Consider the following 72,089-nt stretch of genomic DNA (forward strand, 5'->3'; position numbering starts at 1 on the left):
CTTATAAAAAGTAAGTCGACATGGCGAGATACGTTACATAGGCAGCCATCTTGGAATTAAAGATGGCTGCACGAATAAATTGGACACATTGCAAAAATAACGCATAGACCCCAATATCTGAACTATAATCACCCATAAAAATCGTTCAATATGGAAAACTTCATTCCATATGCCGCCATTTGGTTTTTTGCCAATTTGAGGATGAAAACGTCGGAATCAAGTTTGGCAAACAGTGTTTTTGGATTCAGCACCCTGAATTACCTTAAAGTTTTATTAAATCAGCATTAACACAAAATACCAAAAGCACTTTTTCTGAACACATTTTAAAAAATCTAGACCTGACTAGATAGTTTTGTAATGTTGTCTCTCCGTATTGAAACTAAGTAAGGTGCTTGTCTCCCATACAAGCTTTGTTTTTCTTGGCAAGCCCCTCCGTTCTGTTTTATATAGTTATTAGTCAAAGTTACCTTAGTTCGCATTAGTTCTCATTGTTTATACCTTCTAATTCTTATGCATTATTCCGTTTGATATTGTACTTTAAATTTGACCATGTATATTGTTACTTTGATTTTGTCGTACTTTGTGAACGGAAAATGAATAAATCTAAATTTAAAATCTAACGTTATCTTGCCAAGTCGACTTATAAAAAAGTTATATGTCGACATGGCGAGATACGGTATCTTGCCACGTTGACTTATAAAACCTTATATGTCAACATAGCGAGATATTTTATCTTGCCAAGTCGACTCATAAAACATTATATATCGACATGGCAAGATATGAAGTGTCAAAGGCCCGGCGAGAGTCCAAATATCTCGCCAAGTTGACATATTACTTTTTATAAGTCGACTTGGCAAGATAAAAAATCTTGCAATGTTGACATATAACTTTTTAAAGTCAACTTGGCAAGATAACGTATCTCGCCATGTCGACATAATAAGGTTATATGTCGACATGGCGAGATACGTTATCATGCCAAGTTGACTTTTAAAAGGTAAATATGTCAACATAGCGAGATACGTTATCTTGCCAAGTTGACTTGTAAAAAGTTATATGTCAACATTGCAAGATTTTTTATCTTGCCAAGTTGACTTATAAAAAGTTATATGTCAACATGGCGAGATATTTTGCCTTGTGTTCCACTCAAGATGAACCTAACGGGATGGTCCAGGCTGGAGATATTTATATCTCAATAATAGAGTAAAATTCACAGAGCTAAATGCTGATTTTTTTATCAAAGGGTAATGGCCAGGTCGGTCTCTTGACCATTGGATGAATAAGTCCGAGAGCAGCTATAGCAGTAACACTACTGTAAAACGTTTGAATTACTAAAATGAAACAGTACACTTGTTTCATAATAGTTGTCATAAATCTCAGCTCATATATCTCGTCGGATAGCCTACATCATCTTCAATGTCAGATCCTGGATGCTGCTACATGAAACTCCAAATTGTGCTATGAGAGAAAGAAAATGGAAAGATCAAAGAATATTTAGCAAGTAGATATTCATTTTATTTCAGGCACAATACAAAGCAATATCAATCAGATACAAATTGACGGATGGTCTATACTCTATAAAATTACAATATCAGTGACTGTATTAAGATAATAAGATTGTAATTGAAAAAAAAAAAAACATGAAAATTAAAAGGAAGGGTCCCACACACACAAATGTTTGTAAATTATATATTCCCCTCGAATGGTTAAACAAGAAATTGTGTATTTAACATCATATATCCGTATACTGTATATGAAAGAAAAAATAGAAATCATGTGGGCGGACAGAATGGCAATTAATGACATTGACGTACACTACTTTGAATTACACACCCGGGCCCCGTTGCATAATAAAAAATTAACTATTATAGTAACTCTGTCATCCAATGGTAACTCTCATGAAATCCTTAATTCTGATTGGCTGTTGAGCGTTGTTACCATGCTAGTTAAATCTATATGTTAAAAGTTACCACCTTAGCAATTGTTATGAACCGGGTCCGGATGCAGGCTCAGTCACACAAAGAGAAGACGAAACGAAACAAGATATACATGACAGAACATGATACGGGGCCTTTTCACACGTGAATCTTGATTCATCATTGTAATGATGATTGCTATTGTAATCGTGACTGTCATTAGCGTTCGTGATGCTAATCATGTTCTAGTTTGGTTTCACACGTGCTAAATATTCGTCATTAGTCTTATTTCTCACTGGAATCATTCAAATTACGATTTTTTTACCATGTGAAAGGGTGGTCAGTCCAGTAGAATTCATTAAAAAAAGTAGGATATAAATGCATTTTTTTTGCTGGGAATGAAAGTTGGGGGACACCGATTCAAAATCAGAATGCCATTTTCCCCCTTGAGCAATTTGTTAATCAACGTTTTAAGCCACCCAACTTTAGTTACACAGGGTCAAATTCAAGGTCATAAAAGGTCATTTTGAGACAATACTGGCCATTCCCACTAACTTAAAAGCATCAGATAATAATGAAAAATGTGTTTTTGTTTAGTATTTTTGTTTGGTATCAAACAAAAGCACACACGATGGTCATAAACTTAAAAAAAAAAAAAACACTGTGCAGTTTTATTTCATGTAGGAAAATTGGTGATATGATACCAAGCTTATGTTACATGTCTTGATTAAAGTCTTGTTACAGTGCCTGACATCATTTGGCCTACCATACTGCATTTTGGGTGATCTTGTCATGTATCTAATCTCCTGTAACTTTTATAATTGCATTTTACTTGCCACAAGCTTACTAAACACCTTATGTTTATTCTATAAATTGTCACTTTCTGTCATAATTACTTATAGGCCATATGTGAAAGTGGGCGTGGTTCGTGACGTCAGAAATAGAAATTGACAAAGAGAGAGGAGGTAGAACTCGTCACATCCTAAATATACACACCCTCAACCAAACATGAGATATTCCACATTGTATGTTGCATTAATTAAATTTGACCTTTTTATAACCTTAAAATGACCTTTAATTGTCCTGGAAAACTAAATGACTAGTGATTCATGTATGTGGATTTTATTTTGAATTTCGTTTAATTCGATATCAAACACGATAACTTTATTTCGCTAAATAATTAAGAGGAATGTAAGAAAGCTGGGTGTGGTTTATGGCGTCACAAAATAAAATTCCACAAGATGACAAAGTAGCAACGGTCGGATTCTTGACATGCACACCCTCAACTTAACCTTTACCAATATATTCACATAATATCCAACTTGTTTGTATTTAAAACATGGTATGTTCCACGTTATATGTATTTCTTACATTTGCAAGGCAATTTGAACTTTTTATGAACTTAAATGACCTTTTACTGATCTATATGCGTAATTTAATTGTCCAGTGATCCATAAATATAAATTGATTTTTCATAAGCTTTAATTTGATACCAAACATGACATGTTTTTTTCTTTAAAATATGAAATTCATATTCAAGAGGTATGTGCAAAAGTGGGCGTTTTCGATGACGTCATTAATAAAATTCCCAAGGGTGCCCAGGCGGCACCCGTCGGATTCTAGAAGTAGACAACCCATACTACAACTTCCAGCAAAAGAATCCCAGTCATACCCAACTTGACGGTCATGCAATAATGTTTATAATATCTACCCGACTATATATTTAAAGAAAATGTGGAGAAGGGAACGTTGAAGAAAGATAGAGAAACAGACGGAGATAGGAAACGGGAACGGTGGGGACTGGGAAACGAAAACATTTCGGATCGACGACTGCTAAAGACTTGAATCGGCGTTGACAGTACAGTGCACTCATCTAGTACATAAATCCAAATTCAACATAGTTTCACAGAGCTTCTAGCATGAAAAGTCACTATGAATAATGTTGTATAGATTATATACGTACAAGTACAACTCCTGATAAAAAATAGATTTTCAGGCTTTGTCTTGTAATCTAACAAGGCAAAATTTTCGAATTGTGGTTCTTTCTAAACCATTTGTTATAATAGTCATCGATGTTATTGATATTTCCATTTCCATTTATATTGGTTTCTGCAACACTTTTTCATCAACACATTAACAAAGAAAATACAATAATATACGTATAACTGACAAGCAAAACATTGAACAAAATTGCATTTTCTCTTAACCCTAAGGAGACGGGGGGGGGGGCTGATTCAGCCCCCCTCAACATTTTTCGTGATAAATCCGTCCCGCGAAATTTTTTTACCGCGTCGCTCACTGACCTTTTACATTCAGGTCCCGCGCAACTTTTGAGATCAAATTTGCGACCCCCGGCTACGCGGTTTTCGAAATTACGCAACATTTCGTAAGTGCATGCAGACCCAAAATTGCACAAAAACTTGAATTTGTGTACAAATCCAATGCAAATATTCTTTTTAGTCAAAAATCATAAATGTATCATTATTTTTCATTTTACTGATTAAAATCAATTGATTCCATCTTATTTATGGTCAAAATTAAGTCCTGGACAATTTCCATTGAAAAAACAGAAAGTCGAAAAACAAAGAAATATATAAGAAATTTAGAAAACAATAAAATATATGAGAAAATAAATGTGATTTTGATTTTTTTTTTACATTTGATCAGATTCATATAAAGTGTCTGTGTACCAAAAATTAGCATTTTAGGGGCATTATTTAGTTAATTAAAGCAAACTTGATTTTACGCATAAATTAGAATAATTAATTAGCAATGAGATTTTTCGAAGAATTTGATCTTGTAATTTTGTAAATCATGCCATGGGTAACGCGCGTGCCAAGTTTCATCGCGATCGCGCGATCGACGGCCGAGATCATAAGGGGGGGGGGGGGGCTGAATCAGCCCCCCAGTCTTCTTAGGCATCGAAATAGCCCAGTCTATTTAGGGTTAATACATATCGATTTTTAGAAGGTTGCAGGGGTTGCCACTATAAGCTAAGCTTGAATGTGTGGCAACCCCAGCCCCCTGCGTGGCAACACATTATATTGATATAATATAAACGATATCTTGAGCGAGTTCCTGAATTTCAAGCTGTTTTAAAATGGAATCTATTTTCTGCATCATCCAGGCTCATAATCAACAGCTCTCTATATGAAGTATTTTAGAACATGTTTTTCCCTTCTGAATGTTGATTATTGGTTGGACGAGCACAAGACAGGGATTGGATTAATATCGCATGACCTAAGATTGGATATAGTAAAATACCATGTGTAATATCATAGCTCATTGTAAAAATGAGAAAGAACTTTATTACACTTGTGCACATAAGAATATGATATGACAGCCGTTGACATAAACAAATACGCAATAGAAATCCCTCATAACCCGACTGGGGAAAGAATTTGAATATGTTGGAAAAAAGGAATGTTTTTATAAATGACGTCTCGTTACTTACCCAATTTGTTTGCCATGTTCTATCTCCACCTTTACCTTATGTTCACCATTGGAGTCAATACAAGAAGAATCGAAGCTCTCATCAGTCCCACATCTTATGAATCTAATATGAAGAGAACACATATTCGTCGTACCATGTGTAGTAGGTCCATGGTCGTACGCTGCAAAAACTCTGGTGTTGATTTAACACCAGCCCGGAATTTATATATGTCAACACCAGAGAAGTATTAAAACAACACCAGTTTGGAATCAAACCGATGCTGTTTTGATACTAATTGGTGTTGTATAAACACCTATCTGGTGTTAGACCAAAACGAAACTGGTGTTGTTTAACACTTCTCTGGTGTGGACGTATATAGATTCCGGGCTGGTGTTAAATCAACATCGGAGTTTTTTGCAGTGTAAAAACCTGCTTTGCATGATATGGGGGAAGGGTGATATTTGTTGGATGGGCTCAAGGGAAAGCGAAGTTAAACAACGGTAAAGGAGGAGACCAAATAATTTAGTTTACGCATGTACGATAGACCCACAACATTTCAATGTCCCTTTGCTGTAGGTTCACGTTATAAGAGGTTAAATTGTAAGTATGAAGAAAATAGATGTACATCGAATCAAACTAAGCTGAAATAAAATTTAGAAGCAACTTATTGTCGTTCTTAAACAGAAGAGCATTTCCCAATCAATGGACCATCGGAAAAAAGTGACCACAAGAGAAATGCAAGACAATATTCCGCTTATTCATGTTTGAACATGATTGGTAAGGGCTACACGATATCAAATTATCAATAGGCGGATCCAGGTGGGGGCCCGAGGGGCCCGCCCCCCCCCCTATTGACGGAGCAAAAAAGAAGAAAAAAGAAAAGAAAGAAAAAAAAAGGAAAAAGGAGGGAAGTAGAGGAGAAAAAAAGAAGAGGAAGACGAGTGAATAAAATAAGATGAGGGGAATACTTGGAAAATAAAAAGAATCTTTCATGTCTCTATTTAAAATTTTCGCATTGCCAGTTAGGTGATTTTCATATCTTGTTCAATATATAGTTTATATATCAAGTGTGGAAGTCGATATACAAAACATATTTCATCTCGGAAATCGAACTTTCACTATTTTGTGTGATTTACAAATTGACTTTTACAAAGTGCATTGTAAAAATGTCAGTTTTATGGTCTGAACATTACAATTTTCTGCTCGCGCTGCGCGCTCGCCAAATTTTGATTTATCAGATACCTTTTATTTTCGTGTATTCCATACAATTTTTCAAAACATCCCTTTTCAGGTCTGATTGTAAAAACGTACCAGCTAGCGCCACACGCTCGAATTTTGATTAGCGAGATATGTATGTCTCATTATTGATTATACAACAAACTACTTAAAATCCCCTTTTCAAGACAGTGTATAAATTTCTTTTGGCTCGCTTTAATGGTTTAGATATATTAACTGATACATCCTATTTATAATTACAAAAGTGCTTGAAATGTCCAGTTTCCAGGCCAAAATATTATCAGATTTCGTGCCCTCATTAGGCATGAATGAATAAGATATGAATTTAATAATTAATGTCCATTTTGTTTCATCTCGTGCTTAAGATGACATGTCCTAAGGATGTCCCGGTCCTATGTCAAATTTTTTTTTTTCAGATCGGAATATCAAATAGTTTAAGCTCGCGCTTCGCGCTTGCTTTGATTTCATGATAAAAGATTATTTAGAATGCCTAGATTCTAGGTCTAAATATGAAACACGCACGCGTATGTTTATACAGATACTCAACTTGTTCTCTTAATTTAAATCATTTTCCAGCTTCAGATCACAATATCAAAAAGTTTTTGCTCGCGCTTTGTGCTCGCATTATTAATGTACGAAGATCCCCTACTCATTCTTTTCATGATTTACAAAACGTGAATAGAGTGTCCCGTTTTTAAGTCTAAATCTCGTTTTTTCCACTCGCATCAAATTATCAATTGTTAAGTTATATAGCTATCCTGTTCACTATTACAAAAAAAAAATCTATTCTTTACGTAGAAATGTCAAAAATTTTCAGCTCACGCTTCACGCTCGCATTATTTGATTGTTGAAATATGTAACGTCTTCATGACTAAGTGCAAGCAGTCTTTAATAGGTACCTTTTCGATCAGCTCTAAACGTACATAAAAATTTTCTGCTCGCGCTTTGCGCTCGCATTTTAATGTAAGGAAGATCCCCATTTACTCATCTTTTTAATGATTTACAAAACATGAATAGAGTGTCTCGTTCAGTAGGTCTAAATCTCGAAATTTTCCGCTCGCATCAATTGTTTAGTTTCTTACTAATTCTGTTAGTTACAAGAAGTGCTTAGAATTTCCATTCTTTAGGTAAAAATGTCAAAAATTTCAGCTCGCGCTTCGCGCTCGCATTATTTGATTTTTGTAATGCGTAACGTCTTCATGGCTAACTGCATGCAGTCTTTAACAGGTACCTTTTCCATCAGTTCATCTGTGCTCGTGCTTCGCGTTCGTAGTAATTATTTAGTTGCATACGCATCTTTTTCAGGATAACGAACTTTGCCCAGAATGTTCAAATTTTAGGAAAATACACATAAGATTTCAAAAAAAAATTTAGCTCGCGCTTCGCTCTCGCATTATATTATTTATGTTGATTTATAAGAATAAAGCTAAAAAGTGACTATCAGGACTACACCTTCAAAGAAACCAAAAATCATCATCGAGCGGCCGATCGGGGTAAATATGGCTGAAAAAATATTTCCGCCCCCCCCCATTGGCGAAGGCTGGATCGGCCCCTGAGATAACATAATTATGCCAATACATAAGGTAGAAAATTGTAGAGAGACGTACCAAAGGGGATTAAATCAACTATAATCTACTAAAAGATAAGCAAATTCACATTGAATGCTGTATTTACGCTCTTTCAAACCCTATATTATTTTACCCCCAAAAGTAAAGAATCTAAAGCAAAATTAGAAATATACGAAAATTCCATCATCGAAATAAGGAACGAAATTAGAAATGTTTTGAGCTCTCAATGTTTCGCTTGCTTTAAAAAGAAGACATCAAATGTATTATGCAAATGAGGGAAAAGATGGCGGTACCCAATTAGCATATCCCTTTTCCCAATTACGATAATACACGACACATTTCTTCCTACAGTGCATATAGTCTACATGCATCTAAACACGGCTTGACCCAACATACTTGTCATATTATTTGATCAAGTGTTTTCTTATTCAATCCACAATAATTGAAATATTTTACATTTCGTACAATAAATCAGGGGTTAGCGGTCCCTTTTCGTTTTTATTCATAATTCATAAATATGTCTAATGTATAATACATGTATGTGTATAAAGCGTATTCTAAAGCAAAAAAAAATCATTTTATTTCAATTCTTATATTTTCACTATTCAATAAAACATAATAATTTCTCCCTTCATCTTTTTACGAGGGTAAATATCATTCCCCTTCCCCTCTATGATGGTCATTTGTTTTTCTTTATAATTTTATATATAGCATTGGCCAGGGAGCTCTAAAAGAGGTTAATATTATAATTCCAACAAAATACCTATTCTCCACAAAAAACCCCACACCTAGACAAATTGAAAAGGGTGTACCTATCAACCGATGAACGCTCGTCATGAACCAACAGAGTATTACAGTAAACTGAATATATCATACCTTAGGGTCCTCAGATGTTTGAGATCGTCCGATGATCTGAAAGCTTGAATGATGCGTTCGATCTTGTCGTTACCTACGTTGAGATCTTTGAATGTGACCTTGACAAGCTGAGATGAGACCTTGCGAAGAGCATTGGGGAGTAAAGTGGGATCATCGTGGAGAGAAGCCGGTTCCCAAGCATGCTCATGCGTTTGAATGGTTAGTTCTGTCGCTGCTGGTAGATGGATCCTCTGGATGACGTCACAACTGATTGTGTCCGATACCTGTATGGTGATCCTCTTCACATTGTCAAACATCGGACCACAATCCTGCCATCTTTTTAGTGCATAATCATTAACGGTCAGATCAGTCGCAGTTGAGCTCGTGTTGCAGTCATCCTACAATAGATGAGAAAATTATCAAATGAAGCAAAGTTATGAAATAGATGACAAGACATCATACAAGTGGAAACATGAACAAAAATTTACAACCTTTATGCAAAATCCCGAATGAAATATTTTGCTGAAGTTTTCTTCAAAGTGTTGTCTTTCAGCTGGGCATGACAAAAATTAAAAATTGCCCAAAATGACTTTTGGCGCACTTTTGTTTCGCCGTCGCCGCCACCGTCGCCATCGGAAGAGCGGCGCCTAGAGTCTCGCTCTGCTATGCAGTATTATGTTCAACATTGCATTTGCATTTTCCCGAAAATATCACGCTTCATGTTAAGGAAACTATAATCCTGCTAAAGAAATGATAGAGCAACATCTTTTAACATCTGTTATATAATGCGGATTTCACCCAGCATCACAAGGTATAAATGTCTTTTTTTTATACTAAAGTTACTATTAAAATCAATTTGGGTTAAAATATACAGGCCTATTCATTGTGTGAAACACGTTTATAATGGTTATTGTCCCCGGGGGGAGGGGGGGGGGGGTACTCGACCAAAAAATCGTAGTTATGAGCCGCGGGCGAGACAAAAAAACGGGAACTCTGGAGCGGGATTATTGTAAAAAGGAGGGCCCTCGGAACGGGTTTCGGAACTACAAATGTTTGTGAAAACGGGGGTTCTGGGAACGGGTCGCCTGCGTGTGAGTGCGTATGCATCCCTATGGAACGGACTACTAGCCCGGCGGCACGGGCGCCGCGTGCGCTCTAGCAGAGGCGATGGTCGAACAGCGCTCTGCGGCCGCTTTTCACCAAAATTGCAGCTCATTGAAGGGGCGGATCCAGCCTTCGCCAATAGGGGGTAGGGGGAGGATTTTTTTCAGCAATATTTTCCCCGATCGGCCGCTCGAAGATGATTTTTGGTTTTTGAAGGGGTAGTCCTAATAGTCGCTTCTTAGCTTTATTCTTATGAATATACATAAATATATAATACCATAATCCTTATTTGTATAATGCGAGCGCGAAGCGTGAGCTAATTTTTTTTTGAAATATTATGTTTTTTTCTAAAATCTTCAACATTCTTGGCAGTGTTTGTTATCTTTAAAAAAAGATGTGTATGCAACGTGAACGTGAAGCGCGAGCAGAAACGAACTGATGGAAAAGCCGTTAAAGACAGCTTGCATGCAGTTAGCCATGAAGACGCTACATGTTTTACAAAGCAAATAATGCGAGCGCGAAGCGCGAGCTGAAATTTTTTGGCAATTTTACATAAGAAATGGAAATTCTGGGCCGTTTTGTAACTTAAACAGAATAGATATATAAGAAACAATAATGATGCGAGTGCGAAGCGCGAGCGGAAAAATTTCAGATTTAAACCTACTGAACGAGACACTCTATTCAGGTTTTGTAAATAACGAAAAGGATGAGTAAGTGGGGATCTTCCTTACATTAATAATGCGAGCGCAGAGCGCAAGCAGAAAATCTTTATATACGTTTTGAACCGTCGAAAATGTACCTGTGAAGGACGGCTTGCACTAAGCCATGAAGACGTTGCTATATCAACAATCAAATAATGCGAGCGCGAAGCGCGAGCTGAAAAAATTGACTTTTCTACATAAAGAATGTAAAATTTTAATCAATTTTTGTAATCGTCAACAGGATAGGTATATAACTGAACAATTGATGCGAGCGCAAAGTGCGAGCGGAAAAATATCGAGATTTAGACCTAAAAACGGGAAACTCTATTCATGTTTTGTAAATCATGAAAATAATGAGTAATAGGGGGTCTACCTACAGTAATAATGCGAGCACAAAGCATGAACGGAAATTTTTTGATATTGTGATCTGAAACTGGATAATAATTTAAATAGAGAACAAGTTGACTATCTGAATAAACATGCGCGCGCGTGTTTCATATTTAGACCTAGAATCTAGGCATTCTTAATACATCTATTATGAAAATTGAAGTGAGCGAGAAGCGCGAGTTTAAACTATTTGATATTCCGATCTGAAAAAAAACCCAGTCAATTTCAGCTCTATATTTCAAGCACTTTGGATTTGGATCGAATTTAATAAAGAGCTGATATTTTTTAATTATTATTACTTTGAGTTTTAACATCGGACCGGGACATCCTTAGGACATGCATATGAAAATGATGAATGTCTTCCAATTTCTCTTGCTTAGTGCGAGATGAAACAAAATGGACAGTTTAATCATTAAATCAATATTTCATTCATTAATGCCTAAGGGCGCAAAATCTGATGATATTATGGCCCGAAAACCATGAAAACTGGACATTTTAAACACTTTTGTAATTATAAATAGGATGCATTAAGTTAATATATTTTAACCATTAATGCGAGCGCAAATCGCGAGCCAAAATATTTGATGAACTGTCATGAAAAGGGGATTTTAAGTAGTTTGTTGTATTATCAATATTGAGACATACATAACTCGCCAATCAAAATGCGAGCGTGCTGCGCTAGCTGATAAGTTTTGACAATCAGACCAGAAAAGGGACATTTTGACAAATTTATGGAATACACGAAAATAAGGTACCTGATAAACCCAAATTTGCGAGCGCGCAGCGAGAGCAGAAAATGTTATTATTCAGACCATAAAACTGACATCTTTACAGAGCCTTTTGAAAAATCAATTTGTAAATCACACAATATAATGAAAGTTCGATTTCCGAGATGAAATATGTTTTGTATATTGACTTCCAAACTCGAGACTTGAACACGATATGTAAATCACCTAAAAGGCAATGCGAGCGCGAAGCACGAGCGAAAATTTTATATAGTGACATGAAATATTTTCTTAATTATTTTCCAAGTCTTCCCCTCATCTTATTTTATTCACTCATAATGGCCGAAAGATTAAAAAAAAATTGCTTGGTTCATGGTTACCATTGACTATTAATCGACAATTGATGTAATAACAATTCAGTAAAGACAATTTCTCTTTATATGAGGCATCATAACCTAATTAGATAACTTTGATTTGATTTGACTTTATTTTACATATTTCACAAGTACAAACAACAATATGAAAACAATATCAGAAAACTCATAAGAATACAAATCAGACAAGGCATAACAATTAATTCAAATTAAAGAAAATAGCAATTTGGAATTAAAGACAATTTAAAAGAGTGAAATATAAGGGAACCTGCATAAAAAAACAAAGCTTGTTAAGTCTGCAGGATCCAGAAAAATATCAGTCTTAATGAGTAGGAGAGGACAGGTAAGTAAATTAATTATAATAAAGTAATGCCAAAATGTGACAATTGTGGATATGTAAGGAATACAAGAAAATAAAAAAGAGTCTGCCACTCGACTCATTTATTACTCATTACTCAGCAAGAGCGTATTAACAAAGTACATGTATATAAAAGTTTACACAGGGAAATTATAAGAATTGATAAGAACTTTCTGTTTTGTTTGTTTCTGTTTGTGGTAACTCCCGTACCCGGGGGGCCACTTACATTGACGAGTGGATACCATGCGCGACCAAAAAAACACGTAAAAAGGATGTCTTTTTCACGATAGGGCACGTTACGTACGTAACGTGATAAGGGTGTCAAAAACACAAAATTAATGAAAAAAGGGTATCTATTTCGCTAGGAAAATTACGTGTTTAGGGTCGAATTCGCGGGGATGATTAAACAAAATCAAAATGTTTTATAAAGGATGTCCTTTTTGCCCCAACACTTCAGAAGGACTTTCCTCCAATCAGTTATATCGGGACGAGAGACCTGCGGGTCATAGTGATTCAGTTCGCTTTTCGCCTCCCAGGCACAGGTGACGCCAAACAAAATTATAATAATAGCAAGCTGAGAACATGCTACTTTAACCTTGACCTTTGACCTCAAAATCGATAGGCTTCCTGGGATCCATGCTAGTATCATACGTACCAAATGTGAGCCAAGATTAAGTTAAACTAAAGTTGTCGCGTTTACAAGGACTTCAGAAGAGTAAGATGCAAGCGTATAAGTTAAACTGAAGTTATCGTGTTTACAAGGACTTCAGGAGGGTAGTATAAAGCATGTTACTGTGACCTTGAACTTTTGCCCTCAAAATCAGCAGAATTCCTGGGATCTATGCTAGTATCATACACACCACATTATATGAGCCTAGGTTAAGTTAAACTAAAGTTATCGTGTTAACAAGCCAGGACTTCCGAAGGGAAAGATGAAAAAAATTCACTGTGACCCTGACATTTGACCTTTTGACCTCTAAATCAATCGGCTTCTTTGGATCCATGCAAGTATCCTACACACCAAATTATATAAGTCTTCTATATTAGGTCAAACCAAAGTTATCGCGTAACGGACACCGAGCGTGATACCATAATACGTCCCGTCTAGGACGGGCGTATAAAAAAACATATTTCTGCATGTTCTGATTGCATAATGTTTGTTTCGTGATGTATCATTCGGTAGAGCTCAAGAATCAAATAATAAGGGGGTATTAATCCTATGCAAGTTTTTCCTTGATTCCTATATCGAAATGAAAAGGGAAAAAGTAGCCGAAAGATTCATGAAATTTCTTGGTTCATGGTTATAACTGACTATTGACAGTTGATATAAATGACAGTTCAGTAAAGACAATTTCTCTTTATATGAAGCATCATAGTGACATCAATATAATGAGGGATATTAAAATCTGGACTTCTATGCTTTGCTTGTCTTATTGTTTTACATATAAAAACGTCCTAATAGATATGACCTTTGTAGTTGATGCCATCGATGACAATGTTGAGTAGAAGTCATCATGATAGCTATCATAGAGTGTCAGGTTCTTGAGATGATTCATCTTACAGATGAACTGAGCGAGATCACGTGATGCAGACGGGCGTTCACTGAGATCCTTATCGTGCCGAAGAGTCTCAATCTGATATCACAGTAACATAAAAATGAAGTCAAAATTACTTGACGTTTCTTATACAACAATGTACACTGATATCATATATGATATGTTTTATCCACAAATTATTAAAGTAATCCGGTTATGATATTTATGGTATGCAAATCGATATCATGTAGAAGATCACTCAATTTAAATGTTGATCATTGCATTTGCATGTTTCCGAAAATGTCACGCATCATATTTTGGACAAATACATTCTGCCAAGAAAATCCGATAAAAGAACATCTTTTTAAAATCTGCTATAAATGGTTAATTTTACACCCCATCAGAAGGTAAAAATGTTATATATATCCTAAACTAAATTTTGATAACAACTTGGATTAAAATATACAGGCCTTTACGCCATGTGAAACATAATTACCATGATTATAATGCAAAAAGGTTAATGGGTCAATCAGCTGCATCATTCAAAGGAATTTCAAGAATTTTAGATTTGGGTAATCGAGTTGATTAATTGATATTCAAGCCTACAAAAATTGTATTTCATTACATTACAGAACCGGTGTGTTGGCTCAGTTGGTAGAGCGTCCGTCTCACAACCGGGAGGTCGGGGGTTCAAACCCCGGCCGCGTCAGACCAAAAGACGTGAAAAGATGGGAGTTGCTGCTACCCTGTTTGGCGTTCAACGATTAAAGGGATAGAGCCTCGTCGATCTGGCGCTGCACAGCGGCTGCCGGGCCCACGATCAATTGGGCAAAGCAAATTTTCTGAGTATTTCATTTCATGTCTATTTCGAACAATAAATTATGGATTTATCATTTATCATTAAAAAGCATTCCACCAAACACGACATGATTCGATAATTAAAAGAAACAAGAGTAGCGCTATATAGGGCGAGCATAATAATACGCCAGCCTGTAAAGTGGAAAATGGTCAAGCAAGAATGTGACAGATGGTGACTTGACCTTTAACCTTTTGACCAAAAATCAATAGGCTTCCTGGGATCGACGCTATTATCAAACAAACCAAATTATATAAACCAAGGTTAAGTTAAACTAAAGTTATTTTGTTTTCAATGACTTCAGAAGGACTTCCCTCTAATCAGATATATCGGGACGAGAGACCTGCGGGTCATAGTGATTCAGTTCGATTTTCGCCTCGCGGGCACAGGTAACGCCAAACAAATGATAATAATAATAATAGCAAGCTGAGAACATGCTATTGTGACCTTGACCTTTGACCTCAAAATCGATAGGCTTCCCCGGGGGGGGGGGGGGCGTTATAATCAATATTTTCGTCCGACAAGTTGTCAGATCTGATTGGTTGAGAAGCACTGTTACTGTGACCTTGACCTTTGACCTTCTGACCTGAAAATCGAAAGGCTCCCATGGACTCATGCTTGTATCATACACACCAAATTATATGAGCCTAGATAAAGTTAACCCTAAATCTCCCGGGGTATTTTGATTCTTGTCATTCCTGGGGGGGGGGGCATTATGCTCCCCCCCCTTAAGATCTCGGCCGCCGATCGCACGAGCGACGCAAAAATTTGCACGCTGGTAGTGTGCGATGTAATCTACAAGGCTGTATGGTAAAATTTTCCAAAATAATGAGATTTTATTTTATATGAATTAATTATGCTAATTTATGCATAAATCATACTTTTTGCTCTAATTCACTAAATAAAGCTCCTAGAATGCTAATTTTTGGTAAAAATATTCTTTGTAGCATTCTTAACAATCGCAATTAAAAAGAACTTCGGTTTGGAAATAAATTTCTTATGTATTTTATTGTTTTATGAATTTCTTATGTATTTCTGTGTTTTTTTACTTTTTGTTTTTTTATTGTTTTTTCAATGGAAATCCTTACAGACTTAATTCTGATCATAAACAAGGCAAAATTAATTAAGTTTAATCAGTAAAAGTAGAAATAATGGTTCATTTATGAATTTTGGCTAAATACACAATTTGCATTGGATTTGTACATGAAATCACGTTTATGAGCAATTTTGGGTCTGACATGCGCTTACATAATTTTGCGTAATGTCGTAACCACGTACCCGGACGTCACAAAATTGGTCTCAAAATTTGCGCGAGACTTGAAAGTAAAAAGTCAGTGAGCGGCGAGGTCAAAAAATTTCGCGCAGCAGATATATCGCGAAAATTGTCGAGGGGGGGGGGCATTATGCCCCCCCCCCGGGAGAATTAGGGTTAAACTAAACTTCGTTGTCGCGTTTACAAGGACTTCATAAGAGTAAGATGGAAGCTTAAGTTAAATAAAGTTATCGTGTTTACAAGGATTTCAGAAGGGTAATATCAACTGTTACCTTGACCTTTTGACCTCAAAATCGGAAGAATTCCTGGGATCTATGATAGTATCATACACACCACATTATATGAGCCTAAGTTAAGTTGAACTAAAATTATCGTGTTTACATGCCAGGACTTCCGAAGGGAAAGATGAAAAAAAAAACACTGTGACCCTGACCTTTGACCTAATAATCAATAGGCTTCTTTGGATCCAAGCAAGTACACACCAAATTATATAAGTCTTCTATATTAGGTCAAACCAAAGTTATCGCGTAACGGACACCGAGCGTGATACCATAATACGTCCCGTCTAGGACGGGCGTATAAAAAACATATTTCTGATGTATCATTCGGTAGTGCTCAAGAATCAAATGATCAGGGGGTATGAATCCTATGCTAATTTTTCCTTGATTCCTAAATCAAAATGAAAAGAGGAAATATAGCCGAAAGATTAATGAAGTTTCTTGGTTCATATGGTTACAATTGCCTATTAATTGACAGTTGATATAAATGACAATTTCTCTTTATATGAGTCATCAAAGCCTCATTAGATAATTGACGTCAATAAAATGAGGGATATTAAAAATCTGAACTTATAATCTATATGGCTTGCTTGTAATACTGTTTTACACGTAAAAACATCCTAAAAGATATGACCTTTGTAGTTGATGCCATCGACGATGATGTTGAGTAGAAGTCATCATGATACCGACCAAGGAGTGTGAGGTTCTTCAGATGATTCATCTTACAGATGAACTGAGCGAAATCACGTGATGCAGAGGGGCGTTCACTGAGATTCGAACGCCGGTCATGAAGAGTCTCAATCTGATATCACAGTAACATAAAAAATGAAGTGAAAATTATTTGACGTTTCTTATACAACAATGTACACTGATAACATATATGATATTTTTTATCCACAAATTATTAAAGTAATCCGGTTATGATATTTATGGTATGCAAATCGATATCATGTAGAAGATCACTCAATTTAAATGTTGATCATTGCATTTGCATGTTTCCGAAAATGTCACGCATCATATTTTGGACAAATACATCCTGCCAAGAAAATCCGATAAAAGAACATCTTTTTAAAATCTGCTATTAATGATTAATTTCACCCTGCATCACAAGGTATGAATGTTATATATCCTTAGTAAATTTGATAACAACTTGGTTTAAAACTTGCAGCCCTATTCGTCATGTGAAACATAATTATCATGATTATAATGCAAGAGGTTAATGGGTCAATCACATGCAACATTCAAAGGGTTTTCAATAAATTTAGATTTGGATAATTGAGTTGATTTATTGATGTCCGAACCTCCGAAAATTGTAAATGTTTCATTACGTAAAAAAGCATTCTACAAGGCAGGATACGATTCGATAATCAAAAGAAAAAACATATTTCTGATTCCATGTTTATTTCACGATATATAATTCAGTAGATTGATTGATTGATGAAAAATTAACGACACTATCAACACATTCGTGTCATATAAGTGTCAGACAGTTAATCTGGAAAGGTTACAGTACAAATTACCCTAATGCAACTTTACAAAGGAACAGGATTATGAAATAGTAATTATCAGTAATAAATTAATAGGTTAACTACTTCCCCGGGATAACTTCCCTACTCTTTACGAAAAGAGTAGTAGGTTTTTTAACGTGCAAATGGTGTGACTCTCCTTTACACGGGACCGACGGCTTAGAGTCTCCACCGAGATACTAGACAATTGGAATAAAATACCTTGCCCAAGGGTATACCTGTTGTGATTGGGATTCAGACAGTTTCCCAACTAAAATCTAATAAAAAGATTGATCTCCTTTAGGAAATTTATAATACATAATCGTGAAATATCACTAATAATGTTTTAAGGTCAGGAACATCATAAAAGTTAGTACGAATATGTGCAAAATCAGCACATTCAATGAGGATATGTTTAACTGTAAGTGTACAATTACATGATATGCATTGAGGTGGATTTTCTCCTGCAAATAAATATGCATGTGTTAAGTAAGAATGTCCAATACGAGCACGGGTCAATACAATGTCTTCCCGTCGTTTAGCTAATGGAAGAGTATTTTGTGATTCAAGTCTTGATTGGTGTTGATGGATTTAGATCCCATGATGTTTGCCACTTATTTCTAATATAAGTATTAATCTTTGATTTTAGATCAGTGTAAGGTATCTGTATTTCTGTTACATCCAGATCTAAAGCTTCTTTAGCTAACTTATCAGCTTTTTCATTACCTTGAATACCTGTATGGCTTGGTATCCAAACAAATATCATTTGTTTACCTAGTGTATTGATTTTATACAGAGTTTCCAATAACTGAACAATATAAGGATGTTTATGATTTCTACTTTGTAATGCCGTTAAAGAAGACAAAGAATCTGTATAAATAACAAAAAGTCTACCGACACAGTTTTCTACAACATCTAAAGCCATTTTCAAAGCTAATAACTCAGCAGTATATATGGAAGAACTATCTGGCAATCTAACTTGTCTTTGTATAGGACCACTTATACAAGCCGCACCTACTCTATTCTGGTGTTTTGATCCATCTGTATAGATTGCACGATAATTACTATATTTATGTCTTATTTCTCCAAACTTATTTAGGAAAACTAAATCACTTGTAAAACCCTTTTTATATGTTCTTAGTGTAAAATCAATTACTGGTTCAGCAATCATCCATGGTGGGATATTAGATATCAAGGAAGGAGCTACGTTAGTAGCATCCAGTATATGTGTTAAAGCTTCTTTAGTACGTAAACCAAAAGGTTTGATGGCTGATGGTTTACTAGTATAAAAATTAATATATCGTGGTGTGAATGTACAATCATATGTTGGATTATGAGAGTTATTTTTTAGCTTGATCGCATAGTGTAAAGAGAGCTTTTCGTACCTTAGATGTAAGGGGGGTTCGTAAGCCTCCACATAAAGACTCTCCATAGGAGATGTACGAAATGCTCCTAGACAAAGTCGAAGTCCTTGATTCTGTATGGGTTTCAACTTTTCAAGATATGACTTTCGAGCGGAACTATAAACTGCACTGCCATAATCAAGCTTAGATCTAACTAAAGATCTATATAAACGGAGAAGGACAATGCGATCAGCACCCCAATCCATTTTGGACACAACCTTCAAAAGATTTAAAGCTTTATGACACTTTTGTCTTACATAATCAATATGAGCTTAAAATTGAGTTTATTATCAAAGATTAAGCCTAGGTATTTAGTTTGTTGAACTACAGGAATGATAGAGCCATTTATTCTAATTTTACGATCTGGATGTACTGATCGTTTAGTACAAAAATGTACACAAACTGTCTTGGTTTTTGAAAAGCGGAAACCATTCTCATCTGCCCACCTTTCAATTCTATTTAGACAATTTTGTAATACTGTTTCAATGGTCGACATACTTCGTGACGAACAAGAAATACAGAAGTCGTCCACAAACAAGGACTTATCAAACCTAGGATTTACAACGTCAACAATGCTATTGATCTTCAATAAGAACAAAGTAACAGAAAGTATGCTACCTTGAGGAACACCCATTTCCTGATTGTGTAATTCTGAAAAAGTTGATCCTAGGCGGACTCGAAACACATGATTCGATAGAAAATTCTGAATGAAAATGGGCAACCTGCCCCTCAACCCAAGATTGAAAAGGTCTCTCATAATTCCATACTTCCAAGTAGTATCATAGGCCTTTTCAAGATAAAAAAAGACAGATACCACATGGTGACCTCGAATAATGCCATCACGAATGAAAGATTCAAGGCGAATAAGTTGATCAACAGTGCTTCGATTATGACGGAAACCACTTTGAAACTTTGAAATCAAACCATGCTTCTCCAAGAACCAAACTAATCGGGCATTAATCATTCTTTCCATGGTTTTACAAAGACAACTAGTCAAGGAAATGGGACGATAATTCGTAGGCTTAGATGCATCCTTACCAGGTTTCGGAATAGGAATAATAGTAGCTTCCCGCCACGAATCTGGGAAGTCACCTGTTCTCCAAATTTTGTTTAATATATCTAATAGAACTAAAAGAGATGCTTCTGGTAGATGTTTTAGAAATTGATAATGAATTTCATCTGGACCAGTTGCAGTATCATGACATTTACCGAGTGAGTTTTTCAACTCAGAGATAGTAAATGGGATATTATAATCCTTTACATTATTTGATAAAAAATTGAGTTGCTGACTTTCTGCTTGATTTGTATAAATCTGAAATTTAGGAGAGTAATGATTAGATGATGAGTTATGTTCAAATTCCTCTGCCAGTAAATTAACAATATCTGTCCTTTCTGTACATTTAACACCATCCGATTTAGTCAGATAAGATACAGAATTATTCAGATGTTTTCCACATATTTTCCTCACCATTTCCCACACTTTATTAAGGGGAGTATGAATATTCAGTTTACAAACATAATTTTTCCAAGATTGACGTTTATTTTTCTTAATAATATTGCGTGTTTTTGCTCTTGTTTCTCGATATTTTCGCAAATTGTCATTATTGGGTATTTTTTTAATTTCCTTAAGGCCTTTTTACGACATTTAACAGCTTCTTTACATTCAGCATTAAACCAAGGGTTATGTTTACGATGAGAAGAACCAGATTTTGGTATCGTATTGGCAGCTATATCAAGTAATGTATGAGAGAACAAAGCAAGAGGATCCTCTGTATCCTGAAAATTATCATGATTAATATTTAATAAACAGAGATTTGAGAAAGCATCCCAATTTGCTTTGTGAAGTTGCCATTTAGGAACTTTTTCCTCTGGCAAAGGTCTTACAATTTCAATAAGAATAGGGAAGTGATCGCTACCACATTGCTCACTATGGACTTTCCATTGGAAATCCATAAAAATATTAGGTGAACAAATAGATATATCGATAGCCGTCATGGAACCAGAGGCTGGATGAAGATATGTAGGAGAATTGTCATTTAAAAGACATAAATCAAAATGTTCAAGCATTAGCTCAACAATATTACCTAATCTATTTGAGTTCTGACAGCCCCAAAGGGAACTGTGAGCATTAAAATCCCCTACTAACAAAAAAGGTACAGGAAGCTGGTTAACTAGTCTAACTAATTCAGCTTCTGAAAGCTCATGTCTAGGTGGAATATATATGGAACATATTGTAAAAGTGCAGTGGAGAGTTATCTTAGCTGCAACAGCTTGTAGATTAGTATGAAGTACAAGAGCTTCATGTGGGACTCCTTTCTTAATCAATATTGATGAACCTCCAATAGGTCTACCATCTATCAAAGAAGTACTAGTTTTATTAAACATATCATAACCCCTAAATGAAATATTATCTGAATCTCTCAAAAATGTTTCTTGTAAACACATAACATATGGATTATGATTAATTAAAAGACATTTGATTTCTTCATAATTAGGTTTTACTCCTCGACAGTTCCATTGAACAACGGCTTTTTCCTTCCCATGATAATACATTTACGTATTATCTAATTTTTGAACCAGTTTAATTTTAGAGGATGGTTGATGAATTGGAGAAATATCCATATCTTCATCTCCCACAATTGATAACACATCATACTTATTTTTAGTTACTACTGAGTCAGTTAACTTTGGTTTAGATACATTTATCTGAAGTTTACTTTTCACTTTAGTTGATGGTTTTTAGTTTCTTGATTACTTGAAGTATTTCTAGTGGGAGGATCCCGGGAGAGACTTCGACTTCGGCGACCATTCTTAGTCTTAGTCTGCCCCTTCTTCTGTTGATCTTGTTTTTGAGTTTGAGATTTAGGTTTCTCTGTATTTGTTGCTTTATTATTTTCAAGAGTCACTGGGAAATCACCATTTAACCAAGTTATGTCAGTTTGGGTAGTGGCTGTAGTCTTTGGCTGCGTTTATGCGACCTCAAGCCAGAATCATGATTTGAATCATGATTTGAATCATGATTCAAAACACAAACATGAATCACGATTTGAATCATGATTCAAAACACAAACATGAATCACGATATTAGACGACCTTCATTCCAATGCTGTTTCTCCTCAGATTCGGGCCAATCCAGTGCGCATCACTAGTGCGCAGTTTGACAGAGGAAGTTTTTCGCACGTGTTTCGGCTCTCGAAAAATCTTTTGCTTCCAGAATTCACTCTATACCTAATTTTGTTTACTTCTATCATATAGGGTCCATATGCTTCTATTCATCTTGTTAGTTTATCCAAAATGGTGTTCGGAAGTGAATTTCAGCGTAGATCCAATTTAATATTGACACTCTATACCCAACAACAACTGAGATCATCGTCTGTCCAGTTAATTCATTTACTAGAACTTGAAGTTGAAGACATGACCAAAAAATGAAAAGTAGTGGACGATGCGATGACCAACACAGAACTTGAACATGACAAGAAATGCATGCAGAGTAATCATGTACATACAATGAGCATATAGAGCCTTGAGCTTGGCAAGAGTCAAACCGAAAGTAGCCCGACACAGTGAGGTCATATAATCATGATTCAAATCACGGTATCGTTTATTCGAACATTTTCGTACGTGATTCTGCAGAAACGTCTTTCCAAAAGCCCCTTTTTTCGTGTTTCATGTTTGTGATTCTAATCATGATTATATTCATTTTCGACTAAACGCAATCGTGATTCTGCAGAATCATGATTTGAATCATGATTCAGATCATGATTCTAGTGTGAAAAAGTGGCGGATAAACGGGGGATAAACGCACCCTTAGGTTGTTGAGTTACTTTAGATTGTTGATTAGTTCCTCCAGTACTTTGTTTGGCCTTATCTGTGTATGAACAACTTTGAGTATGTTGTGCTTGATACAGCTTCCGTGCTTCAGGATAGGAAAGGTTACCCAAAGCTTTCAGTTCTTGGATTCTTTTCTCCTCGATCCACTTTGGACACGACCGAGAATTAGCAGGATGACTGCCACCACAGTTGATACACTTTGATGGAACTTGGCAGGAAGAGCCAGTATGATCATCCTTTCCACAATTTTCACAACACTCATTCAGTTGACAATAGCTTCTGAAATGGCCAAATTTTTGGCACTTGAAGCACCGAATGGGGTTTGGGATGTAAATATCCACCTTCACTCGCAAATAGCCAACCTTGATATATGGAGGAATGGCAGATCTGTTGAAGGTTAGAAACAATTAAGGTATTAGTTGGTTTCTTAATTCCATTCTGATTGACTGTTACTCTATGGACATCGATTACTTGCTGATCAGCAAGTTCCTCAAGAATGTCATCATCATCGCAGTCTCTAAGTTCAGGGCAACGAACTACCCCTTTACACGAGTTCAAGGTCTTATGTGGTGAGACTTTAATAGGAATATTGACAAATTTGTCGGCCTTGAGCAAATTACTCGCCTGACCAGCTCTCTCGACTTCCACCAGAATATCACCTGATCTTAACCTTTTGATTGACTTCACAGGTCCAGCTAATGACTCGACACCTTTATTTACAGCAAATGGCGATAGTTTGAGTGGTTTATTTGGATCACTACCCTGAATGACCAGAAAACGTGGGAAGTTAACTGGCTCAATACCATCATTGGAATCACTTCTACTCCGCTTATTGGATTGTTTGTTGGAATTAGCCATACTACTCTTTTTTTAATTCAGCACCATTGCTCCCCACCCACCATCGGAGTCCAACAAGGGGACGTCATATAAATATAAGGATAATCACTTATACTGACGCCATAGATACAGCAGTGCTATACTCAGAGCAAACCAAAATCCACCCTGATTGACCTGCTTAAGCAGTTGCCTTCTTAGATACTATACCAAATTAAATTGAAAGCAGTGTCAAAAGAATCCAAATTCAAACTATCACATCGCTTGAGACCAAACAACACAGAACCCAAATATACACATCGAGAGACAACAAGAAATAAACCAGTTAAAATAGCATCTTAGGGCTGAACACCACCAGCCGATTGATTTTAACCAGGCCTATAAAACCTCCCGACTAGGAGAATCCAGGGCCAAAATGACGTGTTGTTTCAGGAGGACCGCAGTCACACCATCCACTCAATCATCAGGATCCCTTTCTCCCCCAACACGGGTCGCAGTCCACGGCCAACAGACCGTCTCTTTTAGTCGCCTCTTACGACATGCAGAGAATACAGCGGGCCTATTCTTTAATCCCCGAACCCGCAGGGGGCATAATTCAGTAGAGTTCAAGAATCCTAGATTACTTAATCAAAAATGAAAAGGGACATGATGGCCGAAAGATTTATGAAATTGCATAGTTCATGGTTACCACTGACTATTAATTAACAATTGATATAATAACAATTCAGTGAAGACAATCTCTCTTTATATAAGGCATCATAGCCTCACTAGATAGATTGACGTCAATAAAATAAGGGATATTGAAAAATCTGAACTACTCCTTTGTATGTAAAACATCCTAATAGATATCACCTTTGTAGTTGATGCCATCGACGACAATGTTGAGTAGAAGTCATCATGATAGCTACCATGGAGTGTCAGGTTCTTCAGATGATTCATCTTACAGATGAACTGAGCGAGATCACGTGATGCAGAGGGGCGTTCACTGAGATCCTTATCGTGCCGAAGAGTCTCAATCTGATATCACAGTAACATAAAATGAAGCCAAAGTTACTTGACGTTTCTTATACAACAATTTACACTGACATCATATATGATTTGTTTTATCCACAAATTATTAAAGTAATCCGGTTATGATAGTATTTAATTGTATGCAAATCGATTTCATGTAGAAGATAACTCAATTTAAAAATTACAATGATGATGATTGCATTTGCATGTTTCCCCAAAGGTCTCTTATTATACTTTGGAATAATACATCCTGCCAATCAAAATCCGGATAAAACAACATCTTTTTAAAATCTGCTATAAATGGTTAAATTTACTCTGCATCAGAAGGTAAAAAATGTTATATGTCCTATAATAAATTTTGATAACAGCTTGGGTTTTAATATACAGTCCTATTCGTCGTGTGAAACATAATTATCATAATTATAATGCAAGAGGTTAATTGGTCTATCAGTTGCAACATTCAAAGGGTTTTAAAGAATTGTAGACTTGGGTAATTGAGTTGATTTATTGATATTCGAGCCTCCAAAAATTGTGTTTCATTACACAAAAAAAACATTCTAAAAAACACGATACGATTCGATAATAAAAAAATACTTTTCTGATTCCACGTTTTTTCATGATATATTATTCGGTAGAGTTCAAGCGGTTATTATTCCCATGGTACTTTCTCTTAGATTCCTAAATCAAAAATGAAAAGGGACATGATGGCCGAACGATTTATGAAATTGCATAGTTCACGGTTACGACTGACTATTAATTAACAATTGATATAATAACAATTCAGTGAAGACAATCTCTCTTTATATAAGGCATCATAGCCTCACTAGATAGATTGACGTCAATAAAATAAGGGATATTGAAAAATCTGAACTACTCCTTTGTATGTAAAACATCCTAATAGATATCACCTTTGTAGTTGATGCCATCGACGACAATGTTGAGTAGAAGTCATCATGAAACCGACCCAAGAGTGTGAGGTTCTTCAGATGATTCATCTTACAGATGAACTGAGCGAAATCACGTGATGCAGACGGACGTTCACTGAGATCATCATTGTGATCAAGAATCTCAATCTGATATAATAGTAACATGAAATGAAGCAAAAATTACTTGGCGTTTCTTATACAACAATGTACACTGACATCATATATGATATGTTTTATCCACAAATTATTAAAGTAATCCGGTTATGATAGTATTTAATTGTATGCAAATCGATTTCATGTAGAAGATCACTCAATTTAAAAATTACAATGATGATCATTGCATTTGCATGTTTCCACAAAAGTCACTTATTATACTTTGGAAAAATACATCCTGCCAATGAAAATCCGGATAAAACAACATCTTTTAAAAATCTGCTATAAATGGTTAAATTTACTCTGCATCAGAAGGTAAAAAATGCTATATATCCTATAATAAATTTTGATAACAGCTTGGGTTTTAATATACAGGTCTATACGTCTTGCGAAACATATTTATCATGATTATAATGCAAGAGGTTAATTGGTCTATCAGTTGCAACATTCAAAGGGTTTTAAAGAATTTTAGACTTAGGTAATTGAATTGATTTATTGATATTCAAGCCTCCAAAAATTTTGTGTCATTACATAAAAAGCATTCTACAAAACACGATTCGATAATTAAAAGAAAAAAATATTCTAGTTGCATAATGTTTATTGCATGATGTATCATTCGGTAGAGCTCAAGAATCAAATTATGAGGGGGTATTAATAATATGCTAATTTTCCTTGATTCCTATATCGAAATAAAAAGGGAAAAATAGCCGAAAGATTTATAAAATTTCTTGGTAAATGGTTACAATTGACTATAAATCATGTTAATTGACAGTTGATATAAAAGACATTTCAGTAAAGACAATTTCTCTTTATATGAATCATCATAGCCTCAATAGATAACTTGACATCAATATAATGAGGGATATTAAAAATCTGGACTTATATGCTTTGCTTGTATTATTGTTTTACATATAAAAACGTCCTAATAGATATAACCTTTGTAGTTGATGCCATCGACGACAATGTTGAGTAGAAGTCATCATGATAGCTTCCATGGAGTGTCAGGTTCTTCAGATGATTCATCTTACAGATGAACTGAGCGAGATCACGTGATGCAGACGGGCGTTCAATGAGATTCTTACAACAGTCATCAAGAGTCTCAATCTGATATCACAGTAACATAAAAATGAAGCCAAAATTACTTGACGTTTCTTATACAACAATGTTCACTGACATCATATATAATTTGTTTTATCCACAAATTATTAAAGTAATCCGGTTATGATAGTATTTAATTGTATGCAAATCGATTTCATGTAGAAGATCACTCAATTTAAAAATTAAAATGATGATAATTGCATTTGCATGTTTCCCCAAAAGTCAATTATTATACTTTGGAAAAATACATCCTGCCAATGAAAATCCGGATAAAACAACATCTTTTTAAAATCTGCTATAAATGGCTAAATTTACTCTGCATCAAAAGGTAAAAAAAACGTTATAGATCCTTAAATAAATTTTGATAACAACTTGGGTTCAAATATACAGGCCTATATGTCGTGTGAAACACAATTATCATGATTATAATGCAAAAGATTCATGGGTCACTCAGTTGCAACATTCAAAGGGTTTTCAAGAAATTTTATACTTTGGTAATTGAGTTGATTTAATGATATTCGAGCCTCCAAAAATTGTGTTTCATTACACAAAAAAACATTCTAAAAAACACGATACGATTCGATAACAAAATAAAAAAAATACTTTTCTGATTCCACGTTTTTTCATGATATATTATTCGGTAGAGATCAAGCGGTTATTATTCCCATTGTACATTCTCTTAGATTTCTAAATCAAAAATGAAAAGGGACATAATGACCGAAAGATTTATGAAATTGCATAGTTCATGGTTACGAATGACTATTAATTGACAATTGATATAATAACAATTCAGTGAAGACAATCTCTCTTTATATAAGGCATCATAGCCTCACTAGATAGATTGACGTCAATAGAATAAGGGATATTGAAAAATCTGAACTAATCCTTTATATGTAACACATCCTAATATATATTACCTTTGTAGTTGATGCCATCGACGATGATGTTGAGTAGAAGTCATCATGATAGCTACCGAGTATCAGGTTCTTTAGATGGTTCATTTTGCAGATGAACTGAGCGAGATCACGTGATGCAGAGGGGCGTTCAATGAGATTCGTATGCCAGTCATGAAGAGTCTCAATCTGATATCATAGTAACATAAAAAATGAAGTCAAAATTACTTGACGTTTCTTAAACAACAATGTACACTGATATCATATATGATATGTTTTATCCACAAATCCGGTTATGATAGCATTCATGGTATGCAAATTAATTTAATGTATAAGATCACTCAATATAAATGTTAATCATTGCATTTGCAGGTTTCCGAAAATGTCACGCATCATATTTTGGACAAATACATCCTGCCAAGAAAATCCGGATAAAAGAACGTCTTTTTAAAAATCTGCTATAAATGGTTAATTTTACCCTGCATCACAAGGTAAAAATGTTATATATCCTAAAATAAATTTTGATAACAACTTGGGTTGAAATATACAGGCCTATACGTCATGTGAAACATAATTATTATGATTATAATACAAAAGATTAATGGGTCAATCAGTTGCAACATTCAAAGGATCTTCAAGAATTTAAGATTTGGGTAATTGAGTTTGATTTAGTGATATCTGAACCTCCGAAAATTGTGTTTCATTACATAAAAAGCATTCCACAAAGCATGATACGATTCGATAATCAAAAGAAAAATATATGTCTGATTCCACGTTTTTTCATGATATATTATTCGGTAGAGTTCAAGCGATTATTATTCCCATGGTACTTTCTCTTAGATTCCTAAATCAAAAATGAAAAGGGACATAATGGCCGAAAACCGCCGAAAGATTTATGAAATTGCTTGGTTCATGGTTACCATTGACAATTGATGTAATAACAATTCAGTAAAGACAATTTCTCTTTATATGAGGCATCATAGCCAAATTAGATAACTTGACTTTATTATTAGAATGAGGAGTAATGAAAAATCTAAACTTATGTTTTTTGCTTGTATAACTGTTTTACATGTAAAACATCCTAAGAGATATGACCTTTGTAGTTGATGCCATCGACGACAATGTTGAGTAGAAGTCATCATGATAGCTACCATCAAGTGTCAGGTTCTTCAGATGATTCATCTTACAGATGAACTGAGCGAGATCACGTGATGCAGAGGGGTGTTTAATGAGATCATCATCGTGCCGAAGAGTCTCAATCTGATATCACAGTAACATAAAAAATGAAGTCAAAATTACTTGACGTTTCTTATACAACAATGTTCACTGACATCATATATAATTTGTTTTATCCACAAATTATTAAAGTAATCCGGTTATGATAGTATTTAATTGTATGCAAATCGATTTCATGTAGAAGATCACTCAATTTAAAAATTAAAATGATGATAATTGCATTTGCATGTTTCCCCAAAAGTCAATTATTATACTTTGGAAAAATACATCCTGCCAATGAAAATCCGGATAAAACAACATCTTTTTAAAATCTGCTATAAATGGCTAAATTTACTCTGCATCAAAAGGTAAAAAAAACGTTATAGATCCTTAAATAAATTTTGATAACAACTTGGGTTAAAATATACAGGCCTATACGTCATGTAAAACATAATTATTATGATTATAATACAAAAGATTAATGGGTCAATCAGTTGCAACATTCAAAGGATCTTCAAGAATTTAAGATTTGGGTAATTGAGTTTGATTTAGTGATATCTGAACCTCCGAAATTGTGTTTCATTACATAAAAAGCATTCCACAAAGCATGATACGATTCGATAATCAAAAGAAAAATATATGTCTGATTCCACGTTTTTTCATGATATATTATTCGGTAGAGTTCAAGCGATTATTATTCCCATGGTACTTTCTCTTAGATTCCTAAATCAAAAATGAAAAGGGACATAATGGCCGAAAACCGCCGAAAGATTTATGAAATTGCTTGGTTCATGGTTACCATTGACAATTGATGTAATAACAATTCAGTAAAGACAATTTCTCTTTATATGAGGCATCATAGCCACATTTGATATCTTGATTTTATTAGAATGAGGAGTAATGAAAATATATAAACTTATGTTTTTTGCTTGTATAACTGTTTTACATGTAAAACATCCTAAGAGAAATGACCTTTGTAGTTGATACCATCAACGACAATGTTGAGTAGAAGTCATCATGATAGCTTCCATGGAGTGTCAGTTTCTTCAGATGATTCATCTTACAGATGAACTGAGAGAGATCACGTGATGCAGACGGGCGTTTAATGAGATTCTTACACCAGTCATCAAGAGTCTCAATCTGATATCACAGTAACATAACAATGAAGCCAAAATTACTTGACGTTTCTTATACAACAATGTACACTGACATCATATATAATTTGTTTTATCCACAAATTATTAAAGTAATCCGGTTATGAAAGTATTTAATTGTATGCAAATCGATTTCATGTAAAAGATCACTCAATTTAAAAATTAAAATGATGATGACTGCATTTGCATGTTTCCCCAAAAGTCATTTATTATACTTTGGAAAAATACATCTTGCCAATGAAAATCCGGATAAAACAACATCTTTTTAAAATCTGCTATAAATGGTTAAATCTTCTCTGCATCAAAAGGTAAAAAATGTTATATATCCTATAATAAATTTTGATAACAGCTTGGGTTTTAATATACAGGCCTATTCGTCATGTGAAAAATAATTATCATTAACTATAATGCAAGAGATTAATTGGTCTATCAGTTGCAACATTCAAATGGTTTTAAAGAATTTTAGACTTAGGTAATTGAGTTGATTTATTGATATTCAAGCATCCAAAAATTGTGTGTCATTACATTCGATAATTAAAAGAAGCAAGAGTGGCGCTAGGGCGAGATAATAATACGGCCGCCTGTAAAGTGGAAAATGGTCTAGCAAGAAAAGTGAAAGATGGCGACTTGCTCTTTAACCTTTTGACCAAAAATCAAAAGGCTTCATGGCATTGATGCTAGTATAATACAAAACAAATTATATAAGCCAAGGTTAAGTCAAACTAAAGTTATTTCGTTTTCAATGACTTCAGAAGGACTTCCATCCAATCAGTTATATCAGGACGAGAGACGTGCGGGTCATAGTGATTCAGCTCGCTTTTTGTCTTTCAGGCACAGGTAAAGCCAAACAAATGGTAATAATAATAATAATAATAGTAAGCTTAGAACATGCTTCTGTGACCTTGACCTTTGACTTCAAATCGATAGGCTTCCTGGGATCCATGCTAGCATCATACACACCAAATTATGTGAGCCAAGATTAAGTTGAACTAAAGTTGTGGCGTTTACAAGGACTTCAGAAGAGTAAGATGCAAGCTTATAAGTTAAACTGAAGTTATCGTGTTTACAAGGACTTCAGGAGGGTAGTATAAAATCATGTTACTGTGACCTTGAACTTTTGCCCTCAAAATCAGCTGAATTCCTGGGATCTATGCTAGTATCATACACACTACATTATATGAGCATAGATTAAGTTAAACTAAAGTTATCGTGTTAACAAGCCAGGACTTCCGAAGGGAAAGATGAAAAAAAATCACTGTGACCTTGAAATTTGACCTTTTAAACTCTAAATCAATAGGCTTCTTTGGATCCATGCAAGTATCCTACACACCAAATTATAGAAGTCTTGGTTAGGTCAAACTGAAGTTATCGCGTAACGGACGGACGGACGGACACCGAGCGTGATACCATAATACGTCCAGTCTAGGACGGGCGTATAAAAAACATATTTCTGGTTGCATAATGTTTATTTCATGATGTATTATTCGGTAGAGCTCAAGAATCAAATAATAAGGGGGTATTAATCCTATGCGTTTAGTGAGATTCTCACACCGGTCATGAACAGTCTCAATCTGATATCACAGTAACATAAAAATGAAGCCAAAATTACTTGACGTTTCTTATACAACAATGTACACTGACATCATATATAATTTGTTTTATCCCCAAATTATTAAAATAATCCGGTTATGATAGTATTTAATTGAATGCAAATCGATTTCATGTAGACGATCACTCAATTTAAAAATTAAAATAATGATGATTGCATTTGCATGTTTCCCCAAAAGTCATTTATTATACTTTGGAAAAATACATCTTGCCAATGAAAATCCGGATAAAACAACATCTTTTTAAAATCTGCTATAAATTGTTAAATTTACTCGCATCAAAAGGTAAAAAATGTTATATATCCTATAATAAATTTTGATAATTTTAATATAAGGCCTACTCGTCATGTGAAACATAATTATCATTAATTATAATGCAAGAGGTTAATTGGTCTATCAGTTGTAACATTCAAATGGTTTTAAAGAATTTTAGACTTAGGTAATTGAGTTGATTTATTGATATTCAAGCCTCCAAAAATTGTGTGTCATTACATAAAAAGCATTCTACAAAACACGATTCGATAATTAAAAGAAAAAAGATTCTGGTTGCATAACGTTTATTGCATGATGTATCATTCGGTAGAGCTCAAGAATCAAATTATAAGGGGGTATTAATCCTCTGCTAATTTTCCTTGATTCCTATATCGAAATGAAAAGGGGAAAAGTATCCGAAATATTCATAAAATTTCTTGGTTCATGGTTACAATTGACTATTAATCATGTTAATTGGCAGTTGATATAAAAGACATTTCAATAAAGACAATTTCTCTTTATATGAATCATCGTAGCCTCAATAGATAAGTTGACATCAATATAATGAGGGATATTAAAAGTATGGACTTATATCCTTTGCTTGTATTATTGTTTTACATATAAAAACGCCCTAATAGATATAACCTTTGTAGTTGATGCCATTGACGACAATGTTGAGTAGAAGTCATCATGATAGCTACCATGGAGTGTCAGGTTCTTCAGATGATTCATCTTACAGATGAACTGAGCGAGATCACGTGATGCAGAGGGGTGTTCACTGAGATCCTCATCGTGCCGAAGAGTCTCAATCTGATATCACAGTAACATAAAAAATCAAGTAAAAAATACTTGACGTTTCTTATACAAAAATGTACACTGATATCATATATGATATGTTTTATCCACAAATTATTAACGTAATCCGGTTATGATATTTTTCATGGTATGCAAATCGATATCATGTAGAATATCACTTAATTTAAATGTTGATCATTGCATTTGCATGTTTCCGAAAATGTCACGCATCATATTTTTGACAAATACATCCTGCCAAGAAAATCCGATAAAAGAACATCTCTTTAATATCTGCTATAAATGGTTAATTTTACCCTGCATCACAAGGTAAAAATTTTATATATCTTTAAATAAATTTTGGTAACAACTTGGGTTAAAATATACAGGTCTATACGTCATGTGAAACATCATTATCATGATTATAATTGAGAAGATTGATGGGACAATCAGTTGCAACATTCAAAGGGTTTTAAAGAATTTTAGACTTGGGTAATTGGGTTGATTTATTGATATTTAAGCCTCCAAAAATTGTGTTTCATTACACAAAAAAACATTATAAAGTACACGATACGTTTCGATAATCAAAAGAAAAATACTTTTCTGATTCCACGTTTTTACATGATATATTATTCGGTAGAGTTCAAGCGGTTATTATTCCCATGGTACTTTCTCTTAGATTCCTAAATCAAAAATGAAAAGGGACATAATGGCCGAAAGATTTATGAAATTGCATAGTTCATGGTTACCACTGACTATTAACTGACAATTGATATAATAACAATTCAGTAAAGACAATTTCTCTTTATATGAGGCATCATAGCCACATTTGATATCTTGACTTTATTAGAATGAGGAGCAATGAAAAAATCTAAACTTATGTTTTTTGCTTGTATAACTGTTTTACATGTAAAACATCCTAAGAGATATGACCTTTGTAGTTGATGCCATCGACGACAATGTTGAGTAGAAGTCATCATGATAGCTACCATCGAGTGTCAGGTTCTTCAGATGATTCATCTTACAGATGAACTGAGCGAAATCACGTGATGCAGAGGGGCGTTTACTGAGATCATCATCGTGCCGAAGAGCCTCAATCTGATATCACAGTAACGTAAAAATGAAGCCAAAATTACTTCACGTTTTTATTCAACAATGTACAATGATATCATATATGATATTTTTTATCCACAAATTATTAAAGTAATCCGGTTATGATATTCATGATATGCAAATCGATATCATGTAGAAGATCACTCAATTTAAATGCTGATCATTGCATTTGCATGTTTCAGAAAAAAAATTGTGTTTCATTACACAAAAAAACATTCTAAAAAACACGATACGATTCGATAATCAAAAGAAAAATACTTTTCTGATTCCACGTTTTTACATGATATATTATTCGGTAGAGTTCAAGCGGTTATTATTCCCATGGTACTTTCTCTTAGATTCCTAAATCAAAAATGAAAAGGGACATAATGGCCAAAAGATTTATGAAATTGCATAGTTCATGGTTACCACTGACTATTAATTGACAATTGATATAATAACAATTCAGTAAAGACAATTTCTCTTTATATGAGGCATCATAGCCCCATTTGATAACTTAAAATCAATAGAATGAGGGGTAATAAAAACTCTGGACTTATATGGTTTGCTTGTATTACTGTTTTACATGTAAAATGTTCAAATAGATATGACCTTTGTAGTTGATGCTATCGACGATAATGTTGAGTAGAAGTCATCATGATAGCTACCACCGAGTGTCAGGTTTTTCAGATGATTCATCTTACAGATGAACTGAGCGAAATCACGTGATGCAGAGGGGCGTTTACTGAGATCATCATCGTGCCGAAGAGCCTCAATCTGATATCACAGTAACGTAAAAATGAAGCCAAAATTACTTGACGTTTTTATTCAACAATGTACAATGATATCATATATGATATTTTTTATCCACAAATTATTAAAGTAATCCGGTTATGATATTCATGATATGCAAATCGATATTATGTAGAAGATCACTCAATTTAAATGCTGATCATTGCATTTGCATGTTTCAGAAAAAAATTGTGTTTCATTACACAAAAAAACATTCTAAAAAACACGATACGATTCGATAATCAAAAGAAAAATACTTTTCTGATTCCACGTTTTTACATGATATATTATTCGGTAGAGTTCAAGCGGTTATTATTCCCATGGTACTTTCTCTTAGATTCCTAAATCAAAAATGAAAAGGGACATAATGGCCGAAAGATTTATGAAATTGCATAGTTCATGGTTACCACTGACTATTAATTGACATAATAACGATTCAGTAAAGACAATTTCTCTTCATATGAGGCATCATAGCCCCATTTGATAACTTAAAATCAATAGAATGAGGGGTAATAAAAACTCTGGACTTATATGGTTTGCTTGTATTACTGTTTTACATGTAAAATGTTCAAATAGATATGACCTTTGTAGTTGATGCCATCGACGATGCTGTTGAGTAGAAGTCATCATGATAGCTACCACCGAGTGTCAGGTTCTTCAGATGATTCATCTTACAGATGAACTGAGCGAAATCACGCGATGCAGACGGGCGTTCAATGAGATTCTTACACCGGTCATCAAGAGTCTCAATCTGATATCACAGTAACATAAAAATGAAGTCAAAATTACTTCACGTTTTTATTCAACAATGTACAATGATATCATATATGATATTTTTTATCCACAAATTATTAAAGTAATCCGGTTATGATATTCATGATATGCAAATCGATATCATGTAGAAGATCACTCAATTTAAATGTTGATCATTGCATTTGCATGTTTCAGAAAAAAATTGTGTTTCATTACACAAAAAATTCTAAAAAACACGATACGATTCGATAATCAAAAGAAAAATACTTTTCTGATTCCACGTTTTCACATGATATATTATTCGGTAGAGTTCAAGCGGTTATTATTCCCATGGTACTTTCTCTTAGATTCCTAAATCAAAAATGAAAAGGGACATAATGGCCGAAAGATTTATGAAATTGCATAGTTCATGGTTACCACTGACTATTAATTGACAATTGATATAATAACGATTCAGTAAAGACAATTTCTCTTTATATGAGAAATCATAGCCTCATTTGATAACTTTACGTCAATAAAATGAGGGGTATTAGAAAACAAGAATCCGTAAGAATCCGTAAGGATCCGTAAGAATCCGTAAGAATCCGTAAGAATCCGTAAGAATCCGTAAGAATCCGTAAAATTATGTGAGTAATCGAAGTCCTTTCGCGCGCGTTTCATGATTACGTATAATTACAAGGTTGAACGTTAATTTTCTTCATTTCCCAACAAATAATCATCGAGTCAACATGAATACGTTGGATATGTCCAACCGTTATGCTTGTTCACGATGCGATAAAACCTTTAGTAGGAGGTACGATATGCAGAGACATGAACAAAACGAGAATGATACTGGAGAAGAAACGAGGGAAGATGAAGACTCTGACCCATCCTCTCAAATGCAAAGAGTTGAAGAATCCAACGATGGTTCCGAAACGAACGTATCAGAAAGCGATGGACACGAATCGTCAATGACAGCAAACATGGAAGAAACTGAAGACAACCTCGCTTATCTTGGATGGTTAGAGCAAGCCATGACAGCCACCAAGGACTTGAGAGACGAAAAATATCAGAAATACATCTCAGAAGGAATGGAAGAAGAACACGCTAAAGCAAAGGCTCACGTGAAACTACTGTGGGCAGTCAAACGCATCATTTTCGATCTTTACTCTCAGTTCATGCAGCAGAACGTGTACCTCGAAGACGCTGACATCAATCACGAAATCGTGTCCGATCTCACAGAAAGATTAGAGAATGGCATGGAATTCCGGAAAGCCGTACAGAGAGTGTTAGCCAGGCATGGTTCACAATTCGATGGTTTATTCCAGTATCAAGGTGACGATGACGATAATGATGATGGTGGAGAAGAAACGGAGGGTGAAGATGGAGCCTACAACTAAAGGCACAAACATCAGCTTGTCAAATAATAATAATCCAAGAAAACGCCGTCAACATAAATGACAGATTGAACTTCATTGTGTTCATAGCCGATATTTTCTGAATGCTATCCATATACATGTGTTACAATCCATTAAGTTAAGCAAAAATATGGAAAAACGAGAACTTCACTGTAATATCAACAATGAACAGTTAACAATTAGTTTGTTGTTGCAACATAATTTGAGAACATAAATTACATTATTTTTACCTTTGTATCAAATGGAATAGAATAAATGATGATAGTAATAAAGAATCATCCTTGACTATATAGTGTTTCATTTTATCACCATCTGTACTGCGGATGAATGAAGTTGATTTAAAGGAGTCATCTACTGGTTTCAATATAGTATACTTTTGCGAGTCAGGAAGCCGGGCAGGTCATGTGAGTTAAAATGAAAAGTATGGAAGTATGAACAAAACAGTATGGAAAAGTCAGAGAGTTTTGATGGGTAAAAGTCTTGAAGGAGTCGAGTCTGAGATGTCACTATTATAATCACATGTTGGATTACCAATAATTATTGTTGTAAGAAGAGGCAGAGAGAGTCGGTTTTCACCTTGAATAGGATATCCCAAATTACGCGCGTTGGCCGTGCATGGGGTGATCGATTCGTGAACCGCGAGGCACTTGACATATCTGCTGGTAGGCGGAGAAAGATAACTTTTCACTTTTTAACTGTATAGAAATCATATATCTTTTTGCGCATCGTATCCTATACGTGGCGATGAAGATTGCGCCACGGTGGTGCAATACCGATATATGGCGCGATAAGGGTAATTCCCGGGGATGACATCACGGTGGTTGCGTAGCTCATCGGTGGATCCAGGGGGGGGGGGGGGTGGCGCAGGGGGTGCGCCCCCCTAATATTTGAGCGGCACCGCTCAAAAAAAAAAGTAAAAGAAAGAAAAGACGCCGCTTGAAAAAATAAAAATAAAGGAAAGAAAAGAATACTACCTTTTTTTCAAAAAACTTCGCCGGTATAGCAGTGCGCTGCCTGCATATAACTGGTGCCAATTAAGAATAATCAGCGTCACCTAAATCTAAATCGGCGCCGGACAAGAATAATCAGCGCTGTTTGGTTATGAATCGGCGCAAGTCAAGAAAAATTGACATTGCCAGAGCCTTAACCGGCGCCAAGCAAGGATAATCAGCGCCACCTAAATCTAAATCGGCGCTGGACAAGAATAATCGGCGCCATTCGGTTATAAATCGGCGCCGGTAAAGAAAATTCGACGCTGCCTGAGTTCTTAACCGGCGCCGATCAAGAATAATCAGCGCCATCTGGTTATAAATCGGCGCCAGTCGATTATGAATTGCCGCTGCCTGAATCTTACGCATATCGAAAATTTGCAGACAGTGTACCGGACATATAAAAACATAGCAGACGACGTTTGCAGACCGCGCGATCATCGTATGACTAGTGGTGCAGAATGTTCCATTGCGGCTTTATGGGGGGAAATAGCATTACAGAGGGATAAAATGTATACACAAATAATGTTTCAGCGTTGATTCGCAATATTTTGTGTCAATTTCATAAACTACCATTGTTTGAACATTTAAAACATCATTATAAAGTGAAAGGAATAAGAAAGACTTAATTTTCAGACTTTTCTATGCAGTGGTAAGCTAGGATGCACCCCTCGTATACATAATGGACCCGTCACAACATTCAGAGACATATCCAACTTCCAGAGAATAAAATTGATTTTTGTTGGCAAAAATAACGGTATCTGATATATTTACATCCATAGTTCGGACTGACAATATATATATATTTATATATTCCTAATAAAATGTTCAGCACTGCAATGGAAAGAGCTAGAAAACCGCTGTGACTCGAACAACACACCGACGTATACACACAAGCTCTGTCCAGCCCTATATGTTGAATGCACGTCGAGTGTAGGTTAGGCTCTTCGGACATCACAATCACATAGAAAATCTCCTCTGATTTGATGATAAAAGTGCACTATTTCCTTATTAACCAATCTCCATGGTTCTTTCATGAGTATTTGCCTTACAATGTGCCCTTTATTGTAATCTGGGCGGAAATTCATGATACCATCACCCACCGATGTGACGACGGATATAATCCACCCGCGTACTATAAAAATGTCCCCCGAACCCATTATCCCAATACATATTCCTGACTATGGATGGTTTTTAATGATTTTAATGTAATAAAGTGCCATATTTCCCAACAATTGAATTAAAAAAAATTATGGTCATCTGATAGAAGAAGTTGTTATCATTCATTTCAGGGGGGCGGAAATTCTATCTGAATCAACGCTTGTCCTTGATATACATTTGTTTGTGAAAAAAGGGTATGATGCAAGGGAATTATGCGTGTTATAAGGGTGCGCGCGTGCAGCGAGGACCTTCTGTCCGCTAGTTTTCCATATGGACGTCTGTAAAAATAATCAGCACTACTTGTTTGAATCGGCGCCGGTCAAGACGAATCGGCGCTGCCTTTGTCTTAACCGGCGCCACCTAAATTTAAATCGGCGCCGGTCAAGAATGATCAGCGTCCCCTGGTTCCACTAAATAGGCGCCGGTAGAATAATGAAGAAGGGCCTATTTGCCAACCAAATCTAGATCGGCGCCGGTCAAGAATGATCAGCGGCAACTAGCTGGTTATACATTTTATTGTTGAATGGTCATAACGAATAACAGAGCTTATCGCATGCCCTTACAGAGTGGACTGGGGCGGGACAGTTGCCCACAGATGTCATGAAATCCTTAATTTGTTATTCTAAGAAATCCCAGAATCATACAAAAGTGTAGAGCAAACCTTTTAATTTTGATCTTATTTTCCATGCTTTAGTAAAAAAAGGTCAGTCACTTTTCTTCTTTACACATTCCACATTGTGCCACCTCTATGGCCTTTAGTGTAAGACAGCTACTCTAGTGTTTTATGAAGATGATTCGATATTTTAGTCCAAAACGTTGCTTATACCGGGAGTGTATAATTACGCAACCATGCAGACGTATATTCGTTAGACCTTAAACCACTAAATATCATTTTCAATGTATAAATACAGTTTGTCAATACATTTGTTTTAACGTTTAAATGTTAACGCCACAAATTTGATTTATTTTCATCTTGCATTAAGTTAATCTGATCACTCAGGAAGAAGTTTAAAACAAAGATAACGATACCTATAAAACTGGAGAACTTTTTCCAAAGCTCTGTCTTGAAAGATCTCTTTCTGAATTCAGCTGATAAGCATTATATCCAGTTTCATCAAAGTAATTAGATAAAAATTACTTATCATTACAAATTGCATTAGATTTAGTGAAAAGCATCACAACATATAATTCTGTATATAGGCCTAAAACATCATGTACATGAAAATTGAATGATAATATATAGACAACTTTTTAAATAGGAAACTGCATAGATGTCTTTCTGTGCATTGTATCACATGCCCGTGCAACGTCGCTGCATCGTGTGATAAGGTCGACCGAAAGTCACCCACACGCGGCGATGACGCAACGGTGGTGCAATACCGACGGTGCAATAAGGGTAATTCCCTGGGATGACATCACGGTGGTTGCATAACTGTGTCGTAATACCATTTCATGGTGACGTCATGGCTGACCGGAAGTCTGGGTCAACCCATCGGGTCGTGTGGTCAAAGGCTGACCGGGCTAAAGGTCAAAGGCTGGCCGGCTGAATGTCGTGGATGACCGGGTCAAAGGGCATGTGGTCAAAGGGCGTGGCTGACTGGGTAAAAGGTCATGACCGGGTCAAAGGGCATGATCGGGTCAAAGGTCATGACCGGGTCAAAGGTCATGTCCGGGTCAAAGGTCACCAAAATTGGTATGAGGTCTAACCCATAACTACTAATTGAGTGTCGAAAACAATTTAATTTGAGCAAAAATTCATGATTAATAACTGTATGCAATGGTTTTTTTTTCAAAAGTGCAAACAAATCTACCTCATTTTCATAATATGCAAATAAGCATCACATCATTATATGGAAAAATGTCAAGGTATTGCGATTTTTCTCTCATTAACAGCTTGAAAATGTCATTAATGTTGAAATTTACATGCTGCTATCACTAAGGACGTTGAATACATTGTATTCAGCTAAGTATCTGTAGTGTAATTTTCATATTATGCAAATAAATGTATCCAACGTGTTATAAATATTCAAGAAAACACACGAGTGATACATCCCTAAAAAAATTGCAAGTAGATTATCTATTGAAATTGAAATATGGCAATACCTTACAGAATGGTTTTCTAAACACTTAAAGGTCCCACTACAAATTGCAACACGAGATATTCCACTGCAATGCTTTCCAGGAAGGTTCCCTAAACAACATACTAAAAGTCCCAAGAAATCCAAGCAGATATGAAAATCACAAAATTTGCATTTTATGCAAATTAGCCATGATAAATTACAAATAAGGAAAATAATCCAAATATTGGAAATCAAGTGCAGAAAACAATATAAATTGAACTGAAGCCCATGACTTTGACAAATTTATTCATTTTTTAAATTAAAAAAAATCGTAAAAAATCGACCCCATTTGCATATATATGAGCATCCTTATAAGGAAAAAAATCTAGAATTTTGATTTTTCTCACAAAAACAGTTATGAAAACATTTCAGTCTAGATCAACAAGATGTGATCACTAAGAATGGCCAATACATTAATAATCAGCTTAATATCTGAAGTGTAATTTACATATTACGCAAATAAGCATCCGACATGTTACAAATATTCAAGGAAACACATATGTGATACTTTCTTCTAAAATTCCATGTAGATTATGTGTATTAACCATGATGACCTTCCTACACTTCTTGCTTGGTTGATATTGACTTTTTTCATGAGCAGTTACCCCACTCATATTGTACAATGATGAGTCCATTCTTCATGGATCCCATTGTTTGAATGCTTCATTATTTCCATCCAAGTCTTGCTCTCTTCTCGACTTTGTAGAGACTTTGCATTTCTTGCGAGTATAGTCCACGCTAGCAAGCTCCTGGATTATTAAGTGATCAGCCCAAGATGTCACACCCAGTACAAATAATAGCCCATTAGCTTCGAATATTTGGTCCTTGTAGCACACCACTTGTCTTGATGGTGAATATGAGTACTTGCTTGGATCACAAGATCTCTGGGCATGGTTAATAATTTGACCAGAGGTCCATGGTAAGAGTAACAATGTGCATTTGCCTATACGGCGAGCGACATGAAAGCCATTCATAATGAAGGCTTAAAGTGCATTATAGACATCTTTCTCAGATAGAGGAATCATGATTAGAGGTTCTTTCTAAATCCAGTTGCTGCTTTAAGATGAAGCATCTATTTTCTGTTCTTTCCTCTTTGATAAATCTTCTATGGCAACCATGTCCAAATATTATAGATAGCCTATAGTTTCTAAGCAAATCGTATGCAAATAATATTAATTTCCTGATATTTATGGTAAACATAAATTCCTCAGTGAGACAATGAACAAACCAGATGGTTTTTGACAATTTTAGTCAGCGCTGACATTTGTCGCGCGACAATATTGATGAAACACCCCCCAGAATAGCACACCAATGAACACCTTATGAAGGTATTTGTTGCAGTCCTAGTTTGAATGCATATCATAGCATGTTGCACAATGTACTTGGCAAACAGTGAAATACCAGTCGTTCGTGGACGCATTGTTGTTTTTTGTGGATGTAAATGAAAACCACAATTCAAAAGAATATATGAATAATCAAGACATCAAAGTTGGTGCTTATCTCATTAGATTTTACACCACCGTGTCACTTTAGTACAAATGACCTTCCTCTGATCATGCGTAGAATCTTTTGATCATGCGCAGAAAGGAACTACGAACTGGCTTATTCAAATACTGTGCTTTGTTCTTGCCAATCCCATCATCTTGTCAGACTAACAACGCAGCTTAGGAAGCAAAGAACATATTTCTAGTATTTTTCCTTGAATATGCATATAAATCATATCAGGATAGACTTGGCTTGGATGCTTAGTGATAGCAGCATATTAATTTGAAAAACTGAAATGTTTTCACTGTAGTCAATGTGATAAAAATATTTTTTTTTTGACATTTTCCATATAAGGATACTTATTTGCATAATATGAATATGAGGCAGATTTGCTAGCTTTTAAATATAAAGACATTGAACTTATTTATTAATCATAAACTTTTGTTCAAATTACTTGCTGTGGACATTTAATTTGGAATCTTATTTTCCTTATTTTCAATTTGTTAAAATGGCTAATTTGCATAATATGCAAATTAATTCTAATTCTCATGCTGAGTGATATAGTAGCATATAAATGAATAAATAAATATCTTGACATTTTTTCCATATAAGGATGCTTATTTGCATAATATGCAAATTAGGTAGAATTTTTGCACTTTTGCTTAAAAACGTTGAATTCACTTATATATTTATCACGAATTTCCATTCAAATCAAATTGTTCTCGACATTTAATTTGTAATCTTTGGATTATTTTCCTTCTTTTTCTAATTTTTCATGGCTAATTTGCATAATATGCAAATTTCATAAATTTCCACTGCTTGGATTTCTTTGTACTGTTGTCTAGGGGACCTTCCTGGAAAGCATTGCAGTGGAATATCTCGTGTTGCAATTAGTGGTGGATTACCCCCCCCCCTATTCTGACTAGATTGACTGGACTACCAAGGTTAACAATAATCAACAGAAGAAATATCAAGCATTTTCATGTGAATCACAGCTCCATGTAAAGCAAATCATCACGATGGTCTTAATGTGTGAGGCTGGAGGGGGGGGGGGGGGGCGCAATGGCGCTTATGAAGTGTTTTGGGCAAGGAAACAAGTTAAAATGTAACATATCTTCAAATCGATCCTCTTAGCGAATTTCATGTTTCCTCATGATTAACGTCTACTTTAATTCATATAATTATTTCAAAGTTCAGTGCGCAAATCATTTTTCACGAACTTTTCGAAAGTAAGATGTGCTCACCCAAGCGGAATTTTTTTCGACAGTTATACCGTCATTTCCTTATAAAGGTATGTACCAATCTATGAATGTGTAAAAAATCGACCCCATTTGCATATACAGTATATGAGCATCCTTATAAAGAAAAAAAATCTAGAATTTTGATTTTTCTCACAAAAACAGTTATGAAAACATTTCAGTCTAGATCAACAAGATGTGATCACTAAGAATGGCCAATACATTAATAATCAGCTTAATATCTGAAGTGTAATTTACATATTACGCAAATAAGCATCCGACATGTTACAAATATTCAAGGAAACACATATGTGATACTTTCTTCTAAAATTCCATGTAGATTATGTTTATTAACCATGATGACCTTCCTACACTTCTTGCTTGGTTGATATTGACTTTTTTTATGAGCAGTTACCCCACTCATATTGTACAATGATGAGTCCATTCTTCATGGATCCCACTGCTTGAATGCTTCATTATTTCCATCCAAGTCTTGCTCTCTTCTTGACTTTGTAGAGACTTTGCATTTATTGCGAGTATAGTCCACGCTAGCAAGCTCCTGGATTATTAAGTGATCAGCACAAGATGTCACACCCAGTACAAATAATAGCCCATTAGCTTCGAATATTTGGTCCTTGTAGCACAACACTTGTCTTGATGGTGAATATGAGTAGGGGAAGGCGGGGTAAGTTGAGCATAGGGGCAAGTTGAGCCACCGCCCCCAGGCCAATAATGAATGAGTCAGACATTATGGTGGTGTCATGTATTGATGACCCATTACATAACCCTTAACCCCACCACATTGTTTTCAACTTTGAAACAAAAAGTACTTTTTTAGAGGGAAAAATACAAATTTCAGCCAAAAAAGTAAAAAAGGGTGTGAAATAGAAAAGTGTTTTTTACACACACACTTCTTTACATATAATAAAGCATAAGAACAACATTGTCAGTCTAGGTATGGAACTTCATTCTTGTCACAGTCTTTTACATGATGGATACATAAGAAATGTGTGGATGCGAAATTATCGCATTAAGTTCGGACTGGGGTAAGTTGAGCCAGCAAACATGGGGCAAGTTGAGCCATGGTAATTCTTATGGTAATGTAAATAAAAACAATCAAATCTTAAAAAGCCATCGATATGCAGGCAGAAAAGAGCAAATTTACATGACATTTTTTTTACTTTTAGAGAATGTTAGTATTTTTAAAGAAGTGGCAAGTGAAAAGACTTTAAATAAAAAAATTGACATGCTGGTTCTTCCCGCATACATTTTGTACATAGTTTTTGTGGCTCAACTTACCCTCGAAGGTGGCACAACTTACCCCACAGATGGGGCAAGTTGTGCCACTTGACATCGTTTTTTTCAAAGGTCACAACGACTTTCAGTGTGGGGGTAGAAAGTTGTATATAGGTGAAAAAGATTTCCCAAGAATCATATTTAAAGGCAAGGTACTTATTTCTACAATATTATTAGTCATATCAATTCTATCATGCAAAATGCAAAAAGTGTCACAACTTACCCCGCCTTCCCCTACTTGCATGGATCACAAGATCTCTGGGCATGGTTAATAAGAGCATTGACCAGAGGTCCATGATAAGAGTAACAATGGGCATTTGCCTATACGAGCGACATGAAAGCCATTCATAAATTCATAATGCATTATAGACATCTTTCTCAGATACAGGAATCATGATTAGACGTCCTTTCTAAATCCAGTTGCTGCTTCAAGATGAAGCATCTATTTTCTGTTCTTTCCTCTTTGATAAATCTTCTATGGCAACCATCTCCAAATATTATAGATAGCCTATAGTTTCTAAGCAAATCGTATGCAAATAATAATATTAATTTCCTGATATTTATGGTAAACATAAATTCCTAATTGAGACAATGAACAAACCAGATGGTTTTTGACAATTTTAGTCAGCGCTGGCAGTTGTCGCGCGACAATATTTATGAAACACCCCCCCCCCCCAGAATAGCACACAAATGAACACCTCATGAAGGTATTTGTTGCATTCCTACTTTGAATGCGTATCATACACTGAACTAGAAATACGTGGAATACGTGTCCCTATTCCCAACGTACACAAAGCCGTGCGGCAACGAAGAGCATCGGGCTTCACGCTCGACTGAGCGCGCCGCCATTTTGCTAGGTCAATACTGGCTGGTCGACAAATGCTGCGTGTAGGCAGATATGGGAGAAAGGAACGCAAAGAAAGTGTTCCTTGTGCTGTTTAAAGTTTTAGTTTGCTTTGTTACATCATGAACTATATGTTATTAAATACTTTCATAACTGAAAATGTTGATTTAGTCACATTTTTGTATTAAAGGGGAGTAAACATACAGACATGAAATCATAAAAAACTCCACCTTTTTCACGCGCACACTGTGTCAAAGAAAGGCCCCACAACAAATATGCTTTCTGAGTAGGCCTACAATTCCATTTCTACTTTCATGCCCCTCTCTCTCTTATTTCTCCCCTTTATATCATCTCGATCTCCCTCTTTATTATTTTTTCTTTCTCTTTGGCTTCTTTCTCTCTGATTTTCCTCTTCTTTCTCATCTCTCTCTCTATTACCTTCCCTTTCTATCTACCCCCCTTATATCTCTCTTTTATTTCCCCATCTCCCTTATATCGAGCCCTCTTTTATCTCCCTCTCGTCTCGCCTTTCTCTCCTCACCTCTTTCTCATTCCTCGTCATTTCCCCCTTTCTCTCTCTTTCTCTTTGATCTTCCTCTTCATTTTCCATCTCTTCTCGTTGATCGTCTGTTTCTTTTTTTCTCTCTCCATCTTTACCATTTTGCCTTTCTCATTCAACCTTTTTCTATATAAATTTTGAGTAAATATTCCCTTCCCTCCCTCTCATACTGTTCAATCACACATTCAGGGTGAAAAATTGAATAGAAGTTTGAGGACAAGAAGGTTGTTACTTTTAATGAGCCTTCAAAGTACGAACTTCGTGTGCTCAGCCATGAAATATCTACTAAGTAGGGGGCCTACAGTGTATATAAAAATGGGCACAATAGAATTTGAATTCTTATGAAATTTAATTTGGAAGAGCATGGATGTTGCACGACATGTGCTTATACATCAATACACCTTTACATAAAAGAATGGGTGATGGATAAACAAAAACCAAGTCAACTCTAACAATTTTACTAATTAGAGCACAAATATCAGAAAAGCATAGCAATTGTAATTCCATTTAAAGGGGAATCCAGCCTTTGCCATAAAAATTGTGTTGGGAAGGAAAAAAATAAATTAAACAGAATGGCGAAAGTTTGAAAGAAATCGGACAAGGGATTAGAAAGTTATAGCTGCTTTTAAATTGAGATCATATAGTATGTAGATTTCAAATTGGCAACTGGGTAAGTAAATTATGACAAGAGGCAAGGACAACTTTTCCATAGGCCATGTACTTTATTATCAGGGATTTGTGGTTTTCTCCTAAGTACCAATTTCCCTGGGGCAGTAATCTAAATATAATCCAGGTAGTATATTGTTTTATGTCCTCATGAAAGAAAAATATAATTTGAAATAAAACTTTTTGGGAAAATGACATTTTAGCCACAATATGTATTGGAGTACATGGAAGAGTAGTCCTTGCCTGATCCTTTCTGTGTGTTACTTTTCTTTCTCTCTTTCTCTTATCTGCCCTTTTTATTTCCTTCATTCTTTCTTTCCTTATACTTTTATTTACTTCCTTCTCCCTTCCTCACCTTTTTCTTTTCGTTTTTTCTCTCCTTCCATTATTTTTTTCATTCTCTCCTCCCTCCAATCTTTCCTCCCACTCTTTCATTCTTTCTTTCATTCTTTATTTCATTTTTCCTTATTCTTTCCCCTTTTTTTTCCTTTCCCTCCCTCCCTTCCTTCTTTACCCCTTCCTGTTTTCTTCTTTCTTTGTTTCTTTCTTTCAAAGAATGAAAACATTTTTCTTTTCTTCATTCTTTGTTTGGCCGCCTCCTTTTTCTTACTTTTTCTTTCTCACCTTTATTTTGTCTTTCACACATCTTCCCTTTCTTTCTTTTCTTTCTTTCTATATTCGATGAATTCAAAGAATGACGGAAACCTTTTTTCTCTTCTATTCTTTCTTTCATCGTCCTTTTAATTATTCTAACTTTCTTTCATTTTTTCCCCTTCATTTTTTCTTTCTTCTTTCTCATTCATTTATTTTCTTTCGTCTTTTCTTTCTCTCCTTCATTTTTTCGTTCACCCTCCCTTCTTATTCTTTATATTTTTTTTTCTCACAAATATAACATTGTACTGTGTAGCCTTCTTTGATGATTTTTTTTTTATCGATTGTCCCGTATTTCATTTTGTGAAATCCGGGGAGTGTTTCATGAAGGACTTGTCAGACGTTTTATCCGACAAGTCCTGTTTTATCCGACATTTACCATAGTAACAGTGGCTCTTGGCCAATCAGAATCAAGGAAAGATGTCAGATCTGACAATTGTCGGACAAAAATGTTGATGAAACGCTCCCCTGGTCACCCTGATTTAAACCCTTTTTTTAAACTACATGAATTACCAGGTCCCAGTACATTGTGCATATAGAAATATGTTTGTACATGATTGGCTTAATGACATTAAAATACACTTTGTCACACTAAGCACATCAGTATTAATTTTACATTTATAGAGAAAACATATTGCATCTTGCACATACTTTCAATTGCCTTCTACGGCGCGTTCTCGAACAATTGACCTAGCAAAATGGCGGCGGTCACGTGACTTATCGAGTTCGCCGGCGATGTTTTGCTTGGGTGAACACGACTTCCACGTATTTCTAGTTCAGTGGTATCATAGCATGTTGCACAATGTACTTGGCAAACAGTGAAATACCAGTCGTTCGTGGACGCATTATTGTTTTTTGTGGATGTAAATGAAAACCACAATTCAAAAGAATATATGAATAATCAAGACATCAAAGTTGGCGCTTATCTCATTAGATTTTAAACCACCGTGTCACTTTAGTACAAATGACCTTCCTCTGATCATGCGTAGAATCTTTTGATCATGCGCAGAAAGGAACTACATACTGGCTAATTCAAATACTGTGCTTTGTTCTTGCCAATCCCATCATCTTGTCAGACTAACAACGTAGCTTAGGAAGCGAAGAACATATTTCCAGTATTTTTCCTTGAATATACATGTAAATCATATCAGGATAGATTTGAATGCTTAGTGATAGCAGCATATTAATTTGAAAAACTGAAATGTTTTCACTGCAGTCAATGTGATAAAAATCAAAATTTCTTGACATTTTCCATATAAGTATACTTATATATACATGTACTTAAATAAGTATACTTTGCATAATATGAAAATGAGGCAGATTTGCTAGCTTTTATTAAGACATTGAACTTATTTATTAACCATAAACTTTTGTTCAAATTACTTGCTGTGGACATTTGATTTGGAATCTTATTTTCCTTATTTTCAATTTTTTTAATGGCTAATTTGCATAATATGCAAATTAATTTTCATTCTCATGCTGAGTGATATAGAAGCATATTAATGTCAACATTAATGAAATTTTTTCAAGCCGTCTATATGATAGAAATCACAATATCTTGACATTTTTTCCATATAACAATGCTTATTTGCATAATATGCAAATTAGGTAGAATATTTGCACTTTTGCTTAAAAACATTGAATTCACTTATTTATCACGAATTTCCATTCAAATCAAATTGTTTTCGACATTTAATTTGTAATCTTTGGATTATTTTCCTTCTTTTTCTAATTTTTCATGGCTAATTTGCATAATATGCAAATTTCATAAATTTCCACTGCTTGGATTTCTTTGTACTGTTGTCTAGGGGACCTTCCTGGAAAGCATTGCAGTGGAATATCTCGTGTTGCAATTAGTGGTGGATTACCCCCCCCCCCCCTATTCTGACTAGATTGACTGGACTACCAAGGTTAACAATAATCAACAGAAGAAATATCAAGCATTTTCATGTGAATCACAGCTCCATGTAAAGCAAATCATCACGATGGTCTTAATGTGTGAGGCTGGAGGGGGGGGGGGGGGGGCGCAATGGCGCTTATGAAGTGTTTTGGGCAAGGAAACAAGTTAAAATGTAACATATCTTCAAATCGATCCTCTTAGCGAATTTCATGTTTCCTCATGATTAACGTCTACTTTAATTCATATAATTATTTCAAAGTTCAGTGCGCAAATCATTTTTCACGAACTTTTCGAAAGTAAGATGTGCTCACCCAAGCGGAATTTTTTTCGACAGTTATACCGTCATTTCCTTATAAAGGTATGTACCAATCTATGAATGTGTAAAAAATCGACCCCATTTGCATATACAGTATATGAGCATCCTTATAAAGAAAAAAAATCTAGAATTTTGATTTTTCTCACAAAAACAGTTATGAAAACATTTCAGTCTAGATCAACAAGATGTGATCACTAAGAATGGCCAATACATTAATAATCAGCTTAATATCTGAAGTGTAATTTACATATTACGCAAATAAGCATCCGACATGTTACAAATATTCAAGGAAACACATATGTGATACTTTCTTCTAAAATTCCATGTAGATTATGTTTATTAACCATGATGACCTTCCTACACTTCTTGCTTGGTTGATATTGACTTTTTTTATGAGCAGTTACCCCACTCATATTGTACAATGATGAGTCCATTCTTCATGGATCCCACTGCTTGAATGCTTCATTATTTCCATCCAAGTCTTGCTCTCTTCTTGACTTTGTAGAGACTTTGCATTTATTGCGAGTATAGTCCACGCTAGCAAGCTCCTGGATTATTAAGTGATCAGCACAAGATGTCACACCCAGTACAAATAATAGCCCATTAGCTTCGAATATTTGGTCCTTGTAGCACAACACTTGTCTTGATGGTGAATATGAGTAGGGGAAGGCGGGGTAAGTTGAGCATAGGGGCAAGTTGAGCCACCGCCCCCAGGCCAATAATGAATGAGTCAGACATTATGGTGGTGTCATGTATTGATGACCCATTACATAACCCTTAACCCCACCACATTGTTTTCAACTTTGAAACAAAAAGTACTTTTTTAGAGGGAAAAATACAAATTTCAGCCAAAAAAGTAAAAAAGGGTGTGAAATAGAAAAGTGTTTTTTACACACACACTTCTTTACATATAATAAAGCATAAGAACAACATTGTCAGTCTAGGTATGGAACTTCATTCTTGTCACAGTCTTTTACATGATGGATACATAAGAAATGTGTGGATGCGAAATTATCGCATTAAGTTCGGACTGGGGTAAGTTGAGCCAGCAAACATGGGGCAAGTTGAGCCATGGTAATTCTTATGGTAATGTAAATAAAAACAATCAAATCTTAAAAAGCCATCGATATGCAGGCAGAAAAGAGCAAATTTACATGACATTTTTTTTACTTTTAGAGAATGTTAGTATTTTTAAAGAAGTGGCAAGTGAAAAGACTTTAAATAAAAAAATTGACATGCTGGTTCTTCCCGCATACATTTTGTACATAGTTTTTGTGGCTCAACTTACCCTCGAAGGTGGCACAACTTACCCCACAGATGGGGCAAGTTGTGCCACTTGACATCGTTTTTTTCAAAGGTCACAACGACTTTCAGTGTGGGGGTAGAAAGTTGTATATAGGTGAAAAAGATTTCCCAAGAATCATATTTAAAGGCAAGGTACTTATTTCTACAATATTATTAGTCATATCAATTCTATCATGCAAAATGCAAAAAGTGTCACAACTTACCCCGCCTTCCCCTACTTGCATGGATCACAAGATCTCTGGGCATGGTTAATAAGAGCATTGACCAGAGGTCCATGATAAGAGTAACAATGGGCATTTGCCTATACGAGCGACATGAAAGCCATTCATAAATTCATAATGCATTATAGACATCTTTCTCAGATACAGGAATCATGATTAGACGTCCTTTCTAAATCCAGTTGCTGCTTCAAGATGAAGCATCTATTTTCTGTTCTTTCCTCTTTGATAAATCTTCTATGGCAACCATCTCCAAATATTATAGATAGCCTATAGTTTCTAAGCAAATCGTATGCAAATAATAATATTAATTTCCTGATATTTATGGTAAACATAAATTCCTAATTGAGACAATGAACAAACCAGATGGTTTTTGACAATTTTAGTCAGCGCTGGCAGTTGTCGCGCGACAATATTTATGAAACACCCCCCCCCCCAGAATAGCACACAAATGAACACCTCATGAAGGTATTTGTTGCATTCCTACTTTGAATGCGTATCATACACTGAACTAGAAATACGTGGAATACGTGTCCCTATTCCCAACGTACACAAAGCCGTGCGGCAACGAAGAGCATCGGGCTTCACGCTCGACTGAGCGCGCCGCCATTTTGCTAGGTCAATACTGGCTGGTCGACAAATGCTGCGTGTAGGCAGATATGGGAGAAAGGAACGCAAAGAAAGTGTTCCTTGTGCTGTTTAAAGTTTTAGTTTGCTTTGTTACATCATGAACTATATGTTATTAAATACTTTCATAACTGAAAATGTTGATTTAGTCACATTTTTGTATTAAAGGGGAGTAAACATACAGACATGAAATCATAAAAAACTCCACCTTTTTCACGCGCACACTGTGTCAAAGAAAGGCCCCACAACAAATATGCTTTCTGAGTAGGCCTACAATTCCATTTCTACTTTCATGCCCCTCTCTCTCTTATTTCTCCCCTTTATATCATCTCGATCTCCCTCTTTATTATTTTTTCTTTCTCTTTGGCTTCTTTCTCTCTGATTTTCCTCTTCTTTCTCATCTCTCTCTCTATTACCTTCCCTTTCTATCTACCCCCCTTATATCTCTCTTTTATTTCCCCATCTCCCTTATATCGAGCCCTCTTTTATCTCCCTCTCGTCTCGCCTTTCTCTCCTCACCTCTTTCTCATTCCTCGTCATTTCCCCCTTTCTCTCTCTTTCTCTTTGATCTTCCTCTTCATTTTCCATCTCTTCTCGTTGATCGTCTGTTTCTTTTTTTCTCTCTCCATCTTTACCATTTTGCCTTTCTCATTCAACCTTTTTCTATATAAATTTTGAGTAAATATTCCCTTCCCTCCCTCTCATACTGTTCAATCACACATTCAGGGTGAAAAATTGAATAGAAGTTTGAGGACAAGAAGGTTGTTACTTTTAATGAGCCTTCAAAGTACGAACTTCGTGTGCTCAGCCATGAAATATCTACTAAGTAGGGGGCCTACAGTGTATATAAAAATGGGCACAATAGAATTTGAATTCTTATGAAATTTAATTTGGAAGAGCATGGATGTTGCACGACATGTGCTTATACATCAATACACCTTTACATAAAAGAATGGGTGATGGATAAACAAAAACCAAGTCAACTCTAACAATTTTACTAATTAGAGCACAAATATCAGAAAAGCATAGCAATTGTAATTCCATTTAAAGGGGAATCCAGCCTTTGCCATAAAAATTGTGTTGGGAAGGAAAAAAATAAATTAAACAGAATGGCGAAAGTTTGAAAGAAATCGGACAAGGGATTAGAAAGTTATAGCTGCTTTTAAATTGAGATCATATAGTATGTAGATTTCAAATTGGCAACTGGGTAAGTAAATTATGACAAGAGGCAAGGACAACTTTTCCATAGGCCATGTACTTTATTATCAGGGATTTGTGGTTTTCTCCTAAGTACCAATTTCCCTGGGGCAGTAATCTAAATATAATCCAGGTAGTATATTGTTTTATGTCCTCATGAAAGAAAAATATAATTTGAAATAAAACTTTTTGGGAAAATGACATTTTAGCCACAATATGTATTGGAGTACATGGAAGAGTAGTCCTTGCCTGATCCTTTCTGTGTGTTACTTTTCTTTCTCTCTTTCTCTTATCTGCCCTTTTTATTTCCTTCATTCTTTCTTTCCTTATACTTTTATTTACTTCCTTCTCCCTTCCTCACCTTTTTCTTTTCGTTTTTTCTCTCCTTCCATTATTTTTTTCATTCTCTCCTCCCTCCAATCTTTCCTCCCACTCTTTCATTCTTTCTTTCATTCTTTATTTCATTTTTCCTTATTCTTTCCCCTTTTTTTTCCTTTCCCTCCCTCCCTTCCTTCTTTACCCCTTCCTGTTTTCTTCTTTCTTTGTTTCTTTCTTTCAAAGAATGAAAACATTTTTCTTTTCTTCATTCTTTGTTTGGCCGCCTCCTTTTTCTTACTTTTTCTTTCTCACCTTTATTTTGTCTTTCACACATCTTCCCTTTCTTTCTTTTCTTTCTTTCTATATTCGATGAATTCAAAGAATGACGGAAACCTTTTTTCTCTTCTATTCTTTCTTTCATCGTCCTTTTAATTATTCTAACTTTCTTTCATTTTTTCCCCTTCATTTTTTCTTTCTTCTTTCTCATTCATTTATTTTCTTTCGTCTTTTCTTTCTCTCCTTCATTTTTTCGTTCACCCTCCCTTCTTATTCTTTATATTTTTTTTTCTCACAAATATAACATTGTACTGTGTAGCCTTCTTTGATGATTTTTTTTTTATCGATTGTCCCGTATTTCATTTTGTGAAATCCGGGGAGTGTTTCATGAAGGACTTGTCAGACGTTTTATCCGACAAGTCCTGTTTTATCCGACATTTACCATAGTAACAGTGGCTCTTGGCCAATCAGAATCAAGGAAAGATGTCAGATCTGACAATTGTCGGACAAAAATGTTGATGAAACGCTCCCCTGGTCACCCTGATTTAAACCCTTTTTTTAAACTACATGAATTACCAGGTCCCAGTACATTGTGCATATAGAAATATGTTTGTACATGATTGGCTTAATGACATTAAAATACACTTTGTCACACTAAGCACATCAGTATTAATTTTACATTTATAGAGAAAACATATTGCATCTTGCACATACTTTCAATTGCCTTCTACGGCGCGTTCTCGAACAATTGACCTAGCAAAATGGCGGCGGTCACGTGACTTATCGAGTTCGCCGGCGATGTTTTGCTTGGGTGAACACGACTTCCACGTATTTCTAGTTCAGTGGTATCATAGCATGTTGCACAATGTACTTGGCAAACAGTGAAATACCAGTCGTTCGTGGACGCATTATTGTTTTTTGTGGATGTAAATGAAAACCACAATTCAAAAGAATATATGAATAATCAAGACATCAAAGTTGGCGCTTATCTCATTAGATTTTAAACCACCGTGTCACTTTAGTACAAATGACCTTCCTCTGATCATGCGTAGAATCTTTTGATCATGCGCAGAAAGGAACTACATACTGGCTAATTCAAATACTGTGCTTTGTTCTTGCCAATCCCATCATCTTGTCAGACTAACAACGTAGCTTAGGAAGCGAAGAACATATTTCCAGTATTTTTCCTTGAATATACATGTAAATCATATCAGGATAGATTTGAATGCTTAGTGATAGCAGCATATTAATTTGAAAAACTGAAATGTTTTCACTGCAGTCAATGTGATAAAAATCAAAATTTCTTGACATTTTCCATATAAGTATACTTATATATACATGTACTTAAATAAGTATACTTTGCATAATATGAAAATGAGGCAGATTTGCTAGCTTTTATTAAGACATTGAACTTATTTATTAACCATAAACTTTTGTTCAAATTACTTGCTGTGGACATTTGATTTGGAATCTTATTTTCCTTATTTTCAATTTTTTTAATGGCTAATTTGCATAATATGCAAATTAATTTTCATTCTCATGCTGAGTGATATAGAAGCATATTAATGTCAACATTAATGAAATTTTTTCAAGCCGTCTATATGATAGAAATCACAATATCTTGACATTTTTTCCATATAACAATGCTTATTTGCATAATATGCAAATTAGGTAGAATATTTGCACTTTTGCTTAAAAACATTGAATTCACTTATTTATCACGAATTTCCATTCAAATCAAATTGTTTTCGACATTTAATTTGTAATCTTTGGATTATTTTCCTTCTTTTTCTAATTTTTCATGGCTAATTTGCATAATATGCAAATTTCATAAATTTCCACTGCTTGGATTTCTTTGTACTGTTGTCTAGGGGACCTTCCTGGAAAGCATTGCAGTGGAATATCTCGTGTTGCAATTAGTGGTGGATTACCCCCCCCCCCTATTCTGACTAGATTGACTGGACTACCAAGGTTAACAATAATCAACAGAAGAAATATCAAGCATTTTCATGTGAATCACAGCTCCATGTAAAGCAAATCATCACGATGGTCTTAATGTGTGAGGCTGGAGGGGGGGGGGGGGGGCGCAATGGCGCTTATGAAGTGTTTTGGGCAAGGAAACAAGTTAAAATGTAACATATCTTCAAATCGATCCTCTTAGCGAATTTCATGTTTCCTCATGATTAACGTCTACTTTAATTCATATAATTATTTCAAAGTTCAGTGCGCAAATCATTTTTCACGAACTTTTCGAAAGTAAGATGTGCTCACCCAAGCGGAATTTTTTTCGACAGTTATACCGTCATTTCCTTATAAAGGTATGTACCAATCTATAAATGTGGAAACAGCTTCAAGATATTACAAATATATTACTATGATTTCACACAACTATTTTTAAGTGTGCAAACTTGTTTTGATACGCACTGTAGTGATGTAGTTGTTTGATGTATAAGTACGAAATTTATAGCTCATTTATTCCTTTAACTATGTAAGAAATTGCAATATATTACAGTAAGCCAAAGCTTAAAACGTCAAGACTGAAAATTAAAACACTGCAACACTGTATGGGGGCACCCCTTCCTTCTCATCACTACATAATAAATAAACAACTTAAAACATTATAGAAAAGAATAAATGATTTAAAACAGTAAAGTAGACAAAATCTAACTAATAAATGAACAAATTGAATTTTAAAAAGGAGGGAAAATGTACCGGTATATTTTCATTTCAATCTGCGACCGTCGGCCGAGATTTAAAAAAAAAAAACAAATATGAAATGGAAAAGTGAAAGGCATATTATGATATGATTTTTTTCTGAAATATCAAGTTTAGCATCTGCCACATCACAAGATTTTCATTTTTTTTTAAATATTCGCGACTATTTAGGAAAATGAACCATTGATCATTAATTATTATTGTCAAAGCCTTATGGCTAAAGCCAAGCAACGACAGTACTGTATTAATGAATTGATTGATCAAGAATGTATTTCACTTAATATTTTCAACAGATAATGGTGTCAAAGTAAAACCTACTGGAAAACAAAACTTGTTGTTGAAGGTTTCCTTGAATGAATGAGTGACACATTGATACAGAAATAAAAATGTACAACAAATCATTACAGTTTAGTTTTTAATTACGTTACAAGAACAAGCTTTATGAAGAAAACAATACAAGAACACAGCATGACAGCATGATACAAGAACAAGACATTTATGGAATCTTACAAGAACGGACAAAAGAAAAAATAATAAAATAATATGTCCATTTATATAGCGCAGTTACCATGTGCATATACTCAACTGCACTTTGATACTTGGTACCATATTATTACCCTGTACCTGAGCCGCAATACTAATAGGCGCTAAAGCGTTGAAGAAATAAATCCTACCAGGTACCCATTCACCTAACCTGGGTCGAGTGCAGCACAACGCGGATAAATTTCTTGCCGAAGGAAATTACGCCATGGCTGGGATTCGAACCCACGACCCAATGTTTCAAAGTCCGGAGAATAATCCACTGGGCCACAACGCGCAACAAGAAAAAATAAAGCATACAAAACAACTGCACAAGGTAGATAAGATAAAACAGAATATGGCCAGGGAGGGACAGAGACGGAAAAAGACTCGAAATGAAGAGAGGGACAGGGAGCGAGTAGGGAGAGAGTGAAAGATCCTCAAAATGTTATAAGTAGTCTGAATAGTAGGGGTGTTATATTTTTAAAAATAAGAAATGGAAATAAATACCCCTTTTATTCCATGTAGAGAGCCACAGCGGTGATAACAACAATTCCTGGAAATAATATCTAATTATGTTTTTTTTACAATGATGACAACATATTGATTATCTATTAACAGTTAATATATTAAAAAGAAAATGTTTTTAATTGACATCATATTATTTGTTACGTGAAACAAAAACAAAAATCATCGTTCAGCGTAGTGTTAGTGGTGTTATGAGCAAGTGTCACAAGCAATTCTCTTTTTATTTTTGCACTCAAGCCAAATTCTAAAATTTGTTCATTTAACACAGAAAATGTTAACAGGAGAATTTGATTAATGGTGTAATCTTGAAAATTGTGTTTAAATAAAGAAAATCTAAATTTGAAAGGTATTGATAATTTACTCATTTTGGCCTTGTGATGGCAGTATTATTGATTGAGTTGTATAAAAGACCTATGTATTTAATTACTTTAAATAGGAAGGGCTATAAAGTATTCAGCTCTAAAGCCCCTTTCACAATTGTTGCCAAACAGACTACAACGGCTTGCGACTCGAAATTTTTCCCGTTGTACGACTCGTTGTAGCCGTTGTACCACTTATTGTACGATCCAGATGCGACAAAATGGTCGCATCTCGGTCGGGAAAAAAACCGTGCTGCTCCGATATTTTGAGCGACTGACGCGATGAAAAATAATTGCACGACAGGCAGTACGAGTGTTGTGCGACTTTGCACGCACTCGTAAGACCCCGAACGAGTGTTGCACGAGTATTTTCATGTCGTACGATGATGCATCCTGTCGTACGAGTCCGTTGTACCACCCTAAGACTATTGGAAGACCTGTCTTGCCCCCTTTGCAACGTTGTACGATTTTTTTTCACCCCCAATATTAGCTCGAGAACTCCTGAGCTTTCATCCCAAATGTCTGGACCATCCATACTGTAAACATGGCTGCTGCTCGACCAATAGCTCCTGGGAGGCTCTTGCATTTGCTAAGTCTGAGAAGGCAAATCCAAAACGTTCAAGACAGACATGTCATATTGATGGCCTTACTCATCCGTAGACGTCAAAGACATGCAAGGCAAAGAAGAAGGTGGTGGTTCAAACCCTGGATTGAGAGACGTGTGCTGTTTGGACAGTATGATAATCTGATGACGGAGTTGCAGAGAGAAAGTCAGGGTGACTTCCTGAACTACATGAGGATGCCACCAGAAACGTTCCTTGAACTGTTGCAGCGCATCACTCCGAGGATAGAGAAGTCCTATCGCTACCGGCAGCCACTGGATCATGGGCTCAAACTGGCCACCACCTTGAGATATCTTGCGACCGGCAACAGCTACAAAACCCTGCAGTATGCCTTCCGTGTTGCCCATAATACCATCTCTCTGTTTATACCAGAGGTGTGCCAGGCCATCATCAGTGAATACCAAGATGAAGTATTTTCCTGTCCAACTACCCCAGATGAATGGAGAGAAGTGGCACGGACTTACGCTGACAGATGGAACTTTCATCATGTCTGCGGAGCCTTGGACGGAAAACACGTGGCCATCAGAAATCCACCAGGCTCTGGTACGATCTACTACAACTACAAGGGTTTCTACAGCCTCATCCTCTTGGCCCTAGTTGATGGCAATTACAAGTTCCTCTGGGCTGACGATGGTAATCCCGGTTCATCATCGGATGCCCAGGTCTTCAACCACAGCCCGCTGAGACGTGGACTGGAGAATGGTACTCTTGGCCTGCCAGATCCAGAGCCCCTGCCAGATGAAGACCGAGACACCCCTTACTTCTTAATTGGGGACGACGCCTTCCCTCTCAGGACATGGATGCAGAAGCCGTACTCCAACCGTGAGCAGACCGACGAGGAGAGAATCTTCAACTACCGTCTCTCGAGGGCTCGCCGTGTGGTGGAGAACAGCTTTGGCACCCTTGCCCATCGCTGGAGATGCTTGTTGAGTACCCTACAGCTTGATCCAGAAAAAGCCAGGACAGTCATTATGGCCTGCATGTGCCTCCACAACCTAATGAGAGATCGTTTTCCTGGGCTTCAGAACATTGACGTTGACCATGAAGATGAGTTGGGCAACCACATCCCTGGGGCATGGAGAAACGCAGCAGTTCTGCAGGATGTTGAACGAGTTGGCGGAGGCTACCAGGCAAACAAAGAGGGCAAGAAGCTGAGAACTTACCTGAAGCACTACTACAACAGTCCAGTTGGAAGCCTGCCCTGGCAACAACACATGATATAGACTGCCACTTGGCGCACTACTTGGGATACAGCACAGACTCTGCCATAAAAATGGCATGTAAACTTTGATCATGATTTTGTGGAATGAATCATTTCAAAGTAGAAATGAATGACCATGTCAACAGTTATTTTAAACATACATTACTTTTACATCGAAAGGTAGTTTGCAATTTAAAAAGTTAACTCTCCTTAATAACATGTGTTTGAAATAAAATAATGAAGGAGAACATGTTTGAAAAAATGTGATTTATGAGAATAAAAAAGATGTACAGATATGACATATTTTCTTTTGTCATTAATCATGTTGTTTTAAACATGATATATATTTTTCAAAGACATTTTATTAACGATAATTAATTTTATTGACCATGTTAATGTTTAAAATAAAGTTTGAAATAAATGTTCCAAAATGGGTCAGTTGTAAATTAAATTGAGAGAGTTCATCAAGTAACAATAACAATCCAAACAAAAGTTCACTGTTCATTTTCTTTATTTGACAAGTCTGACAAGTTCAAATGGATGACGATTGATGTGATGTTGCTGCCTCCTTGATTAAGTGGAATGAATCATTTCAAAGAAGAAATGAATGATCATGTCAACATTTATTTTAAACAAAAATTTATTTGACAATGAAATGTTTGAAATAATAAACGTTGATTCTCCTTTAATAGCATGTATTTGAAATAAAAAAAAAAAATAACATTTTTGAAAAAACGTGATTTATGAGAATAAAAAAGATGTACAGATATAAAAAAATTTATATTGTCATTAATCATGTTGTTTTAAAAATTATATATTTTTTCCAAGACATTTTGTTAACGAAAATGAATTCTATTCACCGAGTAAATGTTTAAAAAAGTTTGAAATAAATGTTCCAAAATAGTCAAATTATAATTTGAGTTGAGAGAGTTCGTCAAGTAACAATAAAAACAATCCTAACAAAAGTTCACTGTTCATCTTCTTCATCTGACAAGTTCAACTGGGTGATGATTGATGTGTTGGCGCTGTTGCTGCCTCCTTGCTGCTGCTGCTGAAAGGGGGTCTGCTGTTTTTGCTGGAAGTGGGGGTGCTGCTGCTGGAAGGGGGCACGCTGCTGCTGGAAGGGGGCCTGTCAATTGGGCTGCTGAAATCCTCCCTGAGGGTTCTGAGGGGTCCAGGTGCTGCTTGGCCCGAGCATCCCAAGGAAGGAAGCAGGTGGAGCGTCCTGGGTGAAGCCGATCGGCGTTGACTGAGGCCTGAGTGGCTGGATCATCTGGGGAGTGCTGGGGCGAGATACTGGGGTGGTGGAAAGGTGGTCCGCCCGATCCTGGTAGCGGCTCACCAAGTTGAAAGTGTCCCTGGTGAACTCTCGCCAGAGGGGTCTTGGGAGTGGGCGGACGGCCTGCAGCATCCATTCTAGCCAGGCCTGCCTCTCGTCAGCGCCTTGGGTGAGTGCCGCATCCACCTGGCTCCGGATGGCCGTCTGCTCGGTGGATGTTCTGATGAATTCCAGGAGGGCCTTGTCCACATCGGTGGGCGACCCCCTCTTCTGCCTCTTCTTGGGAGGTGCAGCCCCCTGGCTGGAGACTTGGTTGGAGCTGGGTGCTTGGCTGCCATCTGGACCCTCCTCATCTAAACCCTCTTCGTCGGAGGCGGCTTCAGTAATTCGGCCACTGAGGTGGCCCAGTTGGCAGCCCTGTGACCGATGGACTATGTGCTTCGTCAGAAAACCAAGGTTGTTATTGACCCATCTCTGCCTGGGGGTAAGGACGATGGCCTTCTGACCACTCTTCTTTCCAGCGGTCTTCATCTTCCCCAGGATGGTCCTCTGGCTTTTATACCATAGTCTGATGTCGGCCACTGAAAATATACAAAATGTAGAAGCAAGAAATTAGTCAACATCCAAAAAATTGGCATGTTTAACTAATAAACATCATCAATAAATCGGAATGTGCATATTTTTCAGCTACTACTTACCGGTGACTCCCAGCTTTTCCGCCATCTCCATGTACTTGCGCTCCTTCTTCTTAGAGTTTTTGAAGTCCACCTTGCTCTTGTCGTAGATGAACTCATTGTCAGCGAAAAACTCGACCAGCTCCTGCTCCATGGCTTTGGTGATACCGCAGGTAGCATGGCCATCTGTCACGTTGTTCTCATCACTGGCGGCGGCTGGTGGATCTTGGCCCCCTTCCTGCAGCATTTCATCATCCTCGGTCTGGGCTTCACCAAATTCATCACCCTCATCACCAGCTATGACAGAAGCAGTAGCTTTCTCCTCGGCCACGGGTATAGGCTGGGGCCCTTCCTCCTCATCAGGCTGATTTTTCCTCTTTTTCCTTGACTTCTTTGGGGCCATGCCGATGCTTGTATTTTGGTTGTGTCTTGTTCACTGTAGCAGCGTCTCGTCAGGCATCAGCGGTTGTAATGAAGAAAGTCGCATCGCGTGTCGTATTTATAGGCCAACACCTCGCGCGACAGGTGGTGCGGTGTGTCGCACAATGGGTCGTAGCCTTGTACGATCGGTTGTAGTAGTCGTACAATGGGTCGCTAGGTCGCGCGACATATGGCGCTACAAAACGCATATGTCGTGCGACTTGGTCGCATCATCGTTCAACCGTTGCAGCCGTTGTACGACTGTTGCACCCGGAAACATGAAAATAATCGCACGATTACGTCTCACGACTGTTGTATCATGGTGCAGTGGTCGTTCACCTCTCGTACGATTTTATATATTGCTTGCGACTCAAAGACAACACTTCTACAACAGGACGGAAAAAAATATTTTCGAAAAAAAAAATTATCGCACGAGTGAGGCGCCAATTGTGAAAGGGGCTTTACAGGTAATGTAGATAAGATAAAACAATATGGCCAGAGAGGGACAGAGACGGGAAACGACTCGAAATGAAGAGAGGGATAGAGAGAGAGAAGGGAGAGAGTGGAAGATCCTCAAAATTTCATAAGTAGTCTGAATAGTAGGCGTGTTATATATTTTCAAATAAGACATGGAAATTCCATGAAGAGAGCCACAGCGGTGATAAACCATTCCTGGAAATAATATCTAATTATATTTTTTTACAATGATGACAACATAATGACTATCTATTAACAGTTAACATATTAAAAAGAAAATGTTTTTACTTGATATCATTTTATTTGTGATGTGAAACAAAAATCATCGTTAAACGTTGTGTTAGTGGTGTTATGAGAAAGCAACGAGTACAACACATCAGGGTATTTAGGTGTAAATAATAAAAATAGAAATTTATCTTCGTAAAGACAATTCTCCATAAAGTGTTATCATTTCCTGCAGATAGCCGCAGTGGTGATCATAATAATTCTTAACAATATGTAATTATTTTTTACAATGATGATAACGTAAACTTTTAGTGACATCACTTATTATTTGTTATGTGAAGAAGAAATCATCGTTCTACGTACCTTTGTATTAGTGGGATTACGAGCAAGCACCGAGTAAAACACATCATGCATGTGTGCATCCGCTCTGCGTTTAGGCATATCGATCGTCACAGATCTTAGGGTGTTTGAGGAGCACATGAATTCAGCCAGGTCCTCTGAAGCAGTCCGTCCACATGGCTTTTTAATTTCCAGATTTTCCTAGTATGCACAGTATTTATGAGAACACGGAACGTCAAAGTATGTGGAGACAAAGATAAATTTCATTTGATAGTTCAATATCATATATCGTCTAATCTATCTCATTGTTTCGCGTGTCCTTCATGAATATTTTACCAAAACCAATGCGAATGAAATATATTCAAAAATTATCAGTGGCTATAAAGACAAAATAATAACAATGATAATGATAATAATAATAATCTAAACATCCCAAAATCCTCGAAATGATTATTATTTTAAATATTTTCTTTTCCCAGTTCTTCGGATAAAGTGGTACAATAGGAGATCAAAGATGAAAATTTTGAAACCTAATGCAGCAACAAACCTATTTATTTTAAATTTTATTTTTCTAGTAATTCTTAGGTTAGGGACTTTTGTAGACAACATGGCGCCCTTTCACACGGTACCTAAATTGTAATTTGAATGATGATTCCTGTGAAAAATAATTTTAATGACGATTTTTTAGCATGTGTGAAACCAAACTAGAATCACGAACGCTAATCACAACCACAAATTCAAATTCTACTCCAGAGGTGAATTCCAGTTAAGTTCATTCAAATTACGGTACGAATTTTACGTCTGAAAGGGTCGACCTCCAAAACACCTTTGAGGGGCGGACCTTGCGTTCCCTTTCAAGCACCGATTCTCGTGTGAAAAGGCCCATGGATATAGCCCCCTTGGCAAGTAAACATTTAACCGATTCACTTCATTGTTATAAACCTTTACAATTTCTATGAAAGCGCAGAGGTGACAATAGACGGGTCAATATACGACCAAAAATACCCTTACCCGGAACAAAGTGCAACAAATGATTTTTTAAGTGTTTCTGGTACTATTTGACATCAGGAATAACATACTAAAATCTAGCAAAATACGCATACGGGAAACTAGTTAGTTTCACTAATTTCTTTACTATAGACCCCCTGGGCAGATTAAAATATATGAATTCAAACATTTTTCGATTCTTTTAATGTAGTCAATCACTCGCTCATCAATGGGATTTTTATTTAGGAAAAAAATCCACTTAAGCAAGAGTTAAGCATGAGTTAACTCATCCAGTAGCCATATATATTGTATTGTATTGTATTACCAGTTGTGAGAATTATGTTTTCTATTGGCAATTGTCTGCTGCCCTCGGTTTCTTATCTTCCTATACCTTGTATACCTCTGACTACTCGTTTTGTTTTTATTTATTTGATTCCCACTGGTCTCTCACACTCTCTCTTTAGACTCCACCTTCTTTTGTCTCTCTGGACTACCACACACTCTCTCTTAATTCTATTAATTTTCTCCCGACTCTCTTTCTCGGTCATTGCTTTGTTTTCCCCTCTCTATTTTTCTCTTTTGTAAAGTGCTCATTCTATTTAATTTAACATTTAATTGTAATACGGATTTGGAATTTGTTACGGGCCACCTATTGTGTAAACATTGTTACTAAATTTCAGAATTTCTGCTATCGTAATAATGTTTTGTATTTCAATCATTTTATACATTACTCTGTAAATCATTTTGTATCTGCTTGCTTGAGATTACGATGATAAATAAATAAATACCATTATTAAGATGGCCGCCAGTAACTGAAAATGGATATTACTCACCCATTATCAACCCTAGAATCCTACTGCGGTTCATATTCCATGGTCCAGTGGGTAAACGAATTCATTGATACAAGTTAGAGTAAATATTAGCACTCCAGGGTACCAGGAAAATCCAAGATGGCGCCCAAAATGGCTGCCGAAGGCTAAAAAATCCACAATTCATCTTAAGTGGCTTTAATTTGGTTTAAATTAAATGGTTCTAATGGTGAAGAAGTACATCGGGACAAGTTACAAGGAGAGCTAGTGGTCTGGTGTGTCCAAAAATCCAAGATGGCTTCCAAAAATTGAGTTTCAAATGACTGTTAATACTTAAAATGGACATAGCTCATATCATATCCACCAGGGAGATATGATTTTGGTTTCTACCCCATGGTTTCAATGATCAAATAATACATTGGGACAAGTTACAAAGACAGTCAGTGGTCCGGTATGTTACTCTACAATACTTGCTTGTCACACAAGTAAGACTATACAGCGTGTCCCCAAAAAATGTTCCTTTAACAAAGGACTAAATTACTTCTAAAATGTGGTAGCATTCTCAAATAAATGTTCATGAGTAGAAAGCTCATTTCATGATCTAACTTCTATGAAAATTTCATTGGTCGCGCTTCAGTGATTTTGAATATACACTCTGTTACGTAACAGGGTTGCGTTTTTGCCCATTCCAAGTTTGCAGCATTGATGCGTTTCTACACTGTCTATGCATTGTTAACCCCTATTTTTATATCCTGGATCTGAGCAGGGACATTTCCCTAGTCACCCAGGCTCATCAAACTATAAACTTGGGCATGTTCAAAAGGACAAGAAACATGAAAAATTATGTTTTTCGATAAGGGGAATCAGTGCACCAACTTGAAAGAAAAGTGAATGATCGATGAGTAAAATAAGCTGAAAAATAAAGGGGAATCCACAAATTAATCACCCTTTGCGAAAAAGGAACTTTACCAGAGATTTTTTTTTCTTTTACAAAGTTACATTGAAATAACTTGACCACAGTAGCGTAATAACTAAAAAAATAAATAAAACAAAATGCAGTATTAGGCATGAATTAGCCATGAAACAGACATGACGTGCTGTCTTAATCGTTGTGCATCTCCCGTTTTCAAACATAAAATGAGCTGTCAAACATTGGTTTTGCCCTTCTAAACATGCGCAAGGTTGTGATTTGATGAGCCTGTTTAGATCATGGAGATTTCTCTGGTCAGATCAGGGAATTCCTTGGTCAGAATGGTCAAAAGTGGTTGATATGCTAGAAAGTGCAGAACACACAGTAGTGCTTCAGGCATGCAAACTTGGAATGGGCTGAAAAGCACCACTGTTACATTATAGACTGTGTATTCAAAACCACTGAAGCGAGACCAATGAAATTTTCATAGAAGTTAGAACCTTAGATGAGCTTCCTATATCCTTACATTTCATTGAAAATAATTGTTATGTTTTGAAGTAATAAAGCTGCATATAAGAGGGACCTTTTTTTGGGGGGGGGGGGACGCGCTGTACATGACGAATATGTAGCACGTGTGAAACCAGAACATGAGAATCATGAATGCTAATCACAGTCACGATCACAATAGGAATCATCATTAGAATGATGATTCAAGATACACAGGTGAAAAGGCCATTTGTAACATCTACATGATTCAAATGAGAGCGTCCATAACTCTTTGTCTAGACGGGATTGTGTGTTTTATTTCAGACCATGCGTAAGTTCTCAGTCTAGTAATGATTTACTCATAATGTCGCTCATTCAAAAGGCTCTGAGTCACTATTCATGTAAGGTTCAATGTTAATAAGGACACTGCTTTAGTGAAAATGGATTAAAAGTCGTAATGATCACAGCCGGATCACAGTCAAAGTGAAAGGATTAATAAGAGCTATCTCTGCAATACTAGCTGTCAACATGGTAACGTAGTAACGAATAGTTTGAAATTGGTTTTCACATTTTCAAAGTGCAAAGTCTCGTGACCATTTTTACCCAAACCGTGAAAGGGTTCACAATTTGTCAGATTTTTCTGACAAATTGCAACTTCCCTCTCTAAAGCCAGGATTACAGCAAAACCGAATTTTCCCGAGTAAATTCGGACCGATTCCAGCCATATCCGGCCTAATTTTGATGGTTCCGGTGGATTCGGAATCTATTTGTCTCTGATAAGGGGGGGGGGGTAGTGGAGCTCCCCGAATGGAGACGAATGAGTCCCGAACATGTCCTGATTCAGCGCAGAATCACAAAGAATTGACCGGAATCAAATTTGGCCACATCGAATAAATCCGAATGCCACCCGAATAGTGGCAAGAATCTGACCAGGCTCTAGCCGAATGTAGCTTGATTGCTCCAATTACAGCAGAATGACGACCCAAAAGTGATGGCCAAATGCGCGGAGCTCGGACCGTTACTCCCGAAATGATACGAATAATGAACTTGGCTAGAATACTCCTAATGCCTCCCCTAATCCAACCAAATGTCATCCGATTACATCCAGTATGTGAACCGAATAAAGTTTGTTGTAGCCCCATTCGGGAGTATTTTGGAGGGTAGTCGGCTGGTTTTGAACATTTCACAATGAGCCGAATTCATCCGGGAATGTTCCCGAATCCATTCCGAATTTTCTCGCATTCGCGGAGAAAAAAAAGAATAGTCCAGGGCCGACCGCACAGAAACACTGTTAGTGAAGGTGTTGTTAGTGCTAACAAGTCACTAACAAATCAGCCACTAACACCATGAGCAGAATGAACGCACAGAAAGCGCTGTTAGGCACAGGTGTTGTTAGTGTGTTTGAGCCTTATAGTTAGGCAGAATATATGACGTACTATAGTGATCTATGTGATGATGTGCGGATTGATACAATGTAAGGGCCTTTATCCCATAGGCTCAATGTATTATTCTCATTAAACCGGGGCTCGGATTTGCACCATTGATTCTTACTTTGTGATGACATTGTACCGCGGTGTTAATTACTGAATTCTGATTATTTTAACCATAGTAGGTCCATGTTTTAACATATAATACATAGACCTTAACATCGATGAAAAAATGATATATTAACGGTAAAAGTCAATAATTGTTTGATAGGGGAAGGGGGCTGTATAGGTTTGCTCGTAGAGTGGAAGAATGACTTCCGTCTATGGAGGTGTATATAGGGAAGCAGGATGTGGAGTATAGTCATACAAACAATTGAACATTAATCAAATAAAAAAGGCATTTAAAAATATGTGATATAGTTTTGCATAACTTACGTAAAAATTATATTATATATTATATTTACTATAGGCGAGCTGATGATGTCATTTGTCATTTCCCCACTTCATAATTTTTATCATGGACCAATGAAAAAGATGGACGATTAACGCGAGCATTTCTTTGATCCAATGATAGCCACCGTCATCTGGTTATGTGCATCTTAATGAGAACATACGGTGTTGTTACATTAGCAATTACCATGACTACCAAGTGTATCTGATCACTCAAATACGAAACAGTTTCCCGGTCCTGATTTTTGTTGGCTGATACCCTGTTTCAGCATTTGCCTTTCAGTCAACATGCTTCATAATAATGGAGCAGCAAACTTGAGGAGCAGACGATTTTTATGACATAAAATATGATATTATTCGATCCGCTAACTACCGCTCACACATAAGGACCTCAATAACACTGAAAAATACACGATCTATAAATGTTATGTGCCACTTATATCTGGCATATTGTGGAGAAACTTGGGAAAATTGAATTTTAAATGGTAAACAATCAATCATTATATTGCCTCTATATTAAAATATGCGGACATTTCCCCAAATAAAACACATGGAACTAAGATTACCAAAGGTTAACAAAAACTGCACATCAATTTTCCATTATTTCATTGATTTGTTATCAACTGCGCATATAATTTGTGAAATATAAATGTCCAATCACGAACTGCTTCGGTCCCGTCTCACGGTGACGATCATATGACCAAAGAAGACTAGTATGAAGAGAATGTTATTCAGATGACAATTACAGTCACCTGTTAGTGAATTCATTACCTATGCGATGAATGTCCATCTCTTCATAGGTCCATGTTTGTATATGAAATCGTGTTCATTTAAACTGAAATTGTCCTTACAGTGGAAAGTAAATATGACCACTGCTTCAGTGATCATCATGACCATTGACAAGATTTACATAAGCCTACATGCAGTGTTGAAACATATTTACCAGTTCACGGTCAAATCAGGAAAAGGGGAATGGGGTATGGGACCTTTTCTATTCATGACTTATATTGGTTTTGCAATCACAATCATAATCACAACATGTACATAATGGGGGGAAACAAGGTAATAACAACGGTAATAATAATTATGAAATAAGAAAATCGGACTTGGCTTCGTAATTCTATTCTAGGATATTCATGGTGGCATGATAGGCATCATTGTTTTAAAAAATACTGTACATTATTCTCTTCATTTAATTCATATTTTATTTATTATTCTTCATTATTTTCCATTTAAGAATTATGTTATTGATTGTAATTACAGTCTTCTCATCTAATTTCATTATGTTTTCTCCCACACGTATTGGGGATTGGTGCACTGGCGGATCCAAAGCAATAATCAACATTTTTAATGTAAACATGCCAGCCATTTTTACCCAAGACAGCCCCCCCCCCCCCCCCCTTTGAAGCAATAAAATACAATTTTTTTTTGCACGTCAGTTTTTGTTGGGACAACAATACCTTCAATTTTAGATGTAAACCTTTTTTTTTGCTTGTCATACTCTTTCTCGGGAAAATGTGCCCCCCCCCTTCCGGGCCCCTTTTGAAAGAAACTGGATCCGCCCCTGCACTGGAGTACCCTTTTAATTCTATCTAGGTCTATTTTAAAGCACTTGATATACAAGTTTTACGCAAGACACGCAATAGATATTCACTAACATTGTCACTATCGGTGCCCTTGGCACTGTTAGTGAATAGTTCAAACATTAGCGCTAATGTTAGCTTCTGTGCGACCTTGTAATGTTAGTCTAACAGCGCTAGCTAGTGATTGGGCTAACACTTTGCTTCTGTGCGGGCAAAACCTCGCTAACAGTGCTGTTAGTGCTCTGTTAGCGCTAACAACGTTTTTGTGCGGTCGGTACAGAACCCTCCCGATTATCCGGATGGATTCGCAGCTTATTTGGTTCCAGTGTAACCTTAACTTTACTGGACTAGTTATCCACATGACCAACATAGGCTAAGTGGCAATGTTTATGATCATTGGCCGAAATGTATGTTTCCTGTGTACTTTCTACGGTTTTTCTCATATAACAGTGTATAAACTAGCCATTGTCTACAATTTTGGTTTTAAAAATGCATTGTTATTGGTAAATGAAGACAGTAATGACAGGACAAGTCATAGCAAATTTTTTTTTTCTTCATTTTTTTTTATTTGGGGCGGGGGGCAAGAAAGCTAAAATGGGTTTAGGGCTTTTCAAAGGAAACAAAGTAATCAGTTTGTTTTTGATACTCCCTTAAACGTTTATTTTATTAATAATTTATTATGTAAATTGTGAATATGATAGGTTTGATACGCACGGTAAATGTCTGTATAATTAGCATTTCGAATGTCGCTTACCACTACACGATGATTCATGATAAACATATGTCCTGATACCGTGTGTGCCTGCATCCCCATCCGGATCTCAAGTTTCTTCCTGGATGAAGTCGATAAGTGATCTGCCACAGCTTTGGCCACTGTTTGGTCTTGACTCTCATATGCTACATCAACAATGAATTCATCACCAATGCGTTGTTTGGTTAGACGAGATACGATATCCAATCCGACCTCCTTCTGCTGGGCTGAGGTGAAGTACAGAAGTTCCCGGAATTCTCTTGCTTTTCCGATGATATGCTTCATTAACTTGTCGTATTCGCTCCTGTCTGAATTGTGGAGATATGCCAGATACTTCCCTGATAGATACTCCTGAAAGAGCTTATGAGGGAACTGCACAGATGTGACTGCAGAATGAAAACGGTGTCTTCTCTCTCTCATCGAAGGTGTTTTGGTTTGCTTAGTGAGCACTCCGACTTGGCAACCTGTTTCCATAGATCCCGGCCAGCGCTGGAACTCCTGTTCAGTGAACACCAGTCTCCTCTCATGGAGTCCCCGCAAGGCAAGACAACCGATATCAGACAGAAGACACAGAATCTCCCTACGTTTCACATCCAGTTCTCTGCCAATATCACCTGCAGACGTATCGCGCTTGGAAAGATGATGATCAACCAAAAATTGGACCATCTCATCGATTAGTTGAGAAAATGTTTGCATTTTGGACATTGCTTCACGGCGTTCGCCGTCAAAGTCTTTCCACATAATACACAGCATTGCTGTGTATATTGGGAAGGGGGCCATGTTCTCTCTTATCACATCGTTGTTCGATATGAATCGATTCAAATCTTCAGATGAAGTTGTGTCTGGATGGAAGAACT

At 36.1% G+C, this 72,089-nt stretch overlaps 4 protein-coding genes across 4 annotated transcripts in view; 1 reads left to right on the forward strand and 3 right to left on the reverse strand.

Annotated features, from left to right (window-relative positions):
* Positions 1–1,257: 1,257 nt before the first annotated feature.
* LOC129259305 (uncharacterized) lies at positions 1,258–35,901 on the reverse strand. The gene is made up of 15 exons (XM_064098680.1): positions 35,738–35,901; positions 34,975–35,139; positions 34,204–34,368; positions 33,124–33,288; positions 30,438–30,605; positions 29,346–29,510; positions 28,275–28,439; positions 27,196–27,363; positions 26,089–26,253; positions 25,022–25,186; positions 17,231–17,398; positions 14,124–14,288; positions 9,027–9,403; positions 5,368–5,469; positions 1,258–1,455 (listed from the first exon to the last, which is right to left on the reverse strand). The coding sequence occupies exons 1-15, from the start codon at positions 35,822–35,824 to the stop codon at positions 1,434–1,436; spliced, it is 2,412 nt and encodes an 803-aa protein (XP_063954750.1). The 5' UTR covers positions 35,825–35,901; the 3' UTR covers positions 1,258–1,433.
* Positions 35,902–59,135: 23,234 nt separating this feature from the next.
* Positions 59,136–60,437, forward strand: LOC135153829 (putative nuclease HARBI1). Its single transcript, XM_064097996.1, has one exon. The coding sequence runs from the start codon at positions 59,136–59,138 to the stop codon at positions 60,435–60,437; it is 1,302 nt and encodes a 433-aa protein (XP_063954066.1).
* A 1,110-nt stretch (positions 60,438–61,547) lies between these two features.
* On the reverse strand, positions 61,548–62,771 carry LOC135153830 (uncharacterized). Its single transcript, XM_064097997.1, has 2 exons — positions 62,393–62,771; positions 61,548–62,275 (listed from the first exon to the last, which is right to left on the reverse strand). The coding sequence occupies exons 1-2, from the start codon at positions 62,769–62,771 to the stop codon at positions 61,548–61,550; spliced, it is 1,107 nt and encodes a 368-aa protein (XP_063954067.1).
* A 7,617-nt stretch (positions 62,772–70,388) lies between these two features.
* LOC129258285 (uncharacterized) overlaps positions 70,389–72,089 on the reverse strand; it is a 4,858-nt gene continuing 3,157 nt past the window's right edge. Inside the window, exon 4 of the mRNA XM_064098995.1 lies at positions 70,389–72,089. This exon is cut by the window's right edge and continues 708 nt beyond it. Within this exon, the coding sequence (XP_063955065.1) occupies positions 71,140–72,089 (950 nt within the window). The 3' untranslated portion in view covers positions 70,389–71,139.

This window comes from Lytechinus pictus, chromosome 4, assembly GCF_037042905.1.
Source record: "Lytechinus pictus isolate F3 Inbred chromosome 4, Lp3.0, whole genome shotgun sequence".
Classification (NCBI taxonomy): Eukaryota; Metazoa; Echinodermata; class Echinoidea; order Temnopleuroida; family Toxopneustidae; genus Lytechinus; species Lytechinus pictus.

Coding starts and splice junctions, on each gene's coding strand:
- LOC135153829 (XM_064097996.1), top strand. CDS start 59,136: ATGGCTGCTGCTCGACCAATAGCTCCTGGGAGGCTCTTGCATTTGCTA.
- LOC135153830 (XM_064097997.1), bottom strand. CDS start 62,771: ATGGCCCCAAAGAAGTCAAGGAAAAAGAGGAAAAATCAGCCTGATGAG. Junction 62,276..62,392: donor GGAAAAGCTGGGAGTCACCG/GTAAGTAGTAGC, acceptor GTATATTTTCAG/TGGCCGACATCAGACTATGG.
- LOC129259305 (XM_064098680.1), bottom strand. CDS start 35,824: ATGAATCATCTGAAGAACCTGACACTCGGTGGTAGCTATCATGATGAC. Junction 25,187..26,088: donor CGATGGCATCAACTACAAAG/GTGATATCTATT, acceptor CTGTGATATCAG/ATTGAGACTCTTCGGCACGA. Junction 5,470..9,026: donor AAACATCTGAGGACCCTAAG/GTATGATATATT, acceptor TCTTCATATTAG/ATTCATAAGATGTGGGACTG.